The sequence below is a fragment of the Phalacrocorax carbo genome, chromosome 9 (genome assembly GCF_963921805.1).
Source record: "Phalacrocorax carbo chromosome 9, bPhaCar2.1, whole genome shotgun sequence".
NCBI lineage: Eukaryota > Metazoa > Chordata > Aves > Suliformes > Phalacrocoracidae > Phalacrocorax > Phalacrocorax carbo.
In genome coordinates this window covers 34,699,579-34,756,090 of record NC_087521.1, presented here as the reverse complement: position 1 = coordinate 34,756,090, position 56,512 = coordinate 34,699,579, and the positions used below count along the sequence as shown (strand labels likewise).

The window sequence follows — 56,512 nt, the reverse complement described above, 5'->3', positions numbered from 1 at the left end:
AAGAGGCCACCAGCACCCAGGCTTGTGTCGGCACTGGTGTGGCCAGCAGGAGCCGGGCAGGGATGGGGCCCCTGTGCTCGGCCCTGGGGAGGCCCCACCTCAAATGCTGGGCTCAGGGTTGGGCCCCTCGGGACAAGAAGGCCCTTGAGGGGCTGGAGCGTGTCCAGAGAAGGGCAGCGGGGCTGGGGCAGGGTCTGGAGCACAAGTGTGCTGGGGGGCGGCTGAGGGGGCTGGGGGGGTTAGCCTGGAGAAGGGGAGGCTGAGGGGAGCCCTTCTCGCTCTCTGCAGCTGCCTGAGAGGGGCTGGAGTGAGGGGGGGGCTGGTCTCTGCTCCCAGGTCACCAGTGACAGGACGAGAGGAAACAGCCTCAAGCTGTGTCAGAGAGGTATAGATTGGAGATTAGGATCAATTAGGACCTTACCGAGGGAGTGGTCAGGCACTGGCACAGGCTGCCCAGGGAGGTGGGGGAGTCACCATCCCCAGGGGGGTTCAAAAACCATGTAGACATGGCACTTGGGGCCATGGTTTAGGAGGCCTGGGGGTGTTGGGTTGGGGGTTGGACTTGATGACCTTAGAGGTCTTTCCAACCTGAATGATTCTATGATTCTATGATAAACTCTCCCAGCTGGAATAACGAAGCGGCCCTGACTGTGTGCACCATCGGAGCTGGTGACAACCGCAGAGGCCAGGGACTGGGTTTGTAAAGCAAATCTTTGTTGGAGTCTGATGGCATTGCTCTCTCCTGCAGCAACAAAGGGAGATGTTATAACCAACAGCTATTAATTTTCTGTCCAGGGAATGCAATTCCAAAAAAGCCACAGGAACTTTGCTTAGGCGGGTGCATATCCCCAGTAAGTGACACAGCAGAAGCCCTGGAGAACCAACAGCTCCCTAAGTGTCAGTGGAGCTAATGCAAGGATGGACCAGGTTTGCTGTGGAAAATGGACACAGGACATCCCCACAATCCAAGAGGATCCATCTTTCTTTTCTGATGGAGATAAGTATCTCAACTGGAATTTTGTTGCCCCAAAACATTTGCTATCACACTCCATTACCAAACGTTCGAGATAAACTCGTTGGATGAGCTGCAAATGGACCTAATCTGACTCATTACTTCCACTGAAAACAACAACAAAAGTTAAAAACTCCCGCTGTGAAAGGCAGCGATCAGCTTTACACCATTTACTCAAACCAGCTCGCTCAGTGCTGTGTACCACACCTACTCGGCATCCTCTCCAGGGGCTGCTTGTGCTGGGGTTTAAAGCACAGCCAAAGAAAACTCTCCAAATCCAAAGCAGCGCAAGTTTACATGGATTCATGACACGTGAAGGGCAGAGAGATTTCTTGGTCAGGATCTGGCTTTACGCACCGTTTAAAAAAAAGTGAGGTATACAAAACACGGTTTCAGCACTGTTGTTGGAGCCCAGCTTGCCCGTCGGCTGCCGGCCCATGGGTCTGAGCCCAGCAGCGAGGGACAGGCAGCAGCAAGTAGCTCAGGTAAAAAATGAAACATCCTGAGAAGAGTGCCTTCCTCCCCAGGCGTGCCTGTCGTCATCCTCCATGCTCAGCTCATGCCCGATACGGCAACACGATGCTCCGAAGGCGAAGGAGGCTTTTTGCGTTGGTTTTATCAGCTCAGCTTGGCGGTGTCGTGGCATTGCTGTTTTCTTTCATAGCAGAATTATATTATGGAGCAAGTGCTGGGAAAGTCAAATAAAATATTCTTTAGGAGGTGAGCGGATATTTTTTTTATTTCTAGTCCAATTGTTCTTCCTCTGAGTAAGTGCCAACCTTCCTGCGAATCCGGCACTCCCTCTGAAGTCCAACAGGTTAGCGACTCTCCAGACTACCCAATAGGTAATTTATCGATGTTTTTATAAGATAAAGGGCTTGAAATGCCCTGTCAGCTGCAGGAAAAGGGAGGCAGGCGTTTGCTACTTTGGATTCTATCCCCCCTGAAAAGCTGTCGGATTCTGCCCATCATTTTCGGACTATTTTTGTTGGGCTTTAGTAGCTGCATCGTTCCAGCAAGGAGCACCTCTGGGTTAAATATGGAGCGACACGACAAAACGCCACACGCACAAATATTCAGCAATATTCTCTTTGGCAGACTCCATCACCTGCCGTCTGTTTTCATACGCTACTTTTTAGCATGACTTTCTTCTTCAGAAAAAATGCGTGAGAAAGGGATTTTTTTTTTTAGGTCAAATAACACAATGAAACAGAAGAGGACAACAGACTCAGGCACGGACAGTGAGGAAGAGAAGGTGTTTTGTGTTCCCGGGATTTGAAGAGGAATGGCAATAACCAGACAGGGGAGTCGGGGTTGGGTTTAGATGCAGCAAAGCTTTTTGGCACAGCAACACAAAGAGCACGGTCGCAGCAGAGCCCCGGCGGCGGGTCAATAGCTGGAGCCTTTCAAATCTGATCCAAAGACCGGCTATTTCAGAGGTGCAATCCTCCCTCTCTGGTTTTCTGAGCACAATAGGAACAACCAGCATTAGGCAGGTTCATTGGCACAGTTTCCAGGCTGGTTTTTCTTTAAAAAAAAATGATTTTTCATTGGAAAGAAGGCAAATTCAGGACAAACAAGCATTTCTGAAGAGTTCAGTGAAATCCTATTAAAAAAAAAAGTTGAGAGAAACTATTTTCCTTTGAAAAATCCATTCCACATTTTCTATTCATTTTTGGTTTGCTGTTTCATTTCCACCTGAATTGAGAGTTATACTTAGTGCTGACCTGCCGCTGCTTCTGCTGGATGAGCGCGCCCCGTTCCCAGCTGGCTCAGCGCAGCTCCCTGGAAGGCTCCGGGTGATGAAGGGTGTATTTGTAGCTCTGCCTGGAGCTGTGTAATAGAGCAAAACCCATCTTTGATGAAAGAAACGTAACAGCAGTCTAGCAGGAGATGATCTTCCCAGCATCAAAGCAGCCAGGTACTCGCTTCCATGATCTCAATAGCCCCTGTTGGCTCTTTAATTTATTGCTGTGGACAGCAGCAGCTGTCATAATTAAAAATCACTGCTGCAGTCGCCATCACCGGCCATGCAGCTCCCATGCAAAATTTCAAATCTGATGTTGGAAACAGTTTTGCCACCTCTAACCAGCTGTGGGGGTAGCGATGAGATCCAGACTGTGACCCCAAGGCTGGAGACATTGGGTCTGTGAAACCCACATGCGTTATACAGCCAAAATTAAGCCAGGAGAAAAGCAAACAGGAACCGGGGACATGCAGGATGGTACCCGACATCCCCAGTGATTTCCATGAAACCATCCAATAAATCCAGGAGCCTCCCTTTAAACTGACCCTTGGCATGTTTGTTCAGACGAGCTACATGATTGCAAACGTCCGGCTTTCAGAACACTCTCATGGAAGTTTACTTTGGGTGTTTCCTCCCTCCTACAGGACCCCAAAGGACTTTGGATGCTGTGTGGGACCAGCTGTTTGCAGCAGTGGATGCCTCCCCGCCGCTGGTGTAGAACGGGAACCGTACGGGATTTGTGCCTGTAGTTTGAAGCAAAGCACAGCCTGCACAGCGGGGCGGGACGGTGGACAGACACAGTCCCACGTGCCACAAGCACAACTGGCTTCAGTGTCCGGAGCCCGAGGTATAAATATCTTGCTCAAGTGATTTTATGCAGCCTTTATACAGAAGGCCTGAGGAGTGACTCAAAAAGCTCACTTGCTTACTGCGGAGGGTGACTTAACTCCTCGTATTTGGCCTGCAGCAAGGGCACCTGGCAGGCAGCTCCGCTTGAACGCGGATCATATGTGGATGGATTAAAAGAAAGGCCACCCGTTCACAGCCAGCCTATCTCGCAGCACCACGGTCAAGACGCTCAAGTCATCATCAGAACAACCTAGTCTAGCAGAAAGAAAACATTATACAGCTCACCCAGCTCATAGTAATTTTTCTATCAGGATGTTTCTCTTACCAACACAGTTCCATTTTTCTCCAGTACACCTAAATGTGGAAATAGGCTTTGCTGCCTAAAAATAAATTCCAGTCTCTGAGACAATAATTTCTTTCCAAAGAACGAGGAAAATACCACTATAATACGCCACTGATCTCCCAAACTTCCTGCGTTATGTCCATACAGAAAATTATTACCTACGTTAATTATTACTTGCTGACTACTACCAGCATTGAAAAATAAAATGTGTAACAATATATAAGAACTGTGGATGGGAAAAAAAAAGCATTTAAATGGACAGGTCTTCAGGTCTCTCTGTATTTACTGTCCCTGGTTGACATCATGACACTCACAACACCCCCCACCCCCCCCTTGTGTTCTTTGTTGCAAACTTTGAGTTTGCTTCAACTACCTTTACTGGACATACTGCCTGTTCTCCAGAGAAGGCGATTACGACTGCCTTATGACTTGTAGGTAGAAGTCTGTTTACTATAATTATAAAAATTGCAAAGATGACCACCACCTTAAAACAAAGAAACATTCATACTTTACTTTAAAAACAAACATTACATAAAAGAATACAGAGATTTTCAAGTGCTGAGCACTTTCTGGACCCTGCTGAGGCACACACTGGGAAAGTACATTTCCACAGGCTGGAATGGCTCATTTTTGCACACCTGATCTTCCTAATTCAGCTTCTGTCCTGGTTTTCTCTCCCTGCCCGTGTCAGGCTGCTCTCTGCCACTGCCACAGATGTTGAAAATGCAGCTGAACGTCAGCACCACGTGAAGCTATCTTCCCCTCACTCTCCTTTCTTCGAGTGTCTTTCTCTTACAAGTGCTTGCAGCGGGCAGAAGCCATGGTACAGAAGCCATTATTTCGCCTCTCTAAAACCACAGGACAGCTTTTGGACGTAGTTTATCCTCCCCAGAATGACTAATCTGGGTCTAGCATCAAATATTACAAGCATCGAGGCACACAGCTACGCGACACTGTGTGGAACTGTGCTTCTAGGTAACAGGTCCGTTAGCATTGTTTTTGCTCTCAAGTTTTATGTTAGTAACTTGCAAAAGATCAGGAGTGCGGATTTGACATTTCCCTCAAGAACTGATAATAAAATACTTTCTAAAAGACTATTTGGAGCGAGGCACTCTTTTTGCTAGTACTCTCTGAGCACAGCAGCAAGTTTCTCCGTACAGAACTACCTCATGTTTTCAGAGACCTGACGCTGAGAAGGGACCACATTACTTAGCTTTGCTTGAATGCAAAAGCTGACAGTCTGACATTTGTAGATTGATCTAAAGGCTTTGGTTTCTTGGATAAACTTGAGTCCTCTGATTTTTGCTCATGATTCTTTTTCGCTTCGTCTTCATCAGCTGTGGGATGCTTTCGCTTTTTATCTTCTGTTAAATCATTAACTGTTCCTCCTTTTGCTTTCTCAGTCCACACCTTTGAAGAAAGTACATCATTAAACAGAAAACTATAAATCAGGCCGCAAAACTCACCACTTTATTTCATACGCTTTCTTTGTCTGATTATAAGGAAGCACTGAAATAATTCCTGTTACGAATCGATAAGGATCAACTTAGGAACAATTTCCTCGCTTTCCTTTTTTGTAACAGCATTCTCCTTCAAACCTGTACTTCATTTGAGCCTGTATATTAAATTGAAGCTCTTAATTGTCTTTCTGGACAAATAAGAAACCCAAAAGGCCTTAGAACAAATTCAAGCCCCAGTGAATTAAGCCTGGCTATGTTACTTTTAACTCCTTCCCTTCTCTCTTGTTATTTCTTCATTGATTATGCTTCTCTCACATGCCCCACTTTGGAAAAAGCTGCTTTCTGCTATTTCTTACTATCCAGATAGTTTATATTTTCATAAGCTACTTTCGTTGCTCATGGGCAATTCAAAACTGAAGTCCATGAAGATGGAGACCAGCAGAATTTAAAGAAAAAATTCCTAACTGAAAGTAACCAAGGGATTCCAGGGAGGAAAAAAATTCTCAAACGCCCCCAGAATTAGAGAATGCTTTCTTACCATTCTGTCTTCTGACGACAGCATTCTAAATCGACTCATGCCTTCTTTTATTACTTCTGCTTCATTCAGATCAGGATTATCCATCAAAATGTTTGCTCTGTTCTCTTCTAGCCACATCTGGAATCCTGTCTTTGGTCTAAAACAAGCACACAAAAGTTGTCCTTTTAAGAAGGCTATAGGAAAACCGTATCCCCCAAAACAACATTTCTAAACACCACCTTCACAGGACTTTTTTGTTCTTGAAAGAAAAGACATATATATGGTCAGCAGTTTGCTTTCTCCTATTGCAGTATGCGTAAAGAACATGCTGACAAGGCAAGACTAAGTCAAGCATTTTTATTAAAACCATGATATATATGGAGATTAACATTTCAGTTTTAGAATGACAAAGCATAATGGTTCTCTTCCTTTCTGACAGGGTCCCATCAAACTAAAAATAGAGCACATATATTAGCATGTTTCAGCTAATCCTTTCCACAGTTCTCCTTGCCACTTGTTTTATAACATTATCTGTAAAGGTTAATGAAAAGAATGCTAGTCCAAATGAATAATAATTACCTTCATCTTCCTCAGTTAAATGAAGTCTAAATGAAACATGATTACAGTAATGCAAGTTTCATGAGGACTGGGATTGTTAGAAAGTACATCTGCTCCAGAGGAACAAGACATTAGCGTCTTCGCTAGGAAGAGACCTGCTCCTTAGGTGATATAAGTTTTTTTTTGTTTTCTTTTTAAAAAACCACACTAAAATAAAGCTTTTACGCTTTCACGTGAAGCCCTTAGCTTTTAGACCTCCACTGAGATTTGCTAGAGATGTTTAAACTTCAAGTATTTCCTATACTTGGAACTAGCACAGCAGCATTTCTCATTCAAAGGTCATTAGCAGATGCATAAGCAGTATCAAGGCAAAAAATCGTTGCTTAGAGCCCCAAAGTTACATTTTGCATTGTATTCACTCACACATGGATTTGTCTCACACCGATGCAGAACTTCTACTTCGAATACCGCTACCACACTTGCCGGGAAAGATTTAACGGACAGATGGTTTTTTCTGTTCTTTCACTGTAATGTGGCAGTTTGGAAATCCAGCCAATGTGTTTTATGCAGGTTTTTTTGATAATATGCATAAATTTCTGAAGTGAGTTCACAAACGTGACAACATGCGAGCTAACACTTCCATCTTGACGTTACGCTACTTGGGCCAGTCTAACATCTTCAGAAACAAAATAGTTTTTGGACTTGCTATTTGACCAAAATTGGAATATGGCATTGAGATGCAAGTGTCCACTCACCTTTTGTTTTCAGTGTTCTCAGGTGCAGTGGCTTTGACTTCATGGGACTCATTTCCTGCTTTTTCTTCTCTTTCTTCCACTGTTTTTTCGCTGGAGTTAGGTGTACGAACCTGGAAGAAGGAGGCTGCTAAGGCCTAGAGAAACAGAAGTTTAAAAACAAACAAAAAAGAGGTAAGAAACCTCGCTCTCAGACAACACGTACCATACAGCCCAACAAAAACCAAGCCTGTCCTAGAGACATAATAATTACTTGCATTAATATAGCATCTAATCCATCCAATTTCAGCACAACAGATGTTTCGTTAATGCTATTTAAAATAAAAGCACAAGATCCAGTGCAGAATGTCATTCCTACAACTGGTTTGGTTTTTTTTCCTGTTTCATGTGCTTTTATAGCTTCTGCAGTATGCTTAAATGAACTTTGCGATCTAAGATGCTGAATCAACAGGGTTTCATACTTGATAAAAGCTGGTAAAGTCAATTGATAGTTCTTTGCTCACTGAAACAACATAAAAAGACTAGAAACATTACCTGCTTGGACTTGGGTTTGGGAATCAGAGGCTTTATAACAGGAGGATTCTGCTTGTTTACAGCTCGACTGCTAGACAAAGAAGTTTTCTTTGAGTATTTGCTCATAGTGTCTAGAACATTTGCTGAGGGGACCACTGGGTCCTTTTTGTTAGATGACACCTAGCAAAACAAATAAACAGACATTTTATTTCTTGTCTGTCATGTTCCCCTCCTCTGTTCCTCCAAAATATCTGTTATAGTTACATTGTAAACTTTAGATATAATGATCTGTTGTGATTTTCAGAACACCACAACTGAAGCAGCTGCAAAATTCTTACCTTAAAGGGATTCACTCGTCCTTGGCTGCTTGATGCAATTAGAACTATTTAGTAGGAAAGAAAGAAGAATGTAAAGATGTGTGCATGCGTGTACATGCGCGCACATATACATCAATCTATGAAGCAATGTGCACATTTTAGCTGAGAAGATGAAGCATTAGCCTCATTTCCAAACAAGGCTAACACTCCTTTTGTGCATTTCAGCCTCTGTTCACTGAAAATTGAAGAGGAGAACTAAATCAGAGGCATCAGCTATTCCACACCAAAGAAAAGAAGTTCCCACCAGGCTTGAAAGTGGTCAGACAAAGACACTTTAATAAGCTTGTGAAGGTTATACTATACGTTCTCGACTATTATTAGTCTTCAAGAAACGCCACACAGGACCAGCAGCTTAAAATACAAATCCACAGGAAGACCCAGTACTTCCTCCACTCCCAAATCCGTTTCCACTCCTATTATTCTTGGAGAGGACTGGCAGGAGGGAGGAAGTAAGAAGCAGCCACAGGTCGCATTCTGCCCCTGCCTGCTCAGACTCACAGTCCTACAGCAGGGTTATTAACTCTGCCCTGTAAGTGCAATCAGTAAATGTGCCTGTGATTAGTAAAACAAATCAACTGATCATTGTTCTCATTCTTCCCCTGCCCAAAGACTACCTTCATGACATAGCCAGGCAGAGAACTGATTCAGCATTTGGCACAGCTAGGGCAATCAGCATAGTGCTATGGGACATCATTCAGTAACGAAGACTTCAACAGAAATAGGGAATCTCTTAAAAATGTGACAACAATAATCTGTGCGAGTTACCACTTGAGGACACTGTTATGCACTGAATTTTAGTAGCAATGGGAGAACGGGGGATAAAACCAGGAGCAGGTAATGTGAAGTATGACAAAGTTCTCACCCTGAATAAACAGAGACTTACTCACCAGACTTTGGAGTAGTCACCTCTGCTGAAGTGGCACCTTTGGAGAAAGGATTTGGCCCTTCAGAACAAAGGAAGAGGTACATATTTAAGTGCAATAAAATGTAATAGCATAACTTGTTAAAAAACCAAACCCCAAACAGACAAGCAAGTTGTAGTAAAGGCACCCGCTCGCTCAGGTAGGCGCTACCAGGGAATTCCACGTAATGGGAAGCTCAGAGGCAGGAGTTACTACCTGTCACCCCATTATTCCCGCTGCATAGCTTTTCACATGTCAGCACCCAAATAAGACAGATCAGAAACTACCAGACCTGTTCTAACTAGGTAGCAGAAAACCTAGTCCCTGCTACAGTTGTAGTTTCAAAACAGAGTGAAACAAATGGGAGTGTTTTCTATTTATATAAATGGCTTCTAACTCAAACCTCCTGTACCTCACTTGTGGTGCCCCTTGACAGGTGGTGTGCCTGTCTTACCTAAATTTTATGTCAAAAGGACAAAACAGAACAGTAGACGGAAAGCCCTGTTGTTTGCATAGTCCTATTGACTACTGAGTTATCCAAACTACAAATTTTCCAGAATTCCTAATTCACTCTGAGAAAGAGACATCCAGATAACTTCCAAGGCTATTCAGAGAATATCTTTCTTACTCTGGTTTTGCACTTCTGGTGTTTCTTCTACTTCCTCATAGGCATCAGTTTCCTCAGCATCTTCCATTTCTTGGTTCTGCTGAACATTTCTGACTGGCGGCCGCCTCCACTCCGTGGCAGAGTTGCTGTAACTAAATGGAAGGAATTCATCAGAAAGGAAGCGCTCACCACATTCAGAAGGAAAACTGGAACAAAGGAAGGCTAACTTACTTATCTAATTCAGGAAATCTGAACAATAACATTTGGCATTTAATTTGCATTATACCTCTGATTAAACTGTGGTGATTACTAAAAATAAAATAAAGATTCATTAACCACTTCAGCTCACCCTGAAACGCCAAGTGCAGTCGCCTGAAGGGGTACTCCTGTAGTTTTAAGAAAGACCACACGCTGCTATGAAACTGCCCGAAATTCACACTCAGGTAAAGATACATGCACTGGCCTCCAAACAGCTCTGCACCCAGAGCAAGCACCTGAACAGAAACAGCAACCTTTTGCCACCTTCAGAGCACATCACTACTGTTGCCGGAACGCTTTGGTGCAAATATAAATGCAAACATAAAGCATCTTCTGTGATCTGCATTTAAACATGTATACCTCCAATATCATAAATAATGCTAGATTACTTTTCTGCCTACATGAATAAATACACAGGTAGTAACATAGATGCATATTTTCAGTCTGAAACTTAGGAAGTGAGATTTATTGTTTAATCTGATTATTCTCTAAATTCCCAGTACAGCAGTATGTACATCTCTTGCATTTCCCTCCTAATCTTTGCTGATTACTAAAATCTGTGTATATATATAAATTAAAGGTTCATTAATCACTGACACTGTGGTTGAAATAAGTCCGGCACAGAGAACAGTATAGTGCTTGTGATAAATTTTGACCCTCAGAGTGGCTGAAGTCACAGACATGGGATGATAGCTTCCGTTCGTGATCCAGAAGAACAAGGTAGAGCATTTAGAAAGGAGTTTTAAATGTGCAGTTTCACACAGAAGAATAAAGGGAAAGACTACAGATAAGTTCAGGGACTTAACTCTTCCTCTTGCTTAACCAAGTTCCAAACTTCATATGTTAAATTGGTACAGGAAGACGTTGCTTCTGACAAAATGTTATGACATTTTTTCTGCCCTATCAGACTGGTGGTTAGCAATTATTTTCCTTACAGCTGTACCACCGAGAGGGCAAGCATGAACACAGCTCTTCTGTATGGTCTATATTAAAAAAAAACAACCCTCAAACCACACACATCTTTTGCCTCATCATGCTTTACAAAGCAGATGCAGGTAGGAAAAGAAAGGTAGATACAGCACAGATACAGGGGGGTGGGGGGAAATGCATACAACCCTGTAGTATTTCCACAGCTTTCAAGAGCTGGGATTAATTAGGAGGGAATAAGACTAAATAGGATACACTGAGGTGGGATACTGGGAGAGGGAGAGCTGGAGAAAGATAGGAGGATGTTAAGATAGGTGTGGAATGAGATAGAGGGACTGAGACAAAGGAAAAAAAAACAGGTTGCAGTCAAATAAGCAAACGAGCACACGCTAGGGGAAGGGAGGGTGTGGGCGGAAAGAAAAAATTCTAATCAGAGCAACTTGGTATTGAGTCTGCTTTGCCTCTGAAGCTGTCGTACACAGACATACAGAAAGCAAGGAGTGAAAATATTTCCCTTTGTGTTACCATCCTGGTACTAATGAGCCCTCACAAGACATCAACAAGAACGTGCCATTTTGTAAGTACAATTTATGAGTAAAGCAACACAAACTGTTACTTCATACCAAATACATTGCAAACTACGGTCCAGAAAAGTGCATCAACTGGACCAAAATGTTAATAGATCAGTAACAATGTTCCCAGGTTTTTAATCACAGAAATTTGTGTTACCCAGCACTCAAATGCTTTCGGAAATCCTCTTCCTCCTCTTCATCTTCCATTGCCATTGCCAGCTCACTTGCTTTCTCTACAGCCATTTCACTAAGTCGCTGAGCTAAATTTAGTCTTCGAGAGCGAGAAGCATACTTGATAGCTAAATTCACAACGTTTTGTGTCATGAGGTCAGCAAGTTCCACACAACGAAATTCACGCTCCAGTTTACAAGAAAGCTGAAAGAAAAGAAGCCTTGAGAGTTACACACTTCACAATTACACCGCTCTCTCAAGAATGTAGGACCAGAATATTTTAGTCTTGGTGGAATGAATGAATAAAGAGAAACCAACAACAACTATGAGCTGCATTGCAAAGAAAAAGGTGGTGGTTTTTGTTTTTTTTTTTTAGTTTTCTTCTTCCTCCCACCCTTCATACTGATAAGCACAAACAATATTAACTGTGGTCCACCTCCTCTCGTAGTCTGTGAACCAGCTGGCACTAGCCAGACTTCTAAGAGGAATCACATCAAAATTTACATCAGATGCTACTGACTCAAAATAAATTATTTCTATTTTTATTTATTTGTACTTACGGCAAACAGTTTCATTAGAAGTTCTTGCTGTTCTTTCACTGACTGATTTTTAGTGTTTTCATCGATTTCATAGCCATTTTTCGATAAGTAATCCACATGGTTGTGAAATACAACAGAACGCCAGTACTGCTCCTGAAAAAGGGGAGAACGATGGATGCTGGAGGTCACACAGGGGCGAAAAAACGTCCATGACTCAAAGCCTAAAAATTTACAAATTATTTTATCAATTTACTCTTAAATGCTCCTTTCATGTTATAATGAGGGCGAGGGGCAGACAATCCTCTTTAAAAGCCAACGTCTACTGAGGAAAAAACAGATCACGCTAACAACCATCTGTACACAAACTGATCCAAACAGTTGCCATTTATGTTAAATTCCATTTATATTCCAGGCTTTCAGCAGGATGAGACCTACGTGTTCACCAGTATGCGACCAGGGCAGACACTTGTAGGACAAGTTGATTATTTTAATCTTATAACTTCTGTCCCACAGCAAATTGGAAGTATTCTGGAATAACTCAGTAATAGATGATGATTACTCCTACAGTGAGACAGGTAAACAGAAAATACAACTCTCGTTCAGGCAAATACTAGTATGGTCATTAGACGAGGCTAGCACTGTTACAAAATAATTATAAAATGATTCAAAACCAGCACGTTTTCATCAGATGTACTGGAATAATCTGCTTCTTTGTCTACACAGAAGTATGTATTCCCTCAAGATAAATAAACAATTCCTGGCATTTCCCTTCTATTATTCTGGGGGTGTGTGGAAGGCATACCGCATCAAATAAAGAACAAAAGACCTTCAACCAAATGAAGGAGAATTCATTAAAAATTACAATGTGTTTATTATTGAAACTTTTTATCTACACTTCTATCAAAAGAGAATAAATTTCAAATAACATTAAACTGTCTCTAAGGCTAAAGCTAGAGTTTTATATTCATTTCTGTTTTGTGCACTGCAGCTGAACCCCACAAGACTGAAACATCTAAACCTATTTGAAAAATTGAAAATAAATACACTCTTCTAGAAGTTCTCCGCAGGTACATCTTGCTTCAACCAGCCTCTACCTTAAGAAAATAAGTCAAGCCTGAAGGGCTGTGTTTTCAGAGTGATGATACAAATTGGAGCATTTAGTACATCTTTCAAAAACACATCTTCCATAAATTTTGTTGTACCTAAAATATTAAAAAACAGGCACCTTCAAGAGGGTCTCAATTTGGATCCCAAAATGTGGTGCTTCCCAGAACATTAATCACTCCCCACTAAAAAAGAAATTAAAAAAAATAGAGAGGGATAGAAGACTTTATTGGTCAGAAAGAGCTTATGTGTAAATATAACTTTGCATCAGCTCTAACAGCTTTATTTTGTATTCTTCTAGAAACAGTTGGGAACCGAACCAAACCAAACCAGAAAACCTATACAAAATGCTGAACCCAAATTACCTCCTCAGCCACATGTCTTACTCAGAGTTTGTACTACCCCTCTTTCATAGTAGAGATGATTAATAGGAACCTTGTATGATCCCTACTACGGGGACATCTGAGACTATCAGCTGTGGACTCAACACCATTCCATACCTCCATCTGTCCCTTTTCTGTTGTAACTTGACAGTAAGGAAGTTTAAAAGATAATATTGCTACAGCAGGCCGTGGTAGCGTAGGAGGGAATCGGGCTCCTTTACAAGGAATGCACCTGTGCAAGGGAAACAAAAAACGCATACAGTCCTCATCACCTACAGTCACCAGTTGTTCTACATCTAAATAATGTCTCCTAAGAAGCAAGGTACTTTAAGAGGATTTGTTCTTTAAAAAGTAGTAATTAAATTACTGACTTAAATATAGCGATATGTAAGATTGCATTATAAAGGGTTATTTTTATATTGCAACCAACAGAAGATTTTAAAACCAGCAAAGCACATGGTGCTCTCATTCACATCAGAAAACTCCAAATGTGGCACATAACAGACACAGATCCCCCTCTCACACGATACACGATTTAACAGATATTACAAAATGTAAATGCAGTTTATTAAAATCAGAAGCCTCTGAATAACTGAAGGCCACTGGAAAAAGAGCAGGCACATCTACCGTTTATTTTGATGAGGGGTTTTGGACTTCATGAGACGAGTGCTGTGTTCAGACCCACACGGGGCGGGTGAGGGGGCAAAGAGAGGGGTGAAACAGATAAGCATAAACTAAAAGCATAGGCTTATTGTTTCATTATATTTAAATGAGTATTTGCTGGTAACAATCACTGAAGCAAAACATTGATTGGGAAAGAGCTGTATTTCCAGCAGCACCAATGCAGCATTGACAAAAATGTCTGGTTTTATAAGCTACTGTTTCAGACACTAGAAAAAAAAAAAAAAAAAAACAAAACAAAAAGGAACAGGAAGCATTAGTGTTCTGGCTATCTGTGTTAATTAAGGCATATGGTGTTTCTACAACCCTCCCCCCTTCTTATCTTTAATATGCTAGTGGCTTTGAATAAAATGTTCTTTGCGACTCAGAGAGCTGTACTCTCCTCAGAATAGAAGGAAAAAACTCATGATGACAGACTCAGGGTTGACCATCACATTGACGGGATGTACCCTGCACATTTTTGGTGAATTTTCTGGAGGCCAACATTACTTAATAATTTGGAGGAGGAAACAGTGAATTGACATTTACCACTAATACCAAATTATTTCCCTTATTACAAAAAAAACCAGAGGATTACAAAGAATGTCACATCAATTTAAATAAAATGCAGTTTCCCATCAGCCTCTACAATTGTGTATGACTAGCAAAGTAAAAGAGCCTAAATTTCAATAAAATATGTGAGCTGATGGATTCTGCCTGGTAGGAAAAGGACACACATCACTGAATAAAGAGGACTACAAACAAAGCTTAGCAACTACGTGTCCAGGATGTGTCATTTAGACATCACCAGTACCACATTTTATAAAGTAATGGCTAACTCTCATCTAAGTATCTGAGCAATTTTACATACAAAATTGTTCTTCATGGCCACAGTTTAAATATTAATATAATAACAGACAGATCTGATTTATCTATGCCTAATGATGTAGATTAAAAAGAATCCAATCCTATAACTAAAGGGACAAAAGGAGAAGACACAGCTAAGCCAAAAAACAACCCCAAAACAAATAACAAAAGAGCCACACAAAACCCCAACACCACCCCCAACAACAATAAACAACCCACAAAAACCCAAAAATCCCCAAACCCCCAAAACCATCAACAGCAGAAGCAGGTTCCTAACAGCAACCATAGCTTTTTAGTAGGTTTCTCTAGCTAAATGCAGTCTTACGAATGTGTCTGCATCAGAGATGCAGACAATAGAGTGCACGTGCCTGTTAGCCAAGGCAAAAAGCCACAATTAGTCAGTTATAAATTATAAAACTCTAATGAGTTTATTCAAAACCAATTTGGTAATGAAACATCCGTGCAGAATTACATTCATGAACTAGATCATTTAGTGCGCATATTTACCAGCCACCTGTTTTAGTAAAAATTGCTTCCAGCTTCTCATAGTAAGAAGTGCTCTGTAATTTAAAACCAAGACAAACAAAGCACTTCCTTGTGAAATATCTGACCTGAGCTGCTGGGGATTTTCATGGATGCCAACTACCCAGTAATGATCAGATTTTCCTTTGCAATGCTCTCTCGTGTTACACACCGGAATCCAAGTATTCCCAAGTCCTCGGTTCAACATCCGCACAATTCCCTCAGAATCCACGTAACAAGGGGTACCTTTTAGTTACAAATGAAAAGAATTATCCTGACAGGCAACTCACTGCAACGCGAGTAAGTTTGAACTGCTGGATACTGCTGGGAAACGATGGCTTATGTATCTCGAATACGACATCCTCTCACCCGAACAGTACAACCCAGCTGAGAAAAACTAGTTCCCTTAGAAAGATGCGCCACCTTCTGACAGGCAACACTACTGCTAGTTAACCGACTCAAGTTCAAATTTAAAGCATTTTATGAAGAAATCAAATTTCTACTACTTGGGTAGATTCTCAAAGAAAATTAGCTTATTTTCCAATTACTTTTTCTGGTTATCATCAAAACTACTCCCAAGCTACCAACTTTTTCTGGGGAGGCTTTTCCCAAGCTGGTTGAACGTGGCTATTATGGTGTACTAATGCAGCTTATTTCTTTTTGCTGAGCAGGGCAATCAATCGGGAAACAAGTTCTGATAACATTCGAGTGTATTTTGAGTAGTGGAAACATATTAAAGATTTCTGATAAATACATTGAAAGAATAGATAAACAGAATTTTGTTTAGCCTTGAGGAGATTGAAAAAAAGTCTAAATCCCAAGAGTACCATTACTGAAAAAGCATTAACTAGGCGCAATTCTCCCCCAAAAATTCCCCCAACAGTGTCAAGATTTCTCAACACCACTCATACAGGTATTCCATACCTTCTGCAGAGAATCCAACCCAAGTCAAGTAAGATTTCTTTGTAAGAGAAAGAGGCTCTCCATGCAAAATTTGTTTTTTCTTTTTTCCTAGCTCCATCAGCTGTACTCCAAGGCATTGGTCCCCGTCAAACCCAGTACCTAGGAAGAAGTGGTTCAATGACTATGTTAGAATAGAATAGTCTTGTCTCTTGGTTAAATTTAAGTTTTGAATCAAAAACTAATTCTAAAGCAGGGTTACCCATGAATACCACTGTCAGACAAGCAACTATTTGTCATTTTGGACATACAAAGCATGCATAACAACTACTTCCTTAATTTCCTAGAGTAATTCATTCTGGCACACCTGAAACCCAAGTTTAATCTATTAATGTGGCTGTTAAAAACTTCTCCTCTTCCCCACAGGTTAATCTAGACATCCCAATATAAAATGTAGGCTTTGCTATCAGATGTCAAAGATCCGTGGGTTGTGACAGTAAAAGCATCATCAAGAAGAGAAGAATAAAATACTTCTGGTGATTACGTACAAATTAGCCAGTGTTTTAAGCCAGTAAGACAAGGATTGAAAACATAACCCCAGCTGAAAAAAGACAGAAGGGAGAAAACTACCTCTGTGATACATAATCATCAACTGCTCTCCGTGTCCTGCCATAGACACCACTGGACCCGGGAGACTGAAGATCTCTTTCTGAACGCCTCCCACTGTAAACACACGCACTAGCAAGGCACTAGTGGCACAAGCAGCCCATCCTTGACCTAGACAGACAGCCTCAATGTCTTCATCCTTTGGCATATCCACTGTCCACTCCTTGTTTGCATCCCATGAGCTAAAATGAATGCAGTGGAGCTTGCTAAAGCAGAGACAAAGAACAACAGTCAAGTATCTCAACATGAAGAAAATGGCAATGTCTGAAAACACACCAATATATTATGCTTTTGTCAGAGACCTGGAATCTGTGATGGTCATAGAAAGGAACTACAAATTACAAGTGGTCATTTGCAAAGGTGTTACTCTTAGTATTCAAGAACTGAAGAGCCAGCTCAACCTCCAGCACTGTAGATTTAGAGCCTCTAAAGCCTGAAGCAGAGACAGTTTAGAGGTCTGAGGGGATATTTTTCAGATGGAAACAGGTAAGTGTCCCCCTTAATTAACAAGAACTGCTCGGTACCCTGCAACAACAGCCCCCGTTACAAGTCTGTCACATTATGCTATCTTTCAAAGGGGGGAAAAAAAATTAGGAACGTCAGTTCTGCCATCTTAATAATTGAAAAATGCCCGTCCCAATTCACAGACATCATGGCTTTTGATAGATTACCCACTTCCATTGAGAAAAAAAAAAATTGACATTTTCAGAGTCAGACAACCAATATGTACAAATAATACTTTTAAAGGTAAAGGGTGTTCTCCAACTTATCACAAAGCTGTACGTGTGAAAATAAGAAAATTCTTTCTTCAAGAGATTTCCACGGCAACCGACAACAAAATATTGTTGCTATTGTTCTTAAATGCAAGAACAGAGTATACCTGGCCCAGCTGCTTAAAGCTTTCTATGGTTTTCATAAACTTGTGTTCTTCACACTTACAACTTTTTGGGTATCTCCAAACATGTCTCCTTAGAAACGAAATAGCATAGCCCTTATGATTTATCTTTGATCTGAACAGACTGAAAAACTACTGCTCATGTTTACAATTTCCTTTGAGCTAGCAATGCATGAAGTTTCCAGTACGTACACATATTTGAAAAAAGGATTTTAAAAAAATCATGAGGAAACAAAATGCATCTTTCAATATTCTTGAAGTCTTCAAGCAGGTGGGTGTGAAAATCCTCCTCAGAAGTGGTCCCATAAATAAAAAGCACAATTGAAAGCCAGAAATTTAAAAAAGTAAGAGAAGCTGAAATTAAAAGCTGAAATATTTGAAACAAGCTAATTTCATACTACGAGTTTTGGAGAGCAAGGCCATGACTTACCTTGCAAGTTCCTCTGCACTCTCACAGGCTAGTAAAATAGCTTCAGTAGAGAGGTCAGCCATTGTGTGATTCAGAGAGTTTGGCAGGTGCGTCGCATGATGTACAGAGGTGTCATGAAATTCTACATCTATAGCATTGTCTTGCTCGTCGTTGTAACAACGAATGATACCAACGGAATTCCATACCTATTTAAAAAGAACACCCCCAAAAACCCCCCAGCAAATCAAGCATACTGCCCTACACAGCATACAGCCTGCTATAACTTTCTCATCTGAAACAACAGTAGGTGGGAGGCTGGAGGAAGAACGAAGACTTGTGTAGTCAGGACTTGTAGTCGCTAAAAGAGCTGAATGAGGCAGAAGCTAGTTTCATCCTCAGCGCTCAGCCATCTTTCTCCTTACAAAATTAAGCGCAAAGAACTTGGGTTAGAAAGAAATAGTGGATGATTCACAAACAAGTCCTAACAGCACAAAAATATCCACAAGTTCTTGCTAAAAAAGAATTTTAAAAAAGATTTGCTAGAATTCAATAGCACAGGTACAGACTGTATAGCTTGCTTTTGTCTTAAACCAAGTATTTATTTCTGTATCAAAAGCAACCAAAATATAAAGCATAACATTATGCGGTCTTCACATTAACACAAAACTACTTTCCTCCATTTAGCTTCATGCTGTGAATTATTAAAAAAGTAAAAAAATCTCAAAAAATATTAGATTAAGACACAGCAAGAACTGGACAATATTAACAAAGCAACTAGATCTACGTAACCACAGAGCAGTGAGACTTACCATGAAACGATGCATGAGATGTGCAGGAGTGGAGCCAGACTGGAACGGCTTTTGCTTGGGGGTTGGCTTTGGCCCATCATAGAAAGGCTGTTGTGTAGAGGGTGGTGGCAAAGCTGGAAAGCCACTAGTCTGATCATCATCATCATCATCTTCCCTTTCACGTAGGCTGGAATTAGCTTTTATCATCCCAATATCTAGAAGTTTAAAAAAAAATTACATCTTACACATATTATTATGACAGAATATAGGTAAAAAAAAATTAAACCAGTCAGGATTTCTCTGGAAAAATGAGGCAGAATATATCTGAGTAGAGGATGGTAAGAGATTGTTCCCAATAACAGCACTAAAGAAGCTCTGGAAAATTAGTTCATTCTGTACCTACTGAGTTATCATCATCATCAATCATTGCCATTCTCAGGTGGCCTGAGGTTGGCACAAGGTCATCATCACCACCATCATCATCATTAGCTCCAGCCTTTGGAGAAGACTGTGGCTCAATCATCTCTCCCTTTAAATAGTCGTCGTCATCTCCATCAAAGAGATCGTCGTAGTCTTTCGTCACTGTACTGGCAACCTAAAACCGGGTTAACAATAATCATAAAACTTCTTTTGGACATGGAATTCAAAGAACGAATTAACACACAAGAGGGAACTTTCAACACACAACAGAGAACGTTCAATATCCTTCGGTAACCTAAATAATCTTGTTAATTTAAGAAATAATCACCTTGTCATTTGGCTTCTTTCCATCACCGATATTTTCCAACAAGCCCAGATTTCCTTCAGTATCTGTATAAGCGATTTGCCTATATTTGGGGTGCCATGCCAGTCCACAAATCGAATAATTTTTCTCATGCTTCATCCTAAAAAGAACATACAAATAATGGATTTTAAAGTAAGCTTCTCAGGGCAGAAACATCCATAAGAGTTACTGTAAAAAGTGGTAATATTTACTAGTATTAGAAAGTGATGTTACAGTGATGTTACACATAGCAAAATAACTGATAGATCACCTTTAGAATAAACAGCTACTATAAAAAAAGCGCCATCCATTCATCCCTTTCTATGGAGAAATTCATTTAAGCTTTAAAAATGAAACAGAATCATATCCTTAAAACGACAGCTTCCTGATACATGTAGAAAAGACAAAGTAATTCCCCTGCAGTCATACATTCCAGAACCATCCAGTTATAAAAAGAACATTCAGTTGTTTCTCTTGTACCAAACTGATGAGTTAATTCTCTATCTCTTCCACCCTTTATTCTCACAAAAAAACCCTCCCATTAATTATTTACATAATCTGTCTTTAATTCTTAACATAGGCATTACAGTAACAATCACTTTTCTTACCCAAAATATTCAGACAGATAAATCATCCCTTCTCTTCACCTCACTTAATCACACCTTTTTCTTTTCTTCTTTTATTTTTTTCCTTTTTTTTTTTTTTTTTGAAAGAGAGGGGCTTTAACTAACCAAGATAAAGTGCAATTTGTCAGTTTGTCTTTTTTGCCTGCAGGTGAGGATGGCTGATGTATCTGTATTTCCCTCTCGCTTTAGAAAATACACCTTACTGCCAATGATCTTGGCGTTTGGGATGTGAGGAAAATTTATTTCCATCAAAACTATCCTTTTAATACTTTTTAATCTAATAGTTGATTAAAGATATTTGCACACAGAAAACTAGACTATGGAATTTGAACAAAATCCACATTCATGTCCCTTCCTTATTCTATTTCTAAGAATGTAATATTTCCAGATCCTTCTAGTTATGCAGAAAGGAAAACAATATATCAATCACATGAATCAGAATATACTTCTGTGCATACTGGATATGGTGGGGGAAGGCAAAACAATGCCACATTTCTACCTAGCACCAAGAGCTATACTCTTGTGGCAGCTGCTTCCTTGTAGAACATGGAAATGATACGGCAGCCCTTGAATTTAATTCCCTTCAGCATATGAACTGCAGTATTAGTGCACCTCACCCAGGTTGCACAAGAGAAGAGCCCTCTTGCTCAAATCACTGAGCGGTGGCCCTGCTGCTCAGCATCACCCAGATCTCACAGTTCTTCCAACCTGTGTGCTTTGGCTCCCTATCCGTGGATATACTCCCAGCCCCACCACCCGCTGGGAGACATTCTGTGAGGCAGGTAAATGGCATTCTTCAAGCTGAGCCTTTGTATGCTGTCTCCTTGGGGTGCTTGTTTTCAGTGGGATATTAGCAGAAAACTTACAGATTTGCCCTGTAAATCTTACTAATGCTTTTCAAGAGGCAGAGTTTACATTTGCACAAACAAGTTTTACGGAAAAGATAACAAAATTCTATTTCAAGAAGAAACATGACTTATGGGTTTATGGAACAATGCTGAATACCTCTCTATGCACTCCTGAGTTTCCACATTCCACACCACTACACCACCATCCACACTTCCAGCTGCCAGATACTGCCCACAAGGAGACCAGGCCACAACATTCAAGGGCTAAAGGAAAAATAAAAAACAGAAAAAAATATTACCAATGCCCCACAGAATTCATATTCTGGAGCTTAAGAGAGACAGGTGTTCTGGAATTAAAAAAATAACGATGATCTTTAGTACAGGAGGCTGGATGGGATTTGCTAGAGCTGGCTTTAGGCAGTTCCCTGAAAGAACTGTTCTTTAGAGATAGCACACTTTTTTTTTGAGAATATCCATCTTCTGTCATTAAACACTATCATGAAGTCGAACAAAACCTGATTCTAGACATGTAGACAGAAGCACAGCGTATTTTGCAAACTCAGCACTAAACATAGCTTTATTTGTTTTGAACTTAATACAAACTCATAAATTAAGTTCCAAGACACTGTGTTCTGTACCTTAATAACACTAGGAAAGCAGTGCTCTTTAGCCCAAAGGTTTCCGAGTATATAACGAGGTCAAAAGAAGGAAGATGGCACAGTTAGGGCTACTATTTAGCTAAATTTCAGCTTAACAAAACCTAAAGTGAACTGATATCTCTGTTCTGTACAGAAATAATACTCTTGCCATTTTCCCTAAAAAGCTATGTATTTAGAGCAATTTGTGAAAACAGATGTTCTTCAGCTGCAGTTGGTGACTCACCAGTAGACACTAGAGATGTAATGGGTTACTATAAATGAGAGAGATGAACCAGAGCCACATAAAGACATGTTTGACACTCATCAAGTATCTCTTGCCTTGTTTTCCAACATAAACTAACAGGATCAGAAATTAAACAGAAAACGTGAGTAATCATCACCAGGGTGGTGGGTGGGGGGAGTGGGGGAAGGGAAGGGAGATACTGTCCAGAAGATGATTTCTAGCAGAACAACATTTAAATTATGGAAGGTTTAGCAAGCACCTGATTTATGTACCTACCTGTGTGATGAATGTATCGGATAGATTGAACTGACTATCCCAACTCTCTCTCCTGTAGAGTTTAACAACTTTATCTACAGGAATTGCCAGCAACTGTTCAAAGGAAACAAGAATCCGACAATTTAAAACATGTTACCTTTCCAAGAGAACATTCAAATAGCATAGCTCCTTCATTCAGAAGTATTACGATTGTGACTGCCTCAGTATTTAAGGGTTCTCTAGCATCCTAGCAATGCCAACTGAGAAAGTAAAGAAAGCTGAAGTAACTTAAATTACAAGGCTCTTTAATGTTTTCCACATGCAACATAGGAAAGCATGCCTGGTTTTATTTTAATTTTCGTTTCTTTCTGGCAGAAAGCTGAGGATAATGACAGCTGCACCATAAGGTTAGAAGTTCTTACTTATGAAACAGCTAACACACACACACACACACATATAAATAGTTCTCAGTGCTCTGAGCACAAGGCTTATGTTTTCATTTTCCCTCCCTAAACCTCTTTTGATCAGGTTACAAATTCCTAATAAATCTTATTTGAATAGCCAATTCCTGAAAAAGCTCATTTCATCTTGCACAAAACTACATAAATGTTACTGCCTGTTTATTATTTTGTTTTTGTATTTGGGGTTTTAATGACTTCTAACAATTTGCTTTGTAAGAGAAGCAAGACAACCACTTACATTTCACCTGTGCGTGTGTGAAGAATCAGCCTAAAAATTAAAAGTATTTGGTTTGATGCAATATGGATATTGAAACAATTTGTACTGCAGGTGACATTCTCTCTTCCACAGAAATGTCATGTATAATGCTATTATAGCAGCCAGGTATTTTGAAGAGTGGACACGGGTAGGAAGACAGATAGGCTAAGTTGGGGAAACAAGATTATTCAGGTAAGAACTGTGTGAAAACACTGGAAAATACTCTTTAGATCCAGTATACTGGAATGTCAATAAAGGACAAATAGGTTCTGCCACACTATTATCACAGGCAAGAACAGAAGCCATAAAACAATTTTTCCAACTGGCCAGCTTTCGCTCAGTTCCCTGTCCTTTACTTCAACTATGGCAGGCCATGCCTTATTTCTTACAGGTCACATTTACCTGCTCCTTCCTCCTCTCGCCCTTCCTGCACCTTATAATGCAGAGGTGTTCTAGGTTATGCGCTACAGAGACATCTATACAGCCGTGCTAACTCCCCAACCCATTTCAACTGGTGACCCATCCACTGGACCCATAGCATGTATCGGCATCACCTTTAGTCACAACAGAATCAACTTCGCACTTCAGGTCACAACTTACTAAAGAAATATTTACAGTGCAAGACTACTGATAGGGCAAAATTTACTTAAAGTAGAGAAAGACTGAACTCCTTTGATGTTCCATTGTGAACAATCTGAGTATTTCTCTCGTGTAAAATATTCCTTCCTATTAAGCGCAACATGACTGTTCAACGCTGTTTTGGGCTGACAGCTGGACTACTGCCAAACGCAGTCTGGAGCTTAAACAAGGAACCATTTCCAGGCTGGGTTTTTTTTTCCCTCCTAAAAGCAAACTTCACCCCAAATATTTTCCTTAGTCCCAGGAGATGCAAACTGGGCTTGCCCAGACTGAATTCTACTGTTGGACACCCAAAGAGAAAAGGATTAAGATGTGGCTAAAACAATGTCACTTACCTTCCCGCTGCCAGGTTGCCAGCCAAGCCTGCATATTGATTTAGCATTTATCACATCATTACATTTCTGCAGCAGCGGCCAGCTTGTTGTGCATGTCTGAAAACAAAATATGAAAAAAATGAGTTTTCCTAGCTCTGTGAAAATCTACGGTACAGTACAAATTCTTAAAGGAAAAGTGTGGGGGAAAAAACTAAAAGGAAAAAGATATACCGTTTTTAGAACTGAAATAATCTCTTTCATTCAAATACAATGATACGTACTGCCTTAAAAAAAAAAAAAAAACACCTGAAAAAAACCTTCCCAATACAGACCTGAAACGATTTTAATGACAATACAACTACTTGTAACAGAAGGAAGATCACAGAACAAGCGGTTTTAATCAAGTACAGAACAAATGAGCTTACATATTTTTAGGTTATAGAGAAATCTGGCCAAAACGCATTTGTCAAACGCGGAGCAACTGCAGCAAGGTGACACACACCAGCTGAATCTCACCACAGCAGTATAAAGAATGAATGGCTATATTCTCAAATTACGGCAGAGATACATACATCATACTGCTACAGTCCTAGGGCACTGTTAGTGTAATTGCCCCGGACGGCACCCACTGTCAGTCTGGAACACAAGATTTCACTTTAGAAGTGTGCTTTTGTTTTTAAAAAGTAGCAATCCACAAGTGTGGGGATACATTTTCAACTGCACTTACAGGAATAATTCCACACGGATTCTTAGTCCAGTCAATGGCATTTAGCAAAAATAATCCCACTCACATATGCAGAATTGCCTTATTAAAACATTCACTTGAAACCCTCTTTTCAAGTTCCTTAGGGTTCAAAGAGCAGAGACTAAACCTGATTCTCACTCTCAATCTGCTTTCATACAGGCCCTGGACTATCTCAGCTAAATATTGCTGACTGAGCCTAAAGAATGTATTTGTCATAAAGTATGTTCTTCAAACTCTGATTTATGTCTTTCTTCGGAGAAGTTGTGAACAAACAAGAAAGTGGAATAGCAAGCCCCTTGTCAATAGCCTTAAACTCACTCAAATCTAAAAGGTTGAGATACACCGAGCTGAACCTCAAGACCTCAGAAAATGAAGTGTGTGTGCCATAGGCAGAGAGCAGGAGACACCGAAGCAACATTGTGCCCAAAGTCCCCTATCAAAGAAAAATATTATCATCATGGCCATCATCTCAGTGATCCTGGCATGTGAAATCCATATCTCTTCCTAATCTCAGGTCAAAGTAATCGTGTTCCTAATGAGACTAACCAACCAGATCACTTACTAAAAAAAGATACTGTGTACCATCTCAGAGCATTATTCCACCTTCGCCAGTCAGTCTACAATCCTGAAAACTATTCATAATTTCATAGGAAGCTTGGTAAATATAAATAAAACCAAAATATGCCTAGATAGTTGTTTATTAGAGTAAAAATCCTTCCTTAACCCTGAAAGCAATGAGCTGAAATTCTGAAATAAGAACTCTGATGTCAATCACTACCTTTTCACAGAAGCGTTATTTCTGAATGTGCCGAGGACAAAACACACAATGTTGGCCAACGAAGAAAGATGAATGGAAGAAATCGGGGATTCCACAGACAGGAAGAACAATCCATAGCTACCCAGGCAACATTTCATCATCAGGCTTTGGAGTTTCTCTCAGAAGTGGATAAAAGTATTCTGTAAAGTGTAGTTAGATTTCTTCCCAAAAAGAAAACCTATTCCAGCAGGGTTATTTCAGTCCAGCTCTTCTCGCTGTCTGTGAAATCCCAGATTTCTTATGAAACACTTAACTTTGAACAGCAGACCTTTTACCTGATCTGCGATTTTCCACACTCTGACAGAACCATCACAGCTCGATGATGCCTGTGTAAGAGATTTTTGCAAACAAATTAAAGATGTAGAGAAATCAATGCTACAAAATCGAAAAAATCCCTATAACCAATGCTACACATATAGATATACACACAGGCAGTTTTGAAAAGAAAGTCTCCTTATTTAAACCATTTTAAGACTTAAAACTTCCTAATACTGTCAACTTGACAATTGCACTCAGCTCCAAGCTACTGTAATTACAGACCCTCACACTTCAAGTAAGCTGCTTATTCACAAAAGAGGCTCGAAATTAATATTGAATTTCTTTAGTGAGCCATCTTTTCCCCTCTAAAATCAGATCTGCATTAGATTCCAGAAGAACACCAGCAGTAATTGAGTAGTAAAGCACAGACTGAGTTCTCCTGGGAGGCAACAAGTTGTCACACATCCCATCATCAGTAAGGTTAGCTGCAATGGAGTAGTCTCATGTGCCCCATCACTGGTTTGTTTACTTTTTTTTAAAAAATATATACTTTCTTTCCCAGGGAAAAGGATTTTCAAAGTAGAAAGGAAACAAGAAAGTGTTTTTACCAGGTAAACATCCCTGGGGTCAAAAGACAGGCTTAAAACAGGCGCATCGTGTCCTCGGAATGTTTTCTGCTTGCTGCTATCAGTCACCTCCACAACTTTGACCATAAAGTCACTGTAGATTACAACAGCACAGACATAGAAGTATTAACATTGGTATTAAAAATGACAAACTATGTGTTTATGGCAATAAAAAAAGTTGGGCACTAACTATCTTTTGGGGAAGTCACAGCTTTCAACACTGTATGATCTACAGGAAAATGAGAACCTTCAGGCTTCCTGCCATAGCAGCAAGGCCAGGCTATTTTTATCAGAAAATAATTTTTGTTCATGTCAAAGTTCATAAAACATGGTTGCTCTTTGAAGAGTATATTATGTAGACACAGACCGTATACCTGTTTAATAAAATATTCTATATGACCTAAGGAAAACGTCTGCTTAGATACCAGAGAGCTGACTTAACAAAAACTCTGTTGAATGGGACCAACATTCATGACTATAATTATTTGGCCACGTGGCTGGTTTTGTTTTTTTTTTAAGATAGAGCAAGTAGTTTATTTTGTGATGTTTTAACAGGATTTTTTAAGACCATTTAATATACCAGACACATTAACAGAATTTTTACAGCTTTTATACAGCTTATTCCCTCCTCCAAAATTACAGACATCACTGCCGTTTAACTCAAAATATCAATGCCAGCTTCTAAGCTAAAGAACTCCTCTGACAATCTTTCAGTACCACTCTCAGGCTTCATTGCAACACCCTCAGACAGAAATTTAATTTTAGGACATAATTCTATAGGGTTAACCATAACTTTAACTATACTCAGAAACACAACCTCTGTTTTGTCAGCTATCTAAAGCTATCTTAACAGTCTTAAAAGGAAGTCTTTATATAAGCTCTGTTGTGAGACAACTAAAATTATGTTAGCACTCTTAAAACAATGCACAACAACTTTAAAGAAAAACAAAAAAAACAGGCAGTAGGATATTTTTTGCTTATTTAAGAAGCCACACAACTATTTTTCAAATAGTTCACGTGACCTTTGGCAGCCAGTTGGATGTTAAAGTTACATATAAACTGAAGTTTGCAGACTTCACATAAAAAATGGAGAAATCTGGGACAACTAAAAGCAATTCTTAGCTGCATTCCATCATTTCATGGCTGTCATCTTCTCCGTCAGTATGTTACAGAAGACCTCATCTAGGGGTGGCCTCACAGTCTTATGACCTCTTTTTCCTAATGTGGGAGCCCGGGCCAGGCTGCAGAAGTACTGGATTTTTGTAAAAGTTTTAGCACCAGAAAGGAGTTTGCTGTCTGCCTAATCTCTCTAATCAAAGTCAGATCCCAGGGCAGAGCTGTTCCCTCAGAAACAAGCACTGGCAAAGGGCCCAAACTCATGATCCCTGGTCAGATTTAGAGATCAGCGTGGTTACTGCCTCCAGCTGTCCAGCCTCCCAGGTTTGGGGGAGCTGGTGTGGCTGCTCCACCACTGCCAGAGTTCACAGTCCGGCATATTCACCCAAATTGCTTTCCAGTTCAATTCACACTTAGAGGAGCCAGAGAGCAGATTAAATGCTCTGTTATCTCTACTGTGGACGACAAATTCCAGTAGAGAGGCAAGCAGACAGCCCAGCTGTAGCTACAGCCTGCCCAAAGAGTCCACCAAATCCAATTTAAGAATCACCTAAACCTGAAATTAAATAAATATTGCCTGCTTGCTATTTTGCCACCTCTTTAAAGGACTAGCGTATATCATGTAAAAGCAAACATGCTGCCCTAAGAACTTAACTAAACTATGCATTTAATTTCTCTCAGGCAAGTCTTGCAACTCTCATCTGTTATCATTCAGCAGAATGGTGATGATACCTAAGCCAGAGAATGACTCAAAGCTCTTGCACAAATTAGAACCCCTCTAACTTTTGCATGTGCATATAAATCTGCAGCACCACGATCCTGAACAGTCAGGACTTTATCTTTAGCACAGAGTAACAAAATCCTGGATGCTGCAATGAGATCCATATGGGCCATGTAAGACTTATGCTTACATGTTGTAAGACCGAAAGCTGAAAACACTCAAGGCTCCTAAAGAAAAGGAATTATTTCACAACAACAGAATTCCATTTAAAATTATTTGGTGGATCAAGTATCTCTCGGAGCATTGTTTCCTAAAGTCCTTTTCATTCCTTTCCTCCCCTCCACCCCCAGAAGGCATTTTGCAATATTTCAAAACCCTCGGAGGTATGTGGTTTAGTGATCTCATTGGTAAAACTCAGCATGCAAGGAAGTTGCCAGATTTTGAACGATAACAATGCTTTTCCTCATCACGCACAGATTACCTAGATCCAGCAGCAATTTTGGTACCGTCACTATTAAAGACAACGTGGTTTGCGTTCATGGTGAAACGAGTAAGGATGCCATCTGGAGCTCCTTCAGGAAATGTATGTATCTGAACAGTATTGTTTGATACTGCTGTGATCAGTCTTCCATTCTAAAAACAAAGCCATCATAAAAATTGTTAGTTAAAACACATTTATGCCCACAGAGCCCCAAAAAAACGCTCTGATGTTCCCAATATTTGGGCAGATTAACTTCAGTATTTCAAAAAGAGGTCTGACAGTAAGAGTAGTAGGGAAAATATTGTTTAGATTTTTTCTCCCCAAAAATATACAGACAAGCACAGTAACTTTAATACTTTCTCACTTTAACCAAACTATTAAAAACTAGGAAAATTATTCTTACTTTCAGTCCTGGAGAAACACTGCTAGATTTAATACTGAAACTCCAGTTGCTTCAGCAGACTTAAAATTCATTAAGCCAATTATTTGGCAATTTACTGCATAGTGCACCTTCCCAACTTGTATCTTTACTAAAATAATGAATACTCAAGGCCGCTAATTAATTTCAGAGAGAATTATCCAGTCTTCTTCTGGTAGATGGAAAATTCACTCTTTTTACACAGGCAAGAAAACTCTTAGAACAGGAAGAATCTTGTCTTATTTAGATTAATATGCTGCAGCATCAGGAGAGGGCACCCTCGGACCAAACTTTCTCAGTTAAATGCCACCAGGGAAAGATGAGAAGTTCATGAGCTATGGCTTAGTTCTTTTCAGAAAACAGAAGGCAGATGTTGACTAAAAATTAATCCAGATTAAAAGAAGCGCAAAACAAAAGAAATAATTATCCCATACTTGGAAAAGTACTCTCTCTTCTTCATGTGACAATGCTATTCCTCAGTAGTACATCGCAGTAAGTTTTTGAAATATATAAGTATAGAAATGTCTTATTTCCTTGAGGGTTTTTTTTGTTTGGGTTTGGGGGGTGCTGCTTTTTTTTAAGTTGCCTAAAGCTAGAGTAAAAATCCCGAAGATAAACAAAGCAGCAGCCAGTACCATAATAGCCTAAGAGATGAGATTTATTACCTAGATTACATTGTCACCTCAGATCAGTTCCTCACGACATTTTCGTTAACAAATAATTTTTGAAATATTTCCTGAAGTTAAGTCTCACAAAGCATTCTTAATGTCACTATTTAAAAATTTTAAAAAATCCCTCAAAACTAAAAGCACTTTACAATAAACTTAAGAGCAGAGGATTTTTCCTACTGGTGTCAAAAATTAAAGCCAGGATTTTCCCTCCTCTATTCATTAATAGTTTTAGCCACTGATGTACTAAGAGAACTCACTCAAGTCACCTCACTTGGTTTGTGAAAAGATAAGTAATGTGATGAAAATCAACACTAAAATACCCTTAAAAATCAGTGATGAAAAGAGATTATACAGGTATTGAGGAACAGATACATACAGTATGTTAAAAAGGATATAAGAAAGAGGTTTCACTTGAGGCAGTAGTTCTGAATATAGTTTCAAAGGATTGTTTTTAAAATACAATACATACATGTTACCTCTCATTTATTTCCTTCTTCGTACTCCACCCCAAAATCACAAATAGTTGAAAAGCAATTTTAAAATTTCCCTTTATCATTACAAAGAACTACTGTAAACTTCTGGAATTCCTCTCTTCTACAGTTGGCACAAAGACAGCATTTTAGACCTTCTGCTGCCAATGTAATATACCAATAATAGCTCATAAAGGAAATACTGTGAGAATTCTCAAGGTAAGAGAACATGCACAGCAAAAAGAATTATTTTCTATTATACAAATTCATATAGGTAACTTATTTGCCTTGTTACGTACAACTAATGACTCCTGGAAGATATAGTAAAAGGAACTGCCTTGACATTAACACAAACTGAGCAGGTTATGTTTCAAATGCCAGTCAGCCAGCCTACAGAACTGCCTCTAGTCAGCATTCCCACCAATTCTTACAACTTAAGCAAGAATCCTGTTCTCTTCTGACTTTGGGGACGGTGGGTCAGAGGCACCTTTAGGCTAAACGACAATTTGAGAGCAAAATACTAAGCAATTATAAAAAAGTATTACCAAAGCATTACCAGATACTGTGAAAGTAATTGTTGACTAATACAGATTATAATTCCTTGGACCTTAAAACTGGCCCACATAAAACAACCTCTTGGCTCTTTTTCCTAATACCTGATGATCACATCTTACGCTGGGAAACTTTTTGCAACTCACTTTGTGAGAAAACACTGAAACAGCCTAAAAAGTTCACTGCATGATTAGCTTAATCTGCTGGGTTGCTTCTCAGAAAGGAGCTCAAAGTCAGAAATGAGTATAACTGAATGTGAAGGAAGAAGAGGAAAAAAATATTACAGAAGTTTAGTATAGGGAATAATTCCTCTACAATCTTGTATGGGGTAAAATGAATTGCCAGAAGCCCTCTTGATTTATAGAAAGTACTTAATTTAGTTAAAGTATTAAAAAGTCTACAGGCACATTTAATCAATTAAATCTCTGTGTATTTCAGAAAACTGTTTTCAACACTGCTTTAATATTTTCCTTTAGACATAAAGGTAGAATGTGTTCATATGCCCAAATTTAAATACCTGCTGCTTGTTAAACAGCATTCCATTTATTTTTTTCATACATTGATCTGAAGACAAAGATGTACGTATTCAACATACGTCAAAGATTACATACTTAACATACATCAGACTGAAATGCGCTACATGTACTATTCTTGCCTGTTTCTGTGTATTACCCCAGTATACGTTTAATGTTCCTCACACAAGCATCATCCCTGAGCTTGAAAATCCAGCATCTGCACAGTCATTTACCAACACCAGCATGACACAACTCAGAGGAGTCCTGTTAACGACAATACCTTCAGAGCGCATGAATAGGCCTTTTCTCCCACATTAATGGACTTCGGATCATCATCATCCAGGTTTTCCCAAATCCTAACATCTCCATCACTGCCACAAGTTACAATGCAGCTGTGGAAAGACACAGGACTTGTTAACATTCAGGAATGGAAAGGACAGCCACTGTGACTTTCAATCCCAACATGAAAATGTAACTAAAGTATTAGGGGTTTTTTAGCTTGAAACACAATATATACTACGTGATACAGCAAACACTATGTTTATTATGTAACCGGGGACCGGGGTGGGGGGGGGAAGTCACGTCTGGCCACATAATGCAGCACCCTGAGTCTCTGATAACTACATAGGCCTGGCACTCATCTGGACAGACCTGTAGATATTATCAGTCAATCCATTTTTTCCAGGACATAGAGCAAATTTTTCAAAGGGCTTGATTAGCACTGAATTCTCTAAGAACTGGGCATTTAATTGCCTCTTAAGACTTTGAAAACTTACCTTACAGCTGACTACAAAGTTGAGGGCAAAACTAAGAGCGCTAATGCATACTTGACTGAAGTTTAACAAGCTTAAAATGTTCCAGGCCTACAGAACCCTTAAGAAATAGTTAATATGGAATTAAAAGTTTGCTGGAGCTAACTTACACTATTTTAATGCAGTAAACAATAACCTGAAGTCACAGAGCAAATATACAGAAGTTTGCATGAGATTTTTAATTAAAGACATCACGAATCTATAATCAAGCCTTGCATTCTTTTTTCCTAAAGATATTTGCAGTCCCAAAAAATTCTAATTAAAGAGCAAAAAGTTACAAAGCCAGTGGTGAAGCTGTGATGTTGCTCTTCTTAGTTCTGTAAGGTCTGTATTTTGACAGCAACACAACACTGTGTTGATACTGAATATATCGATGCTGGGGAGTCCAGCAGTCGTGGACCAGTGGTATTTGGCAGGATGTCTGCATCCTTTTCTAAACGTTTGCATTGTAATGGCAAACAAAGCTTTTTGTGGTTTCCAGGGATTGTTATTAGACTAACCCTTAAGAGCAGTCTTTGTACCAAGCCTAATGGGCTAAAGAAAGGAATAAGAGAATCCAGACTTAAACCAAACTCAGAATATAAGTCTTACCCCTTGAGTTCATTTTGAGAGGGCTTGTTTTCTGGTTTATCATTTACTTTCAACCAATAAAGAGGTAACGGCAAGTACTGAGTTTATATTTATACATTCAAGAACTAGAGCAAGAATACCAAGAAAAGATAGCAAGCCCAATATTGGATTTCTTCAACTGTATTTTTCATTTCTTAGTACATATGTGAACATATTTACTCCCACACTACAGTCATTTCTGCTAGATTATATGAAGCCACTCTTACAAAAAATGCATATAGAGCTTTTATAGACACACGTACATCTATGTATACATCTATATACATACAACTATATACACATATATGGGCATTATATGCATATAGATACACATAAGTACACACATATACGGGCATTAGGAACGGGACAGGAATCGGGCAGTTACCTCCCGGTGTCATCGAAGCAGACCTCCGTGTGGCCCTCGGTGTGGCCGTACCGCATCGGCTTTCGTGCGGATGGCATCTTCGCTCTCACCTGTTGATTTAGGGAGGACAAAAGGGAGGAAAAATACATTTCAAAATGAAAAAGCTTCGGAAAGAGCCTCAGGCGGGAGGGCAAGGTCCGGGCTGCTGGGACACCCACCCACCGACCCGCGGGGATGTCGGGTGGTAAATGATGTCGGACGCGGGGCCATGTTAGACGTCAGGCCCGGCCCAGCCAGGCCAGGCCGCCCGCCGGGCCCTGCGAGGCTCCCCCCGCTCCCCGTCAGGGCTGCCCCCGCCCCGGGAAGGATCCCGCGCCACTGGGCCGAGGGGGAGGCCCGGGGCCGCGGCGCCTTGCCTTGCCTTGCCTTGCCTTCCCGCCCGCTCACCGTACCGGCCCCGCCGCCCGCTTCGAGCCTTCCCGCGCTCGGCGCCGCCTCGCCCGGCCCCGCCGCCCGGCCCGCCCCGAGGGGCCGGGCCTGCCCCCTCGGAGCCCCGGGGCGGGGCTGCGCGCAGGCGGGGCCGGGGCCGGGGCTGGGACCGGGGCTGGGGCCGGCCCCGGCCGGGAGAGGGGGGGATGGCGGCGGCAGGCGCGGCAGGGGCAGCCTCACAGCGACTCCGCTCCGGCAGGTGAGGGGAGTCGGGGCCGCCACCGCCTCGCCCCGGCGGCCTTCCTCCTCCCGCCGTTACCCCCGCGCCTCGCCCGCCGCCCGTCAGGCCGCCCTGCCCGGCTGAGGGAGCGACTTGGGCGGCGAGCGGCTTCCCCGGGGAGGGAGGGCAGCGCCATCGGCCGCTCCCTCCGGAGGGTCGTAAGTCAGGGCCGGGAGGCGGAGGGTGAGGGGGGGCTGAGGCGGGCCGGAGGAGGGCGAGGAGGGCAGAGGAAGGCTGAGGCGGGCCGGAGGAGGGTGAGGAGGGCTGAGGCGGTGTCAGGGGCGCAGACACCGGCTCTCAGCGGGGTGGGCTCGCTCCTCGGCGGGCCTTCGCTTTTCCTGTGAAAACCTGTGTGTGGCTGCACGCCCGATGCCTGTATAGAGCGCATATACATTTACTGTATATCCTTGTGTGTATTTACTGAATGGCAGTCCCTCCAGAGGCATAGGGAGGGCAAGGAAAGCCCAAACGAGGGGCGCTCCCCGCTTAGGCAGAACCCCCGTGACAGCAAAGTGTTGCAGAGAGGCTGGGGAGTGCTGTCACCCGGGTAAAGGCTGCAGGATCGAACCTCTCGGAGCTTGTTACGGCAATTACGGAATTACTCAGTAATTACAGCCATCCCGATGCGTGTGGTAGAGACAGTTGACAGCGGTTGTAGTTAGGCAGGTAGCGATTGCGCTGCAAAAATCATTAAGCTTTTGTGTGGATTAAAATAGGAAGAAAGCTTTGCGGTTTATTTCTTGAAGAAATAAAAAACTTGAGAGGTTGACATAGCTGAAATAAGGAGAAAAAAATCAGAGTAATCTGTTTGCCCTTTATGTAGCTTTAATGATCTGGCTTGTTTTTTTGCTGCTTCTAAGAAAAATTGTTTCCAGGCAAAACCCTTTTATCTTCAGTTTTGCTGTGCAGCGGAGTTATCGGTGGTTGGGGTGAGCTGAGTGACGTATTGATATTGGAAATGTGGTCGGGCTCTCTGTGGCGGTCGCATTGTTGGTACTTTCATGAATGAGTAAGTGACAGGATTACAAAGCAGGCACGCTGCTTTTTTTTTTTTTTTTTTTTTAAATATATATATGCCCAGATTTCATTATTAAACCTCGTGGAAGCTGTGTGGAAACATGTTTTCCATGGGTGTATCCTGACATATTTCAGTAAATCGTGATTTCTGGTAAGGATAACGTGTTCTAGCAAAATGTTTCAAGCTGAACCGCTTATCAGATGAGTGGGAAGACCAAGCTATTCTTACAGCAGCCTTACTGCAAGCTGCTGCCAGGGACGGAAACAAATGCATGTCGACTGTATTTATTTTTCTTTATTATTTTAATTTGCAGAAACTCTCATGTAAACTGCACCTAAAATATCTTAACATATAAAAGCAGTTTTTAAGTTCAGTTCTGTGTAACAACTAAATTAATTGTCTGGAGGGATGACTCTTCGAACGGCATGGGAAAACTGGGGGGATGTTTTTTGGGGGGACAGGGGGTCACTCAGCCAAGGGGCTGCAGGCCCAGTGGCTTTGAGACATCCCAAGTGGGCACAGCATCAAATGCAAGGTTATTCTTTAAACGTGGTTGGGAACTCAACCTGCTGCTGTCTTGATTAATAAGAGTAAGCGGCTGCGAGCGGAGCGGCAGGGCGGGAGCCGGGAATCACGCTGCTCTCCTCTTCGGTTTCTGGGTGGAGCACAAAGTATTGGTCATGGACCATAAAGCTTTTACTGATTTAGTGCTGCTGCGGTCTGCCAAGCGCTGTGTGCGTCTCTCCTTCAGCACATGGGCAGTTTTGTTAAAGCAGTAGATATGAGCTGCCCTCGCCTTTGGCACCTGCTCCCAGATCACTTCTGCCTCCTGGGTGTCGATAAAATAGCCCCGGTGTTGGAGCTCCTGCTAATAGTTTTGGGGTATAAAGACCCAAGATGAAACAAGGCTATTTCCAAGTAAGAAGTATTCTAGGTTGTCGCTGGTATCCTTAGACAGTCATTTTCTTTTGTGTGTGTGTGTGAGAGATTATTGCTTTAATTTGCTGGAAGGGCCTCTGGAGCCTAGCTTAGGTATTTTTGGACAGTATCATAAATCAAAATAAACATAGTCAAAACTGAAGAAAAATAAGTTAAGATAGAAGAATTGAGACTTAATGTTATCCTAGGTTGGGCTTTTTTCCAAAATAAGTCAATAACAGCTCAACTTCAGTGGAAGGTCAGGTTTTAAAATGTGGTCTTGCGGCCAAAATGTAATTGGGTGAAATTAATGGAAACAGCATGTGACTGGTGAGAAGTTTTTTAAATAACTTTTATGTAAGTTGAAAGAACAAAGAAGTACTCCAGTTTATCACGGCTTCTCTCATCTTCTCTCTCAGGATTTTATCAGCTCTAGAAGAATATCAACTCCTATAACAATTCCAAAATTGATTTATTGTTCTTTGTGTGAGTCTCCTTTTCTTGTTTAACTAAAGCCATAAAACTGCAACGCTTTGGCTTTTGTGTGCTTGGACAGAAAACTTACAAAGTACTTCCTTCGCTAGAAGGGTCGTGTGGTGTGAGAGCACCGAAGCAGTGGTGGGATCTCCGCGCTCGGAGGTTTTCAGAGCGTGGCTGGGCAGTGCGGTGCCTCCCCTGAGCCCACACTGGCAGTGGTCCCGATTCAAGTGGGAGGGTGGGCTGGAGACCCCCCCACCATCTGCTGCTTCGTGATACCGCAAGGGAAGCAGCTTGATGAGGAAGACTGGGAGGTACTGGGCTAGAGGCAAGGGTTCAGTGGCTCAGGGCATAAAAAGCTAGTTGAAGTGATTCAGTATTTATTGAATAAATAAAAAAAAGGTCTGTCTACACTTACGGTTTTGATTCTCCTGTTGGAGTTACTGGGTATTTGTCGCTGATTTAATTAGACATATGGTGAGGCTGTAACTGTCTTATCATGGCTGTTGATTGCAGCCCACCTCTGGCTAGGAGGTAGTATTGTTATTGCCTCCAAATAGCTTCTAGATATTTATTGCTTTTAGTTTGGGCTTGAAGTCTTAGTGTTGAGGCATCAGCATTTGAAAAAAAAAAAAAAAGGCATCTTGTGCAGCCCTATGCGCCCCCCCCACCTCAGCCTGGTGGGAGACGTGCCGCTGAAGGGGGGAGCTGTGCACATTGTAAAAACAACAATAAAAACCACCCAGCTCTCTGCTTGTCCTCAGGGACTGTAAGCTGTGACAGTGTTGGATAACCTTGAACTACAAGCTGGATCCCATGGCCCGAAGTGAACTCTGCTTATGCCTGCACATTGCTTTATCTTTGCCATTTGCTTAGGCGGAAGAGTTTCAAGCATAAGGGTTTTGTCAAATCTGCCTGCTTCTGAGATGCCTAAGGTATCCCTGCATAGAAGAAGAAGGCTTTTGTAGGCAGGAGACTAATTATAGCTACAAAAAAGATCTCAGAACTGCTGCATGTAAGCTGCACAGGGCTGGACTCTTCCATTTAACCTTACCCTGTAGGGAAAAGTACACTCCGTGTTCCCTCTCTTTTATCCTTGCCCTCCTCTCCTGCTCTTTCAGTTGCACTCCAGCCATTAACGGATGTACGGGACATGGCATTTCCCTCGGACGCTTGCAGCACAAGGTGGACAGCCTTAAGTGGCAAAACAGCACTGAACGCTCCGCTGCCCTTTATACCTTTTTGTTCCCAACACCCAAATTATTTTTGGTCCCCATTTTATTGGTGGGGCTGCGAATCACAGATTTGGAAAGGTATGAAGGCATGAGCCCTTATTGTAATGCCACGTGGTGGGATTTGGGCACCTAAATACACTGTGGCTGGCGCGTCTTTCAGAAGGCAGCTTGCCTGCAAGCATGGGGACGGCTGTAGCAGGTTTGGAAACCGAGGTTTTGTCTCCCAAGTCTCAAGCTGACCCCAGAACTATCCTTTACTCTTCCTTCACACAGTCAAGTTCAAACCTGGCTTTAGCAGGATGACATCCCTTTTTTCTTCATTTATTCCACGTTCTTCACGGGTCTGGTGTTATGTCTGAGTAGCAATTACGGCTCTGACGTGGCAGAATTGGCTCCTCGGTTCCAGCAGCCTTCAAACCCCAGGGAAACAGCCTTCTGTGTTGCTGGCTAATGGTGCATGTCTTACAGCATCATGTGCTAGTTCTCCAGTTTAAGTTTCAGGGTTCAGGCACCACTAATGATTCGCAGTAGAAGACAGGTACAAAGTAGAAGGTGGCTTTACAGTTAAATGCAATGACAACCCAGAAATGACATAAAACACTGAGCTTATTTCAGTGGCAAGGCTGAAGTTAGGAGATAACGGGCCTTTTCAGCACGTCAGGGTTTTGTACGTTTTGCAGTTTTTAATTAAAAGCCCATATTCTGCCTATTCTTATTCCTTATATGGGCTGGATGTGCAGAATAAGATAATTGAAGGTTTCAAAAGCAATTACAAACTGTCATATCCTAATTTTTAAGTACTTGACTTTGCAACCTCAGTGATATCTCTCTGTCCAATTAAAAATCCCATATATAGAGAGTTAATGTATTTAACCACAGAATGAATCTAGAATAACTTTGTGTCTTCAGTTACTTCACATTATCACCAGGGTAAATGGGATTGCTGTTTTCCCTCTTTTTTAATTGTGGAGAAAATTCAGTGCTCCACTCTAGTTGTTTATAGATGAAAAATATCAATGTTACCAAAGCAATCAATGAATCTTGGTCTAAATAAAGGGGTTTCAGACCTCAGGTAAAAATGTTGCCTTTCTCCTGCATCCTGCAGTGTTTTCACTGAAAAGTGGTTTGCAAAATCCTGAGAGAAGAAAAAGAAATTATTATTTTAATCTTTGATTTGTAATTGCTGGAAACGGACCCCGTTCTGTGATTCCACTTGGTGCCGGTGAGGTACTATTCACCTGCACCACTCTAATGCCAGTTTTTTTCAATGTATTTGCAATATTTAACCTATCTCACCCTCATTTCTACCTTTCTGCGTCTCCTCCCTCTCTTTTCCTTTCCCCCACAGCTCTCAGGTTTGTGGGTTGTAAATGAGGAATGCAATGTCAAAAATTCCTGGGTGAAAGTTCCATCTGGGATGCATTTGGCCCACAGATTGCATGTAAGCCTTTTGGCACGGCAGTCTTATTCTTTTACTGAAAGCAGAGGCTAGAACTCAGCCTGCGCAGCCCCGGGGGACCACAGAGAGGTTGTGTCATGCTGGCTAATCCTGATGATGAGAATGGATTGAATGGAGAGAGGAAGTGGATGCCCTTTTCTTTTCCTGCTTAGTATTTACCATGTCAATTAGTTTAAAAAAAAAAACAAAACCAAAACCCAAAAACAACACACAAAAAACCCCCAGTGGAATAGAGGAGCTGCACGTTGTTTTGGTGCAGAAGCATCGTGGTACGTGATGGGAAATATTTCTACATTCTGCTGTGCCTCGGGAGGGTATAGCGTCCATGACATATTGCTGTCTATGTACCTTGAAAAAAATCTGCTCTACTTTCAATGAAGTAATCAAAAGAGGATTTTTTTTTTCCTTTTCAAAGCACAACATTCAAAAGGAAACCTCTTATCTATTTGAGAATTCAATGCACTTTTGGAAACAAAAGAGAATGAAATCAGCAACCGTAGGTCTCAGAGCAACACTGATTTTAATAATGTAAACTTTCTTCTCTAATGAGCAATAAGCAGTTCCATCTTTCATGGCCTTTTAAAATTGCTTTTAGTAAGGGACTGGATTTGTTTTAATCCTTTTCAGTATGTAAAGCCCCAGATATTTCAATCCCTTAGGGGCTCAGTATTTTCTAGCTCCGATTGAAAAGGCAGAGGAAAACAGCTTTCAGAAATTGACGGAATCTGTGACTGATATAATTTATTTTTTTATTTTTTTTTTATCCAGAAAGTGACCCAAAAGTGTCAGTTAAGAAAAAGATCTCTGGCATCCCACCCTGTGGATTAGTAGCAAGCAGGCATATCATCTAGGTACAGTAGCTCTTTGTACTCTGACCTAGTTGCTTCTGTTTTGGCTTGTTTCTTCTCGAAAGGTTATTTGGAAGAGATGCAGAATTTGCTCAGTAAACAGCTAAAGCAGTATCACCTGCCGTGTAAGTGCTTCCCTTTAAAATGGACCCTAGCACAACAGGGTTGCCAACACCTAAAACCCTCTGCTCTGCTGCATAGTCAGAACGGACACTCTAAAAACACCTCAGATGGTTTATTCCAGAGGATGCTTTTCCCAAGGAAGGGTCAAGAGAGCCTTGTCTGGGAGTAGCCCACTATTTGTGGAGTGTTCTAGTGAGTTCAGCTTAGTCATATTATTTTTACATGGTTAGCAATATTAATTGTCGCTGTTGTCCTGTATGCACTGGTCTTGTGTTGCGTGCGTGCACACCTGTTAACTTAGCTGTGTTTTCTTTTTCCTTAGATAATCTCAGAAGGTGCCTCGTGGAAGCTTCCTTATGTAGAAAAACCCTACAAGAAGAAGACAGTGTGCTTTCTGGCAACTTGCGAAGCAAACCTGTCAAAATGGCAGAAAATAAGGACAGTAATATTAAAAACGCAGATGTGAGACCCAAAAGCAGCCGGAGCAGAAGTGCGGATAGAAAGGATGGTTATGTCTGGAGTGGAAAGAAGCTCTCCTGGTCTAAAAAGAGTGAGCACTGTTCTGATGCTGAAACAGCAAGTGCTGCGGGAAGATCGGGGGCTAATTTAAGGAGCCAAGAGAGGAAATACAGCTGCTCATCTATTGAGCTGGATCTAGACCATTCGTGTGGTCACAGGTTTTTAGGCCGGTCTCTCAAACAGAAGCTGCAAGACGCTGTGGGTCAGTGCTTTCCCATAAAGAACTGTAGCAGTCGGCACGCCTCAGGACTGCCATCAAAAAGGAAAATTCATATCAGTGAGTTAATGCTAGATAAGTGTCCTTTCCCTCCACGCTCGGAGCTAGCTTTTCGGTGGCACTTGATCAAAAGACATACGGCCCCCATAAGTCCAAAAGCAGAAGACTGGATAATTGCTGATTTATCCCAGCGTGAGGAAAGGGAGGATCAGCTGCGAGACGACGAGATCGCCAACGGGGGAGCGGACTCTCCCTCCCAGTCCTGTGACTTTACCGACAGTGGTTCCTCTAGGGGTGATTCGAGGGCTGAGTTGGTTACAGGTAAGGCGGTACGGAGCAGTAAAGATGAGAGCGATATGGACTCTGACGATGAAGTTATAACACTGTGCACAAGTTCTAGAAAAAGAAACAAGCCCAAATGGGAAACGGATGATGAGCTGCTACAGATGGAAACGCCGCCAAAATACCATACGCAGATTGATTATGTCCACTGCCTAGTCCCAGACCTCCTCCAGATCAATAACAATCCCTGCTACTGGGGAGTCATGGATAAATATGCAGCTGAGGCGCTGCTAGAAGGAAAGCCAGAGGGAACCTTTTTGTTACGAGATTCTGCCCAAGAAGACTATTTGTTTTCTGTGAGCTTCAGGCGCTACAGTCGTTCCCTCCACGCGCGGATAGAGCAGTGGAATCACAACTTCAGCTTTGATGCCCACGACCCTTGCGTCTTCCACTCTCCTGACATAACGGGACTCCTAGAGCACTACAAAGATCCAAGTTCCTGTATGTTCTTTGAACCACTCTTATCCACTCCGCTAAACAGGACTTTTCCTTTTTCTCTTCAACATATATGTAGAACGGTCATTTGCAACTGCACAACTTATGATGGTATTGACGCGCTTCCCATTCCTCCATCGGTGAAGCTGTACCTGAAGGAATATCATTATAAGTCGAAAGTTAGAGTACTCAGGATTGATGTGCCAGAGCAGCAAAGCTAGAAAATATTTTTATGAAAAGATGAAATTGTCTCTAAACAGACAAATAGTATGTTCGGTCTTTCTTCCTTCTAGGGTTTGGTTTTTTTTTTTAAATAGCAATTTTTTCTTTTTCTGCAGATTACTCACCACCCAAACTAGCCTCTGTCTAAGGCTTTTTTTATCCAAATGTACTTTGAGTCTTCCCAGCTCTCTTTTTTAGAAATGATATTCATTGTGGGTTTTTGGTACTGTTCCCAAACTAGAGTTTTTCAGATTTTCAGGTAGGCTTTCTGGTATTTCTATAGATGGATAGTCTTTAGATCTAAAACCAACCCTAAAAATCAGTTTTGAACTTGATCTGTCTTTTGTCTTTTATATTGTAATTTACATACATTGCCAACATGTTTGAAATAATGCACTGTTAACTAAAGATTCTCATCTGTATTTTCTGCATTTCTTTTAAAATGAGTGCTCTCGCCTCTGTGTGTTTGTGTGTGTGTCCGCCCGTATCTAGTACAGTAAATTCATCAGTCTATTTCTAACATTACTATTCCTAGCAAAATGAAGTTTGAAAGAGGATATGGTCTTTCTATAAATACATCAGGGGACTAAACACCAGGGAGGGGAAAAACAATTCAAGGTAAGGACAACACTCCGTGCAGGAACAAATGTGTATAAACTGGGCGTGAAAAGATTTTGGTTGGAAAAGAGGAAGGCTCGTCATCATCAGAGCAGTGGGGTTCTGGAACAGCTTTTCATTTTGTATGATGGCAGTAGAAAGCAAGCTACTCATAAACTGGGGTTTGATCGGTGTCTGGGAGGGATAATGAGGTAGTTACGTAGGGTAGGTGGGGCTTGGACTTGGTAATTCTGTTTTTGTGTTACTATTTCATTATATGAAACACCCGGTTTTCACTGTAGGAGCTGCTGCTTCTGAAATGATAAAGCATGGGGTGGGAGGGTGGGAAGGAAGATATTTCCTTTAAAATCTGCATATTAAACTATCTGATCTTGCATGGTTGATCCTAGGGTGATAATGAATAACTTCCTTACTTTGTTTGTAGTTTTTTTAAAATAAGTATAGTTTTAAAAAGAAAAAAAAAGTCTGCAGATTTTTCTTGCAGTGTGAAGCATTTGGTCGAATGGCCTCCTGCCAAATTCCATGTACGGGAAAACCATGCATGGATAATGCTCCTAAAAGCATTACTTACATTACATGGGTAGGCAGATCTGCTGCTGAATTAGTGGTGAAATCCCAGTGAGACTCAGCGGATCTGGGTTCAGGCAAGAAACTCAATTGCTTTCCAGGCTGGCCTCGGGGTGCAGCTCCAGGAGGCGCAAAGGGGACCTGCGGTTCTTTTTTCTTCGCGTGTATGTGCTTCATCTCCTCTCGCGAACCCGGGCCCAGACCTACTCTGTATGTGAGAGGTGGTGTAACTACAACAACCGCGCTGCTTCCTCTCCTTTGATTGCTGGGAGTGTTTGTATCCTCTTTAAATGCTTTTGAAACTGAGACCCCAAGCCTGCATGTTAACAAATGCATGTAATTTCACTCACGCAAAAGGCGTTATCAAAAATCAGCAGTTACCCGTGCGCGTGAGGTTATGTACGTGCGCAGGCTAGGAGCGGCAGAGCATGGTGCTGTAGAGTCTTGCTCCCAGATTATAGACTAAGCAATATTTCTGTCTGAATCTTTTCATTTCACCTTGTACGGAATTCTACGCATTTGTGGCCATCAAATCCGTCCTGCAAGCTTGAGTGCTTGGGAGTTACCAAGGAAGCTTTGCCATGCAACTCCACGGGGGACCTGCTGCCCTGCCCCTGCTGCCCCCCCCCCAAGCAGAGAATACCCTTTCTACTAAACTGCTGTCACTGTGATGATGTAAACAGATTTCCAGGGGCATCTGCTTCGAGACCAGCCCATTTGTTTTCACTGTGTTTTAAATAGGTTTTTGAACCAAAGTCTCCAGGGAGAAAATGCTAACGCATCAATCTGTTGCATCGTACGTGGATGAATATGCCACAGGACAAACTCTCAGCTGCTGTAAATCACCGTGGCTTTATTGATATGCTTATAACAGCTTCTACCAGCTGAGAGTCTCCCTTCTCCGTATGCAAATGATAATGATATGACTGATGTCAGAAAAATCGCCTTTCTTTTTCTGTAATCTTTTCCTTGCGCTGCTTCCATTCAACTCTCATTGCCTTTCGCATATATTTTATCAAGGATAGCTTCATGCTACTAAATCTGTTTTTCCCTCTGTCGCTGCTGTTTTCCAAATACAAAGCGAGTGAGCGGCGGGGATCGTCTTTGCTCTGCTCTCTTACGCTGTGCCTGTCGTGGTGGAACGGTGGCCTGCGACTCGCGTGGCTGCAGAGGGAAGTTAGGAGCGTCTGGTTCAAAAGCTGACTTCACAGAGTGACGCCAGAGCTGTTTGCAGCCTGCTTGATGAAAATTCTTCTTCAGAAACTCTTAATTAGGGCAAAAAGCCCATGATAGAGATTAGCATTAGTATTGGTTCTATCGCAAGACCACAAGAAATAGATTTTGCCCAAAAGTTGTACTTGCTTTGGAAGGTCATGAAGGCTACTGTCTCTTTCAAAATCAGAAAAGATTTTGTCCCTTCAAAACGAACAGCCATGGAAGAACCTTTTTTGGGGTATAGCTCCCCAAGGCGCCGTGTTTTCAGCCTCATTCCGTATGCAGCTGCCGTTCTGTATGCAGCCTACATTGTTTTGACATTCGTTGATGCATCACTTACCCCAAAAATGTCTGGAGCACTCCAATTTTAGGAGACCTACATAATATAGCAGTTGGGGGAAGAAGGTGCGGCACATAAAAATAGTGCCTTTGGACTGTGGGCCAGTTAATTGCATTTATTTAGAGAACTCCTGTGTAGGAAATCTTGATGAATGGGGGTTTTGTGGAAGTTCACCCTATTTTTTTTTTTGTTTTATTTGTCCAGATCATTCATACCTGTGTGACATTTGTGCCTAATGGCAGTGGGTTGTGCCTACACATGCAGTCTGTGAGAGGGAGATCCGTTTCATGGAGTACATGCCTTTTTTATGAAATACGAGAACTCAAAAGGTCTATTTTGCCCTAATCCATATACCCTTTTTTCTCTTTTTTCCTCTCTTTTTTTTTTAAAATAAGCTGTGTAGAAACTAACTGGTTTTACAATATGCCAGGAATTGTCATCCTAAAGGGTTTCCTCCTGCTGCTGTCATTAACAGCCTTACCAGTGCTGCTCACCCCAGGAATACTTTATAACACCTCGCATCTGAAATATGATCCAAAGATAACCGAGCCTTGAAGTTCAGTGTTGAAGCCCTCTAAAAAATTAACCTCAGAAACAGGGTAAGAACTTCCATTTTCTAAGCCCAAACTCTTGTGAGACAGAGACCCCAAGTTCTCCAGGATGAAGGTTAAATGCAGAACGAGGAAAGGTACGGAGATGTGCAGAGAAACACGCGCTCAAGGCCACGCAGCAGGTCGGTGGCCGGGCGAGGACATAATCCAGGGGTGACCCTGGCCATGGCCCCCTGTTTTGGGGCACCCAGCCAGTTTTGCATCAGGAATTGTGTCCGCGTGACGTGGTTTGTGTTGTTTTGAAGGCGGTTCCGTAGGAGGACAGTAGAAACAACAGCGTATTGAATCAGTGCGAACAGCTTCTGGTAAGAAAAAAGATCTGATTTTGATATGTTATTTTCTTATAAGGGGGGAAAAATAGGGTCAGGCTCTCAATGCCCGCTGGGCAAACTACAATCCAAGCTATTTCTACAGGATGGTTTAAAAAAAAATTAAACACTCTTTGTGTTAATCATGTTCTCCGGAGTTTGCTTTTGCCTGAAGTGACTTTTTGCATCTCTGTTGTGATGGCACTTGTTGGCCCGCCGTCAATACAGGGCGACTTCAACTCCATCGGAGGCACTGATGCATTTGTGGTAGTTTGTGTGTCCGATAATTGGAAGTACGTGTTTATTCTCGATTTTCCCGTTCTCAGCACTTGTCTCGATGAAATCCAGGGCACGGGATCTGGAACAGAATGTGTGTATCTTGTCTACAGGAGGTTATCCAACTTTAAAAAAAAAAAAAGAAAAACCAACTAGTGATCATCATTTCAATGCTTTCCTTTTAAAGATGCTGGCATGTTTCCAATCTAAAGAAGAAATCCTTGTATGATGCAGCCATACATGGCCTTACTGTAAAATTGACATGCTCTTAAATAATTTAAAAGGGGGATACTTTAATTTTGAAAAAGGATGCTGGAGGAAGGAGGTTAAAGGAAGCTTTTAGTCATCTCTAAGGTTGGATTTATTGATCTAGTGATCAATCCCTTTCTCTTTCCTGAATTTAAAGCTAATGGGAGACTGTGGTCAGGGATGAGTGGCTTTTAGTTAAGGTTTTTGACTCTTATAAATAATACAACAAATGTCCTAGTAAGTAATAAGAAATAAGATATTCGCTCATTCCTTTTAAATAGAACAAATGTGGCAAACAAGACTCAGCTGTAATTTCTGAAGTCATTTATTAGACAAATTGCTCTTCTCTACTTCTTTTACAAGAGAGACATAAACCATTATATTATTTATTAATGAATCATAGCCATTAAGATGATAAATCAAATTATCAGCTTCCTGTCTCTCCTCGGTTTTAATCATTTTTTATAGTTCATGCAATATAAAGACAGCTTCCTTCCTATGAAACAAGAGACCTTCAGAGACCTTTTTATTGTAAACGTACATTTCCTTCCCATTTTTAAGTATATCCTAGTGATTTTCTCTGTCAATTTTATCGGCAATAAAAATCCAATAAGGAACTTGTACATTGATTCAGTAGAGCAAAGTTAGCTATGAAGTAAGTGATTTTGGTTAACCTCTGAAACAACATAGTACTGGGAAAAGCAGTTAAAGGATTTTTTCTGCCACCCCTAAATGTGCGTGGCAGCATCATACATCTACTAGAGAGAAACCTTGACACAAGCTCGCATACCGATAGCAGGGCCTGTCTCAAAAGCTTTAATATGAGCTCTGCAGCAGCAGGGCTTTTTTAATACATCGGCACTTACTCTTTCTGGTAATTCACAGAGCCAGAACGTCCTTGCCTCCTCCCATAAGGCAGGGGAGCTAAGGTTATTCTGTGAGCCGGGGACATTACACGCATCCTTTCCTCCCTTGCTTTCCGCCTGCATCGGTCTGGTTCAGCATCTGAAACAGCCGTAGGACGAGCCGTGCAGTGACATGGCATGGGTGGAAAGGGTGTCCATTCAGAAAGAAACGCATATTGATTTCCATTCCAAACAGTGGCAGCTAACTGGTTTTCAACTTGATCGTCCTTGTTAAATACTACTCTCAGGAAGTGCCGATGAGGTCAGGGTTCCAGAGGATGGAAGAAGAGCCTCCGTCTGCATTGCTAGAAATACTCATCTGTGCTACAGTGTAAAAATCAATACTTGTTTACTCAACTCTATGAATAATAGAGTTTTGAATGTAAATATATAATTTATGCATCTCAAATCTATAGCATGAGGCTGATGAGAGTTGCAGTAACTTCCCTCTTCCCTACATCCATTTTAAAAATCCCCTGGGTGTCTGAGTGATACGTTATCTGGCCAAAATGCATCCTCAGCCCAGCCGCCCCGCAGGCAGGTCGTTAACGAACACCTTCCTGCGGGGCTCCTCGGGGGTCAGGGCAGACTGCCAAGTGCCCCAAGGATGTCCTCGCGTGGGTACTCCTGTTATTTTAGTGCCAGAGAGAACCCCGTCAAGGGCATGCATTCGGGACCAGTCAGAGGGATGTCTGGATCAGAGTGCGGGGCGCCTGTGGTGCCACGGTGTCGTTACAAGTCGTAGCAGGCTCATTAGCTCATTAAGGATGTCTGGCCACTGTAGAGGGCCAAAGCCAGAGTCCCTCTGCTAAAGCTGGCCCTTGTGAATATGGGACCCTCTTCCCGCCCCCGGTGCAGAGACACGAGGGCGACTGCCTTGTGGGGCAGCTGCCGCTCAGGCAGCGGCATCTCCACGTTCCCACCGTGGTGGCGATGCCTCTTTGCAAAGAGCATGCCCTGTAAAATGCAAAAACATCCATTTCCCAGCCTTCTTCATTATGCTTGTGGCTCTTGCATATCCAAATGGTGGAGCGGGAAAGACACCAGGTTTGTGTTACGTGTTGTAATTCGACAGCACAAAACCGTTGCTGGAAAGTACCAACTTAAGAAAGATTTGAATCCAGCTTCACAGTAGGAGGCCCTGTTGGCTGTCTGGGAGCTCTTCCATCTTATTTTCCTTATTTTTCTTTATAATTCTTCAGGGGGAAAGAGAAATCTTAGTGCCAGCCAAGAGCATCTCTGAGTTTGTCTCAGTTGAACGGGTTCATTGTCAGACCTTTGGGGGTTTTTTTAACGTGCATCAATTGGAATAGATTACAGGCCATTGCTTGTGCTAACGTGGGGGTTTTTGTTTAAGGAGAAGGCTGAGCTTGTCCTTCGTAGCAGTTACATGATTGTGTTTCTAGGTCAGGTCTTTATGTGTAGTCACATGAAGTTTCAATTTGGACAAAACACCCGGTAAGGGTCTTGATGCTTGATGCTGTTATGATTAGAAAGTTGTCTGATCAAATTTTGTTTCCAATTAAAAAAATTGGATTAGCTCTCAGACTGAGACCTTCACTGTTATTTTTAGTCTACAACTAATGAACCCCTGAAAATAGAGTGTATAATGAAAATACGGTGATTGGTTCTGCTGGGATGGTTGGGAAAATACATTAGCAGATCAGAAAGGGTAATAAATCTTCTGTCACAACCTTCCTCATTAAACCAGATAATTTGAAATTGCCTCTAGTGTATTAAACAGTTCATTATTTTGTAGGGGAGCAACACACAAGACAAGAGAGTAGTGTTCTTTTAATTGATATCCAAAGCCTGAAAAAAGAAGATCAAGCAAATTTAGTCAAGAAAAATCAATCTGAGCACTGGCTGCGTTGCTATCCAACTCGTTCAGAGCCATCCAAAATGTCATGTCCTCTGACTCAGGGGAAGGAGGAAAGGTCTCTAGAAAATACTGGGAGAGAGATGGGCAGAGGGAAGGGAATAGCTCTACTAAATCTGACGTAGTCTTTTTCTCCACCAGCACAGTTGGAAGATTAGATAATTCCAGGTTTGTGGGTATTTTTCCTGATGGTTTTAGCACATTAGAAATGAACAGCCCCTGGATTTAATATCTTTACTTTATCAGCACCTTCATGTTATTCCAGAAGCATCTAATGCTTCAAACAGGTGAAGGGTGCCATCAGCCTGAGGGAAGGGTGTCTGTAGGAGCGTGAAAGATAACCTGAGCAGGAAAGTGCAGCCCCCGGGCTTGTGTCAGCCCTGGTGTGGCCAGCAGGAGCCGGGCAGGGATGGGGCCCCTGTGCTCGGCACTGGGGAGGCCCCACCTCGAATGCTGGGCTCAGGTTTGGGCCCCTCGGGACAAGAAGGGCCTTGAGGGGCTGGAGCGTGTCCAGAGAAGGGCAGCGGGGCTGGGGCAGGGTCTGGAGCACAAGTGTGCTCGGGGGCGGCTGAGGGAGCTGGGGGGGTTTAGCCTGGAGAAGGGGAGGCTGAGGGGAGCCCTTCTCGCTCTCTGCAGCTGCCTGAGAGGGGCTGGAGTGAGGGGGGGGTTGGTCTCTGCTCCCGAGTCACCAGTGACAGGACGAGAGGAAACGGCCTCAGGCTGTGTCAGGGGAGGTTTAGATGGATATTAGGAAAAATGTCTTCATTGCAAGAGTGGTCAGGCCCTGGCACAGGCTGCCCAGAGAGGTGGGGGAGTCACCATCCCTGGGGGGGTTCAGAAAACATGCAGACGTGGCACTTGGGGCCATGGTTTAGGAGGCCTGGGGGTGTTGGGTTGGTGGATGGACTTGATGATCTTAGAGGTCTTTTCCAGCCTTAATGATTCTATGAATCTAAGAAGGGGGAATTTGGGGTAACAGCTGAGCTGAGGAAGGAAGCCAGTGCCGGGGTGCAACATCGGCTTTTCTCTGTATGGCTGGCTATGGCCTCTCGTCAGTAGGAATGGGAAATCTCCAGCCTAGTGTTTTTGGCAAGGAGTATCTCTGCATGATCTTCAGCCTCCCCAGCAATTCCTCATTTTTCAGGACACCTTTGACCTGGCAAGCTGGAGGCTTTTCTTGTCCGTCTCTTTACAGCTCAAACACTGGCATTACACTAGAAGATGCCTGAGATCTCGCTGCCGCCAAGCTAGCGCAGGGTTGGTGACGGGGAACATCCTGTCATTTTTATACTTCTGTCATTTTTTATACTCTCCCAGCCAAATTATATCCTGGTGTGATGCTGCTGGCTCTGGTATCCTTGTACACAGGGAATATTGGTCCCATGCCCAAAGAGAGGGCAAATGCGAAGGGGAAATAGGAGATTTTTTATTGGGGAAGATATCTTCAAAGGTGGCACTGAGTGGGAGGGTGTGAGTTTGAGTATGCCAGCCAGATGAGGCACTTGCCCTTTGTCTCTGTTACTTTGATTCACTAAGAACACATGCATTTATTAAGATAATAAAAAAAACCAACCCAAAAACATTCATTCTTTGAGCAAATGCCTCTTCCCGAGTCCTCCTCTCCTTCAAGCGAGTAAAAAAAAATAATCAGCTCTCACCCTTCCCAGCCAGCCTTTCTCCCACATGAGCAAGGCCCGGTCTCTGCTGGATATTCCCTCCTGACAGGTTCTTCTGCTACCATAGGTACGATCTGTTGGTACAAATTACCTGAGTGGGTGGCAGATTCTTGGCTAGACAAAAGACCAGCCAAGGAATAAAAGGGTCCTTTCTTCCACATGAGTCAGGGGGATGCACTGAATACTTTGATACTGTTCTTCATTTAATAGCAAAAGCGCAAGTAAATAATCCCTTGCTTTAGCTGATGCGCTCCTTTATTGTGATTCCAGGCAGACAGGATTATTGAGGGGGAAAGGAAGGAGGAGGATGGAGAAGACCTAAAGGGAAGGAAGGGGGGAGGCAGGGAAACTGGGGAACCAGAATTGCCTGTTTCCAAGGGCTTCCCAAACCAAGCATGGTGCCCCTGCTCTTTAATCTCCTGTCCTTCCTCCCCCAGACTGTACTCTTAACTGCTTTGATACCCCCACACTGGAACCAAATAGCACTCCCAAAAGTGCATTTTGGAGCTCTGCTTGTCAAATGTTCGGCCACATTAGGGTAGAAATTATTCCAGATAAATTTGTTCAACGCTTTATGAGCTAAAAATGGCACATTTATTATCACACAAATAACATACAGGGTTAGCAAATTAAATTTAATGTTGTAGCAGCTGAAATCACAAGTGCAGCTGATGCACCTTAGCCTGCAACGCACAGTGGTAGGAAGCAAAGCAAAAAGACGTACACCTCCATCCATCTTATGTTGGCTGGAGTACTGTTGGGAGCATCCAAAATTCTTTCTTTCACTGCCTCTGCCAGGTTCGGCTTCGTTGTATTTGTACTCTAACACAAGACTTTTACACCGACTTATCTAGTTTTACCTAGAACATGTGAATGGCCATGCCAGGCTGGGCCAAAAGCCCGTCTAGCGGAGTGCCCCAATCCCAACAGTGGCCCCAAGTGAAGGCTTAAGGAAGAGGAGCTCCAGTAGTGGCCAGCCCGGTTCAGCACTGGGTGCTTCACTTGTCTCAAAATAAGCATTACTAGAAGTGAAAATGTTATGAAGTTATTTTGGATGAGGCTCTGAACGGCTGTATGCTGGTGGTTTCACGGTCTAAATCGGATCGTGTGTCTTAATTTCCCACAGCAGGGAGATTCATTGCAAACAAATTACTGCAAATCAGTGAACGCATGAGAGTAGATCTCCACAAAAGTATACTTAATTCATTTGCCAATCACAGTTCATTTTTAGTGGTGAAAATATATTTTAGCAGGCATGAAATGTATACTTTGTCTGAAAGAAAAGTAATTTCCAGCAGTATCAGACCTAACTACAGTTCTGGCTGTTAAACCTTTGCTGAGAGGGAAAGAGTCCATTCATTTTTTACTGCACTTCAGCGTAATCGTTTTGGAGATTGATCCTGCAACCCGTGCTGCCTACTTGTTCTTCAGAAACAATTTGTGTGATTAGGAGCTATTCATAAGTTTAAATAACATTGCGCTTGTTGTTTTTACCTCCTGTTACTTTGTTAAACCTGCTGTTCAAAGAGTGGAGCTGGGGGAAGGTCTCCTGTTCGGGGAGTTGGTTCTTTCTGCTATTTTGGCAGCACATCTTGTTGTTTTCCCAGAATGTGTTTAGCTAAAGTAGTGCCGAGGAAGGAGTGTGACACGGTCCAGAACAAGACTGGTTTTCTCAGGTCCCCAACCCGCCCGGACCCTGCGATGCCGGGCTGAAATATTACCGAGGAAGTGTTATTCATCTTCGTTATTCGTATTGCAACAGTAGCTCGATACTGCTAATCTCGACACTAAAACAAGGAGATGCTCCATCCCCGGCAGAATTTCAAGTCCACGCATAAAATGGGAAGCGATATATGAATCTAGGGGCGGAGGCGGCGGGGAGCGGGCTCTGCAGCAGTGGCTCTAACCCAGCCCGCGGCAGCAGTCATGGGATGGGGAATCAAAGGACGGGAATTTCCTGGAGGAGGAGGAGGAGGAGGAGAACAAGCTCCTGCCAAACCGAGCAAAGGCGACGGGGGACCTGGGAAAGCAGGCGGCAGCCGGGAGCGGAGTTTGCTGGAGGCAGTTTTTAAGCGCCCATTCTGCTAAACTGCCTCCAGCACAACCCTGGGGAGCACGAAATAACAAAGCAATTACGTCCTCGGATCCCTGTGATATTGTCAGAGCGGAGCCCAGCATGTTTTGCAATGTACTTTATCACAATAGCCGGTTCCTTTTCTTTCTAAATGGCTGTACAGGGGGAGTATTTCTGCTAATTAATTAGGATGCATTCACCCCTGGGGCGGGAAAGGGCTTACAGTAGGGATTCGAAACCTTGTCTCTTCAGACAATATTGCAAACGTTTACAGGGAGGAGTAGCGTTTGCCCCCAGGCAGGGAGAACTCAGATAACATATAATGCTCACTCATCCAGCCTGGAGCTTTAAGACTCTGCTCTGGCAGCGGGGAGAGCAGCCCGGCTGCTGGGAAGGCTCCGGATGAAGATCGGATGTAGGACTTCCATGAAAAGAACCCACATTAACGTGTTTTGGTTCTTTGTTTATCCCTGCTTTGGTGAGAACTCCCCAGGGTAAAGCTGCACAAAGACAAACCTGTCACCCAAACTCAGCTGGGCTGAGACTTTCTCATCTCAAACCTCATACAAAAAGCCCCGAAATCAATGAGGAAGCTTTGAAATGAACTTTGGATCAGGCTCATTCCAAACCTTCCGTTATCTCACTTCTAATTTGTCACTGAAATGTCTGTAATTTTCCCCAGGGAGACTTTCTAGCATTTAAACAGCTAGTACCCTGCATAATTTCTTCCTGTTTTCATAAGAGAGAAGAGGAACTGAGAACATTATGCTAAATGCCTCAAGCGTCCCAAGAATAGAGATTTTCATGGAATTTTCTGAATTCATTATCATTGGGAGGGATGTGGCTGGAAACAACCGCAAGGTTAAAAAGTTCAAATGTTTGTTTTCTTTCCTTTTTTTAATTACTCTTGCTTGAAATGATCCCAAGTTCAGTTAATTCCAGCCACATTTGCACTTCAAGGAATCTGTCAGACAGATACTAAATATATTTAAGTCTCATGTATTTATAGAAATCCTTCATACTTGGGTGACTATCGACTTGACACATCCATTTGACCTAAAATATGACTAAGAATTGTATTTGCAGTATGTTTATTAGTTCAGAAGTCTTTCCCGGGCTAATCTGTTTTCCGGCTGTACTCTTCCAGCAGGCTGATGGAAAAATAAGACCCAAAGAAGGAAGCGGATTTTTAACAGTGGTCATAAAACCCCCTTTATTCTCAGGGCATTTTTGCATGGCATTAGCAACTAAAAGGCACCACTTCAGCACGGCACTTCAGCTATTTGCTGAATCAGGGCCTGAAAGCTGAAGAGAAGGAGGAGGAATGACATGGGTGTTATTCCCACAGATTTTCTCAGAGCGTTAAATGACTATTAGTTGATGGGACAAGATTTTACTGTATTAAAGTTGCAGTGGATGAAATTCATGCCTTTTGATGGGGTAGTCTAAAACTGACAAGGTAGTTGCAGCCATCAAGTCCCTGCCTGGAGCAGGGAGGCTGAAGGTAAGACAAAAACCTTAGTCCTGGAACAGAGTAGACTCCTTCAGCTGCACCTGGTACCCACTAAATGTCTGTCCCGGTTCAGTATAGAAATGTTGGGGGGGAAATAGCCCCATTCTAAGAGATTACTAAAACTACTGAAATTCTTAGGTGAGCATCAACTTGGTCTTCACATGGAAGATTTTGGGTCAGATGGGCAGCTTCTGTTCAGATGCTATGAACCTCCCAGATGTGGGAGTAAAACAAGAGTCTTCTGGAGCCAGGCTCCCCTCCAAAACCTCACACAAGGAGAAGCAGCAGCTCGGCCCACTGCCATGCACCGCACCCCTAGATCAGCACTGGACATAACGCTTTCCACTTGGTGCTTTATATGGAATGCTCATGTCAATTATTCATCCCACGCCCTTCAGTACCACCTTTGTCATACCAGTGACTTACAGATCCTTCATGAGCTCAAATGATCCTCATGTGCATCGTTCCCTGAATTACTACAAGCTATTTGACTGTAAATGTGTTCTTTGGCACCCATCAGCGGATCGTTGACCTTAGCAGTATGGCTACACCATCAATATACATCTGAAGTAGAGACATGAGCAACTTGGTATCGAACAATTAATTTCACATGTAGAAATTCATAAGGCAGTGTCTGTGCAAAACTGGAGATCTCGGAGGGTTTGCAGAGGAAGCGCGGCGTGCCAGGCAGGGAGGAATGCCTGAGCACAGAAGTGTCTCTCCATGAACAAACAGATCCCAACTGCTTTGCACAGAAAGATAAAATGAGGCACAAAGATACAGCCACAAATGGCATCACAGGGAAGTGATGAAAAACTGAGGGAGGTTTAGCAATCTGGGGCACCTTCTTCCTGCTGGGAGCTGCTCATGCAATGGCAGGGTTAACCAGCACCCCACGGCACGGGCGATACCTGCACAGGGTACTGGCTGTGCCTTCGGTGGGTCTCCAGCTGCTGCTGACGCAGACGTAACCCCAGGGTGCTGATCGCTAGGGGCTCCCAGGCTTTGCAGGGGGAGGATCATCCCACACCTCTTGTCTTTCTCCTTTTCCTAAGTATTTGGTGTTGCCCACACTCACACGGGACTTGAGGCCAGCTGGACTTTTGCTCTGCCCCACTAGGACTATGCCACAGTTTCTCCACCAGGGATGTGCGTGCGCCTGTGTGTCTATATCCGTTAGAGAATCTGGGCTATGGGGGAAAAACCAGCCCTGCCCTCATTGCCAGGCCAACGCCTCCACAAGCCAGCTCCTCCGCACCTCCTTCTCTGCTGGCTTTGGCTGGGGCAGAGTTAATTTTCTCCACAGTAGCTAGTAGGGGGCTGTGTTTTGGATTTGTGCTGGAAACAGCCTTGATAACACAGGGGTGTTTTAGTTGCTGCTGAGCAGGGCTTGCACAGAGCCAAGGCCTTTTCTGCCCCTCACCCCACCCCACCAGCGAGGGGCTGGGGGGCACAAGGGGTTGGGAGAGCACACGGCTGGGACAGTGACCCCAGCTGACCCCAGGGATGTCCCACACCATATGGCGTCATGCTCAGCCTATAGAGCTGGGGGAAGAAGAGGGAAGGGGGGAACATTCGGAGCAATGGCATTTGTCTTCCCAAGTCAGCATTAGGCGTGATGGAGCCCTGCTTTCCTGGGGATGGCTGAACCTGCCTGCCCATGGGAAGGAGGGAATGAATTCCGTGCTTTGCTTTGCTTGCGTGCATGGCTTTTGCTTTCCCTATTAAACTGTCTTTATCTCAACCCATGAGTTTTCTCACTTTTACTCTTCTGATCCTCCCCCATCTCACCAGGAAGAGGGAGCAAGCGGCTGGATGGGGCTGAGCTGCTGGCTGGGGTTAAACCACAACCTTCTCCCTCTCCAGAAAAAGAGCTTCATTTACAATTGCAAAATTATAGCGAAATAAAATAAGAGGTCCTTTTATTTGCCTTTTGCTCTTCAAGCTTTTGAAAAAAGAAGTTTTCCAGCTTGTCTCCAGAGCAGCGAGCGCTCAAAAACATGACCCTTCAGAGAATGAAGGGCCATGATTTCATATTATCATCTGCCTAGTTGGAGCCGTGGCGGGAAGCCAAAGAGCAAATGTCACAAAACTCACTGAGAGGCCGCAAGGGTTGCAACACCACATGAGGAACCGGAGTTTGAGATTGGGCATGCAGAGGAATAGGGAAGGGGAGGACAGAAAGGGGATGGATAAAGGTTTGAACCCCCCGGGGAAGTGTGGCTCTCTCTTTGGGGTTGGG

At 42.4% G+C, this 56,512-nt stretch overlaps 2 protein-coding genes across 8 annotated transcripts; one reads left to right on the top strand and one right to left on the bottom strand.

Annotated features, from left to right (window-relative positions):
* Positions 1 to 4,436: 4,436 nt before the first annotated feature.
* Positions 4,437 to 34,060, bottom strand: WDHD1 (WD repeat and HMG-box DNA binding protein 1). 6 transcript variants are annotated; one of them, XM_064461093.1, is made up of 26 exons: positions 33,970 to 34,060; positions 33,539 to 33,627; positions 32,013 to 32,124; positions 29,107 to 29,258; positions 26,771 to 26,882; positions 26,180 to 26,230; positions 24,364 to 24,459; positions 22,694 to 22,786; positions 21,693 to 21,799; positions 20,047 to 20,182; positions 19,698 to 19,893; positions 19,320 to 19,513; positions 18,532 to 18,716; positions 17,171 to 17,412; positions 16,565 to 16,702; positions 15,730 to 15,886; positions 13,709 to 13,823; positions 12,126 to 12,257; positions 11,552 to 11,769; positions 9,659 to 9,789; positions 9,016 to 9,072; positions 8,090 to 8,133; positions 7,773 to 7,931; positions 7,242 to 7,375; positions 5,950 to 6,085; positions 4,437 to 5,361 (listed from the first exon to the last, which is right to left on the bottom strand). In XM_064461093.1, the coding sequence occupies exons 2-26, from the start codon at positions 33,613 to 33,615 to the stop codon at positions 5,161 to 5,163; spliced, it is 3,375 nt and encodes a 1,124-aa protein (XP_064317163.1). In that variant the 5' UTR covers positions 33,616 to 33,627; positions 33,970 to 34,060; the 3' UTR covers positions 4,437 to 5,160. The 6 variants fall into 6 exon arrangements, with proteins under 6 accessions (XP_064317163.1, XP_064317165.1, XP_064317166.1 ...); XM_064461095.1 differs by having other exon boundaries at positions 33,939 to 34,057; XM_064461096.1 differs by having other exon boundaries at positions 33,965 to 34,030.
* A 27-nt stretch (positions 34,061 to 34,087) lies between these two features.
* Positions 34,088 to 42,498, top strand: SOCS4 (suppressor of cytokine signaling 4). Of its 2 annotated transcripts, XM_064461099.1 has the most exons (3): positions 34,088 to 34,384; positions 40,102 to 40,184; positions 40,627 to 42,498. In XM_064461099.1, exon 3 carries the CDS (start codon positions 40,728 to 40,730, stop codon positions 42,036 to 42,038), a length of 1,311 nt encoding a protein of 436 aa, XP_064317169.1. In that variant the 5' UTR covers positions 34,088 to 34,384; positions 40,102 to 40,184; positions 40,627 to 40,727; the 3' UTR covers positions 42,039 to 42,498. The 2 variants fall into 2 exon arrangements, with proteins under 2 accessions (XP_064317169.1, XP_064317168.1); XM_064461098.1 differs by lacking the exon at positions 40,102 to 40,184.
* The last annotated feature ends 14,014 nt before the right edge of the window (positions 42,499 to 56,512 follow it).

Bases quoted from the DNA above. Each gene is read 5' to 3' on its own strand.
- WDHD1 (XM_064461093.1), bottom strand. From the start codon at position 33,615: ATGCCATCCGCACGAAAGCCGATGCGGTACGGCCACACCGAGGGCCAC. The intron at 21,800-22,693 runs GTAGGTACATAA...TTTTTCCTTTAG, and splicing joins CCGATACATTCATCACACAG to CCCTTGAATGTTGTGGCCTG. The intron at 20,183-21,692 runs GTATTCAGCATT...TGTTCTTTTTAG, and splicing joins ACTCAGGAGTGCATAGAGAG to GATGAAGCATGAGAAAAATT.
- SOCS4 (XM_064461098.1), top strand. From the start codon at position 40,728: ATGGCAGAAAATAAGGACAGTAATATTAAAAACGCAGATGTGAGACCC.